We start from the raw sequence: 71,617 nt of genomic DNA, 5'->3' as shown, positions 1-71,617 counted from the left end.
TGTGAAAACAAGGTCCAATCAGGCTGAAACGCTACAAGAAGGTAGAATCTATTGAGTTGTAAGTGATCTGAACGTTTCATGATGATAGCACTTTCCTAAGGGGGTGAAACCATGTCCTAAAGGTCACCGGGCCTGGTGTCACTTTAAAGAAGTAGTCCAGTTAAACCTTTGTGGGCTTATAACTTGGCTTCTGAATGTCCTAGAGAGATCAGGTTTGTTAGACCTGTTTGTGTAGTGTATGTTTAGGGACATAGTTTGACCTCCTTGGGAAAGTGCTATCAGCATGAAACACACACACACACACAGGCCCTTGCGTGCAAACCCCGGTCAGGCCTGCAGTGCACACATCAGAGACATGATGTTCTTTCACAGAACTGAGGTTGTTCATTACTAAATGACTTTTACAGGAATATTGTTATTATACTATTCAACAGGTTGATCATAATAATGTGTATTAAACCCACAACCTAGCACTGAGGACAGGGGGACTTTATTTAAATTAGTACTTAATGGAAACGATACATAATGATACACAAGAGCCATGTCATACATTCAGCCTAGGAATAGTAGCATTGTGCACTATTAAAAATATACATATCAATTGCTCGAATCCCATTGTTGCAAAGTAAAACTCTAATAAAACTCTAGTCTGACATCAACAGAGAAGACTTAGTGTATTTACTACAAATACAGCATTAGGATTTCGAGTGGACCGTGCACCTTGTGAACCATCAGAGGCTTATGACGCAACATATCTTCCAGTTGCTATTAGACAAGTTATAATTCTCGACCATTTTTCGGAACTGGTTTCTTGGGTCTGTGAGTAAACGCCAAATGAGATGATAGCCCTTAAGTAAGTTCCTGGCGATCCCATGTCACGCTTTTGCCCATCAGCCGGTGAACGCTGAGACGGAACTCGATGAGAGCGATGTATTTTTTAAGTGCTCCGAATGTACTTCTAACAACCGTGCGATTCACTTCGTGAGTAAACCGCAGCTGCAGCTGATTCAAACAGTCGAGCCAACTTTCTACATCACAATATGCGTTTTGTAGTTAGTCGAGTTACCTTTTGTGTGGCGCATGCACGGGTCGTTAGCGTCCAGCTCCCAGCTTATAGAGTCCTGTATTGACACAGACGTCAATACATCTCGATGTCATGCAACACACAAAGTCTGTCGCATACAGGTGGGTTAACACATGTACGATGTGTGCGATGGCGTGCCCGTTTACAATGGGACACGACGATGATCATTGTTAACCAAACTCTTGTTTCTCACGACAGGTGGTAGCGTTGTCTCCTGCACCTGGTCTTCGTGCACAGAGGGTGTTGTAATGTGCTCGTCATAGTCGCGATCGTTGTCACTCGAATCCGTTGTTCTCACGACAGGTGGTAGCGTTGTCTCCTGCATGTTGTCCTCGCGTGCAGCAAGCGTTGTGCTGTGCTCGTTATAATGGTTGTCTTCGTACAAAGGGGGTGTTGAATAGTCCTTCGCGTGTAGTCTAGGAGGTGGTGTGATGGGACGTATCTCAGAGGCATTATGTGAGCGTACCACCATGGCCTGACCAACTGCGACTACTGAGAGTACACCCAGTACAGACAGCGAGATCATTTTTTTTTTCTTGGGTGTTGTACGTGTGGGTACAGCAGCTTTAATGGCAGCGAAAGCAAGTGGGCAAATGTATTTATAGGTCACTAGCAGAAACTAAGGCACGTGGTCAGAGTGTAATCGTAACCACCTAAAGTAGCTCTTGTCATAATTTAATATACATAGAAATCAGAAACGGGCATGCCAGGATAGACATCACGAGTGATAATGCGGCCAGTATCTGTGTGCGCTTGAGAGCACCTTGTTGTTCTACTGTGGTGCCCACGCCGCCGGGTCTGCAAATGTCATCGACCTTCTTTATATACGCATACGCTAAAGACCGTATATTCTCTAAGGATTTGAACACGTCCTTTGTTTCGCGTAACGCTTGAGCTGTCTCGAGCGCATTGTTGTGAGTGTACGCCAGTGTTTCGCGTGCACCGAGGTCCGAAAGGGCGTGCGCTACAACTAACTATTAACCTTGGTTTGGGAGTGTGGCGAAACGCTCGCTCCGCTGTAATGGGCGGATGGAATGTTATCACCTGGTACGTTTCGTTAGTCGGGTCGTAACACACCGGTCCGTCACACGGACCGTCACATTGTATGGGGCACAGTAAGGACAACACGCCGCCGACCGTGACTTCGCACTCGACCGCGGTGGTGTTGTCGATTTGCAAAGGATCACATTCGCCTCTCCAGTCGCAATGAGGCACATTGTAGTCGACGCGACCGTCGGTCACCATAGCTTTCGTCAGCCAACACACTCGATTGCCCTTCGAAACATCGGCGATCAACGTGAGCGTAGAGGTCGCCGTCGCTTTACTGTACTCCAGGATATCCGTGTGTGAGTGCACGCTCGACGTGGATTGACAACGGGTCATGTCAGACCTGATCAGACCTTCCGAACACATGACCATTAGTTGTTGTGCGGCCGAGAGTATCGCGATCATACCGTTGAGATGTGTAGAAAGCGCGTACACGCCAGCCTTCCACGTTTCCAAAGTTTCCAGCAGTCTAGAGGGACTTGTCTTAGCGCGCACGGCTGTGCTGAATTTGCGTTGGATAGACACAACGGCTTCGACCTTGCTTAGGATCTGTGGGCTCATGTACTCGTGGTAGGCCAAGACGTGTATAGTCGAGCAGCGGTGACGCCCTGAACACTTGACCCGGTTTTGTTGTGGCGATATGCGTGTCCAGTAATGCGGCAAGTCTAGTGTGTATTGATTTTACAGCTCGCTCATACCCCAACAGTACGGTCCGTAGAAGTTCGTTCACTTGTTTCCATGCGCTCGTGGAACACAGGACATCGCAACCTCTGTAATACTCAAGTAAAGCGTCACACACTAGCTGCTTTCCCGTTGGAAATACGATCGGTAGTAACTTCTTACTCCACTCTATGTTGAACTCGTATAGTATGTATATGGGCGGTTGCGGCGGTTTGCGCATTTTCTATCTACCCTCCGCTAATATGACTCTGTGGTCTGTCTCCTGAGATGGTGCGGTTGGAACTTGCGAGAGTGCACTATCGACGGTCGGCGTTTCCATTTCGTCAACTGTGCCATTTTCAGCCGCTGGCAAACGGCCGTCGACGGTCGATGCGAGACACCAACATAACGTTAGACTGCGACCCTCATGCCAGTTTTCTGTAGTAATGGTTGTAGTTTCTGGTGCACACTCGAAACGCCATTACGATCACAATTACGTTGATTAATAAATTCAGTGTTGTAGCGACTGCAGCCAGCGCCGTCGCGCAACTCGTGTCGGTGTTATCTCTCGATACTTTCATTCGTATCCGAGCGTATGCAGAATCTACGGATCTGGTGAAGTTGCTTGTCACTAGCTTGCGCACGTTTGATATGGCACTTTGCGCGAGACTCACACAACCTGCAGTGGCGACCGTCGCGTCAGTGCAAAGTTTTTCCGATATATCGCTCGCAACATTGTTTGTCATTTGCTGTACACTGCGCACACTGGCCGCGAGGTCGCGGAGAGGGTCTTCGTTACGAGCTACTCTGGTAGCACCGTGGTTGATGAGGACGATCATCTTTAGCAATAGTTCATCTCGAAGCGCAACGATGGTGAGGGCGACGGGTTGGCCGGTTCTGTCTTCAGGCCACTCGGTTGCCGCTAGATTGCCCAATGCCACACACGCAGACGAACCCTGTACACACTCAATGACCCGTGTGCGATCGTTGATTTCTGCTAGTACGTTTGCTAGTTCTACGTGCTTCCACGGATCGGGCGTGGGCACGCGCTTGTTTTTAGAGGCGTTTTCGCGCAGCCTCTACCCTGCACGACCGCTCGTGGCCGCACTAGCTATATTTATCTTTATTTGTTTCACACACACACACACACACACACACACACACACACACACACACACACACACACACACACACACACACACACACACACACACATACACACACACACACACACACACACACATACACACACACACACACACAGGCCCTTGCGTGCAAACCCCGGTCAGGCCTGCAGTGTACACATCAGAGACATGATGTTCTTTCACAGAACTGAGGTTGTTCATTACTAAATGACTTGTACAGGAATAGTGTTATTATACTATTCAACAGGTTGATCATAATAATGTGTATTAAACCCACAACCTTGCACTGAGGACAGAGGGACTTTATTTAAATTAGTACTTAATGGAAACGATACATAATGATACACAAGAGCCATGTCATACATTCAGCCTAGGAATAGTAGCATTGTGCACTATTAAAAATATACATATCAATTGCTCGAATCCCATTGTTGCAAAGTAAAACTCTAATAAAACTCTAGTCTGACATCAACAGAGAAGACTTAGTGTATTTACTACTAATACAGCATTAGGAATTCGAGTGGACCGTGCACCTTGTGAACCATCAGAGGCTTATGACGCAACATATCTTCCAGTTGCTATTAGACAAGTTATAATTCTCGACCATTTTTCGGAACTGGTTTCTTGGGTCCGTGAGTAAATGCCAAATGAGATGATAGCCCTTAAGTAAGTTCCTGGCGATCCCATGTCACGCTTTTGCCCATCAGCCGGTGAACGCTGAGACGGAAGTCGATGAGAGCGATGTATTTTTTAAGTGCTCCGAATGTACTTCTAACAACCGTGCGATTCACTTCGTGAGTAAACCGCAGCTGCAGCTGATTCAAACAGTCGAGCCAACTTTCTACATCACAATTTGCGTTTTGTAGTTAGTCGAGTTACCTTTTGTGTGGCGCATGCACGGGTCGTTAGCGTCCAGCTCCCAGCTTATAGAGTCCTGTATTGACACAGACATCAATACATCTCGATGTCATGCAACACACAAAGTCTGTCGCATACAGGTGGGTTAACACATGTACGATACCTTTTGTGTGGCGCATGCACGGGTCATTAACGTCCAGCTCCCAGCTTATAGAGTCCTGTATTGACACAGACGTCAATACATCTCGATGTCATGCAACACTCAAAGTCTGTCTCATACAGGTGGGTTAACACACATGTACGATGTGTGCGATGGCGCGCCCGTTTACAATGGGACACGACGATGATCATTGTTAACCAAACTCTTGTTTCTCACGACAGGTGGTAGCGTTGTCTCCTGCACCTGGTCTTCGTGCACAGAGGGTGTTGTAATGTGCTCGTCATAGTCGCGATCGTTGTCACTCGAATCCGTTGTTCTCACGACAGGTGGTAGCGTTGTCTCCTGCATGTTGTCTTCGCGTGCGGCAAGCGTTGTGCTGTGCTCGTTATAATGGTTGTCTTCGTACAAAGGGGGTGTTGAATACTCCTTCGCGAGTAGTCTAGGAGGTGGTGTGATGGGACGTATCTCAGAGGCGTTATGTGAGCGTACCACCATGGCCTGACCAACTGCGACTACTGAGAGTACACCCAGTACAGACAGCGAGATCATTTTTTTTTCTTGGGTGTTGTACGTGTGGGTACAGCCGCTTTAATGGCAGCGAAAGCAAGTGGGCAAATGTATTTATAGGTCACTAGCAGAAACTAAGGCACGTGGTCAGAGTGTAATCGTAACCACCTAAAGTAGCTCTTGTCATAATTTAATATACATAGAAATCAGAAACGGGCATGTCAGGATAGACATCACGAGTGATAATGCGGCCAGTATCTGTGTGCGCTTGAGAGCATCTTGTTGTTCTACTGTGGTGCCCACGCCGCCGGGTCTGCAAATGTCATCGACCTTCTTTATATACGCATACGCTAAAGACCGTATATTCTCTATGGATTTGAACACGTCCTTTGTTTCGCGTAACGCTTGAGCTGTCTCGAGCGCATTGTTGTGAGTGTACGCCAGTGTTTCGCGTGCACCGAGGTCCGAAAGGGCGTGCGCTACAACTATTAACCTTGGTTTGGGAGTGTGGCGAAACGCTCGCTCCGCTGTAATGGGCGGATGCAATGTTATCACCTGGTACGTTTCGTTAGTCGGGTCGTAACACACCGGTCCGTGACATGGACCGTCATATTGTACGGGGCACAGTAAGGACAACACTCCGCCGAACGTGACTTCGCACTCGACCGCGGTGGTGTTGTCGATTTGCAAAGGATCACATACACCTCTCCAGTCACAATGAGGCACATTGTACTCGACGCGACCGTCGGTCACCATAGCTTTCGTCAGCCAACACACTCGATTGCCCTTCGAAACATCGGCGATCAACGTGAGCGTAGAGGTCGCTGTCACTTTACTGTACGCCAGGATATCCGTGTGTGAGTGCACGCTCGACGTCGATTGACAACCGGTCATGTCAGACCTGATCAGACCTTCCGAACACAACCTCGTGGCCAGTGTGCGCAGTGTACACTAAATGACAAACGATGTTGCGAGCGATATATCAGAAAAACTTTGCACTGACGCGACGGTCGCCACTGCAGGTTGTGTGAGTCTCGCGCAAAGTGCCATATCAAACGTGCGCAAGCTAGTGACAAGCAACTTCACCAGATCCGTAGATTCTGCATACGCTCGGATACGAATGAAAGTATCGAGAGATAACACCGACACAAGTTGCGCGACGGCGCTGGCTGCAGTCGCTACAACACTGGATTTATTAATCAACGTAATTGTGATCGTAATGGCGTTTCGAGTGTGCACCAGAAACTACAACCAGTACTACAGAAAACTGGCATGAGGGTCGCGGTCTAACGTTATGTTGGTGTCTCGCATCGACCGTCGACGGCCGTTTGCCAGCGGCTGAAAATGGCAGTTGATGAAATGGAAACGCCGACCGTCGATAGTGCACTCTCGCAAGTTCCAACCGCACCATCTCAGGAGACAGACCACAGAGTCATATTAGCGGAGGGTAGATAGAAAATGCGCAAACCGCAGCAACCGTGTGCTATACGAGTTCAACATAGAGTGGAGTAAGAAGTTAATACCGATTGTATTTCCAACGTGCAAGCAGCTGGTGTTTGACGCTTTACTTGAGTATCATAGAGGTTGCGATGTCCTGTGTTCCACGAGCGCATGGAAACAAGTGAACGAACTTCTACGGACCGTACTGTTGGGGTATGAGCGAGCTGTAAAATCAATACACGCTAGACACGCGGACTTTGCCGCGTTACTGGACACGCATATCGCCACAACAAAACCGGGTCAAGTGTTCGGGGCGTCACCGCGCTCGACTATACACGTCTTGGCCTACCACGAGTACATGAGCCCACAGATCCTAAGCGAGGTCGAAGCCGTTGTGTCTACCCAACGCAAATTCAGCACAGCCGTGCGCGCTAAGACAAGTCCCTCTAGACTCCTGGAAATTTTTGAAACGTGGAAGGTTGGCGTGTACGCGCTTTCTACACATCTCAACGGTATGATCGCGATACTCTCGGCCGCACAACAACTAATGGTCATGTGTTCGGAAGGTCTGATCAGGTCTGACATGACCGGTTGTCAATCGATGTCGAGCGTGCACTCACACACGGATATCCTGGCGTACAGTAAAGCGACGGCGACCTCTAAGCTCACGTTGATCGCCGATGTTTCGAAGGGCAATCGAGTGTGTTGGCTGACGAAAGCTATGGTGACCGACGGTCGCGTCGACTACAATGTGCCTCATTGCGACTGGAGAGGCGTATGTGATCCTTTGCAAATCGATAACACCACCGCGGTCAAGTGCGAAGTCACGGTCGGCGGCGTGTTGTCCTTACTGTGCCCCATACAATGTGACGGTCCGTGTGACGGACCGGTGTGTTACGACCCGACTAACAAAACCTACCAGGTGATAACATTGCATCCGCCCATTACAGCGGAGCGAGCGTTTCGCCACACTCCCAAACCAAGGTTAATAGTTGTAGCGCACGCCCTTTCGGACCTCAGTGCACGTGAAACACTGGCGTACACTCACAACATCACGCTCGAGACAGCTCAAGCGTTACGCGAAACAAAGGACGTGTTCAAATCCATAGAGAATATACGGTCTTTAGCGTATGCGTATATAAAGAAGGTCGATGACATTTGCAGACCCGGCGGCGTGGGCACCACAGTAGAACAACAAGGTGCTCTCAAGCGCACACAGATACTGGCCGCATTATCACTCGCGATGTCTATCCTGACATGCCCGTTTCTGATTTCTATGTATATTAAATTATGACAAGAGCTACGGTGGTTACGATTACACTCTGACCACGTGCCTTAGTTTCTGCTAGTGACCTATAAATACATTTGCCCACTTGCTCCCACTGCCATTAAAGCGGCTGCACCCACACGTACAACACCCAAGAAAAAAAATGATCTCGCTGTCTGTACTGGGTGTACTCTCAGTAGTCGCAGTTGCTCAGGCCATGGTGGTACGCTCACATAACGCCTCTGAGATATGTCCCATCACACCACCTCCTAGACTACTCGCGAAGGAGTATTCAACACCCCCTTTGTACGAAGACAACCATTATAACGAGCACAGCACAACGCTTGCCGCACGCGAAGACAACATGCAGGAGACAACGCTACCACCTGTCGTGAGAACAACGGATTCGAGTGACAACGATCGCGACTATGACGAGCACATTACAGCACCCTCTGTGCACGAAGACCAGGTGCAGGAGACAATGCTACCACCTGTCGTGAGAAACAAGAGTTTGGTTAACAATGATCATCGTCGTGTCCCATTTGAAACGGGCGCGCCATCGCACACATCGTACATGTGTGTTAACCCACCTGTATGCGACAGACTTTGTGTGTTGCATGACATCGAGATGTATTGACGTCTGTGTCAATACAGGACTCTCTATAAGCCGGGAGCTGGACGCTAACGACCCGTGCATGCGCCACACAAAAGGTATCGTACATGTGTTAACCCACCTGTATGCGACAGACTTTGTGTGTTGCATGACATCGAGATGTATTGACGTCTGTGTCAATACAGGACTCTCTAAGCTGGGAGCTGGACGCTAACGACCCGTGCATGCGCCACACAAAAGGTAACTCGACTAACTACAAAACGCATATTGTGATGTAGAAAGTTGGCTCGACTGTTTGAATAAGCTGCAGCTGCGGTTTACTCACGAAGTGAATCGCACGCTTGTTAGAAGTACATTCGGAGCACTTAAAAAATACATCGCTCTCATCGAGTTCCGTCTCAGCGTTCACCGGCTGATGGGCAAGAGCGTGACACGGGATCGCCAGGAACTTACTTAAGGACTATCATCTAATTTGGCATTTACTCACGGACCCAAGAAACCAGTTCCGAAAATTGGTCGAGAATTATAACTTGTCTAATAGCAACTGGAAGATATGTTGCGTCATAAGCCTCTGATGGTTCACAAGGTGCACGGTCCACTCGAAATCCTAATGCTGTATTTGTAGTACATACACTAAGTCTTCTCTGTTGATGTCAGACTAGAGTTTTATTAGAGTTTTACTTTGCAACAATGGGATTCGAGCAATTGATGTGTATATTTTTAATAGTGCACAATGCTACTTTTCCTAGGCTGAATGTATGACATGGCTCTTATGTATCATTATGTATCGTTTCCATTAAGTACTAATTTAAATAAAGTCCCTCTGTCCTCAGTGCTAGGTTGTGGGTTTAATACACATTATTATGATCAACCTGTTGAATAGTATAATAACAATATTCCTGTAAAAGTCATTTAGTAATGAACAACCTCAGTTCTGTGAAAGAACATCATGTCTCTGATGTGTACACTGCAGGCCTGACCGGGGTTTGCACGCAAGGGCTGTGTGTGTGTGTGTGTGAGTGTGTGTGTGTGTGTGTGTGTGTGTGTGTGTGTGTGTGTGTAAGTGTGTGTGTGTGTGTGTGTGTGTGTGTGTGTGTGTGTGTGTGTGTGTGTGTGTGTGTGTGTGTGTGTGTGTGTGTGTGTGTGTGAGTGAAACAAATAAAGATAAAAATAGCTAGTGCGGCCACGAGCGGTCGTGCAGGGTAGAGGTTGCGCGAAAACGCCTCTAAAACAAGCGCGTGCCCACGCCCGATCCGTGGAAGCACGTAGAACTACCAAACGTACTAGCAGAAATCAACGATCGCACACGGGTCATTGAGTGTGTACAGGGTTCATCTGCGTGTGTGGCATTGGGCAATCTAGCGGCAACCGAGTGGCCTGAAGGCGGAACCGGCCCACCCGTCGCCCTCACCATCGTTGCGCTTCGAGATGAACTATTGCTAAAGATGATCGTCTTCGTCAACCACGGCGCTACCAGAGTTACCACGACATGCACCTTAAAAGCGTTCTCGTTTGGGTCAGCGCCACCAGAATTGAATTGGCAAGTCAGCGGATATTACACAACTCGTAACGAAGACCCTCTCCGCGACCTCGCGGCCAGTGTGCGCAGTGTACAGCAAATGACAAACGATGTTGCGAGCGTTATATCGGAAAAACTTTGCACTGACGCGTCGGTCGCCACTGCAGGTTGTGTGAGTCTCGCGCAAAGTGCCATATCAAACGTGCGCAAGCTAGTGACAAGCAACTTCACCAGATCCGTAGATTCTGCATACGCTCGGATACGAATGAAAGTATCGAGAGATAACACCGACACGAGTTGCGCGACGGCGCTGGCTGCAGTCGCTACAGCACTGGATTTATTAATCAACGTAATTGTGATCGTAATGGCGTTTCGAGTGTGCACCAGAAACTACAACCAGTTCTACAGAAAACTGGCATGTGGGTCGCGGTCTAACGTTATGTTGGTGTCTCGCATCGACCATCGACGGCCGTTTGCCAGCGGCTGAAAATGGCACAGTTGACGAAATGGAAACGCCGACCGTCGATAGCGCACTCTCGCAAGTTCCAACCGCACCATCTCAGGAGACAGACCACAGAGTCATATTAGCGCAGGGTAGATAGAAAATGTGCAAACCGCCGCAACCGCCCATATACATACTATACGAGTTCAACATAGAGTGGAGTAAGAAGTTACTACCGATTGTATTTCCAACGTACAAGCAGCTGGTGTGTGACGCTTTACTTGAGTATCACAGAGGTTGTGATGTCCTGTGTTCCACGAGCGCATGGAAACAAGTGAACGAACTTCTACCGACCGTACTATTGGGGTATGAGCGAGCTGTAAAATCAATACACTCTAGACACGTCGACTTTGCCGCGTTACTGGACACGCATATCGCAACAACAAAACTGGGTCAAGTGTTCGGGGCGTCACCGCGCTCGACTATACACGTCTCTGCCTACCACGAGTACATGAGCCCACAAGATCCTAAGCGAGGTCGAAGCCGTTGTGTCTACCCAACGCAAATTCAGCACAGCCGTGCGCGCTAAGACAAGTCCCTCTAGACTGCTGGAAACTTTGGAAACGTGGAAGGCTGGCGTGTACGCGCTTTCTACACATCTCAACGGCATGATCGCGATACTCTCGGCCGCACAACAACTAATGGTCATGTGTTCGGAAGGTCTGATCAGGTCTGACATGACCGGTTGTCAATCGACGTCGAGCGTGCACTCACACACGGATATCCTGGCGTACAGTAAAGCGACAGCAACCTCTATGCTCACGTTGATCGCCGATGTTTCGAAGGGCAATCGAGTGTGTTGGCTGACGAAAGCTATGGTGACCGACGGTCGCGTCGACTACAATGTGCCTCATTGCGACTGGAGAGGCGTATGTGATCCTTTGCAAATCGACAACACCACCACGGTCGAGTGTGAAGTCACGGTCGGCGGCGTGTTGTCCTTACTGTGCCCCATACAATGTGACGGTCCGTGTGACGGACCGGTGTGTTACGACCCGACTAACGAAACGTACCAGGTGATAACATTGCATCTGCCCATTACAGCGGAGCGAGCGTTTCGCCACACTCCCAAACCAAGGTTAATAGTTGTAGCGAACGCCCTTTCGGACCTCGGTGCACGCGAAACACTGGTGTACGCTCACAACATCACGCTCGAGACAGCTCAAGCGTTACGCGAAACAAAGGACGTGTTCAAATCCATAGAGAATATACGGTCTTTAGCGTATGCGTATATAAAGAAGGTCGATGACATTTACAGACCCGGCAGCGTGGGCACCACAGTAGAACAACAAGGTGCTCTCAAGCGCACACAGATACTGGCCGCATTATCACTCGCGATGTCTATCCTGACATACCCGTTTCTGATTTCTATGTATATTAAATTATGACAAGAGCTACTTTAGGTGGTTACGATTACACTCTGACCACCTGCCTTAGTTTCTGCTAGTGACCTATAAATACATTTGCCCACTTGCTCCCACTGCCATTAAAGCGGCTGTACCCACACGTACAACACCCAAGAAAAAAAATGATCTCGCTGTCTGTACTGGGTGTACTCTCAGTAGTCGCAGTTGCTCAGGCCATGGTGGTACGCTCACATAACGCCTCTGAGATACGTCCCATCACACCACCTCCTAGACTACTCGCGAAGGAGTATTCAACACCCCCTTTGTACGAAGACAACCATTATAACGAGCTTAGCACAACGCTTGCCGCACGCGAAGACAACATGCAGGAGACAACGCTACCACCTGTCGTGAGAACAACGGATTCGAGTGACAACGATCGCGACTATGACGAGCACATTACAGCACCCTCTGTGCACGAAGACCAGGTGCAGGAGACAACGCTACCACCTGTCGTGAGAAACAAGAGTTTGGTTAACAATGATCATCGTCGTGTCCCATTGTAAACGGGCGCGCCATCGCACACATCGTACATGTGTGTTAACCCACCTGTATGCGACAGACTTTGTGTGTTGCATGACATCGAGATGTATTGACGTCTGTGTCAATACAGGACTCTCTATAAGCCGGGAGCTGGACGCTAACGACCCGTGCATGTGCCACACAAAAGGTAACTCGACTAACTACAAAACGCATATTGTGATGTAGAAAGTTGGCTCGACTGTTTGAATCAGCTGCAGCTGCGGTTTACTCACGAAGTGAATTGCACGCTTGTTAGAAGTACATTCGGAGCACTTAAAAAATACATCGCTCTCATCGAGTTCCGTCTCAGCGTTCACCGGCTGATGGGCAAGAGCGTGACATGGGATTGCCAGGAACTTACTTAAGGACTATCATCTCATTTGGCATTTACTCACGGACCCAAGAAACCAGTTCCGAAAAATGGTCGAGAATTATAACTTGTCTAATAGCAACTGGAAGATATGATGCGTCATAAGCCTCTGATGGTTCACAAGGTGCACGGTCCACTCGAAATCCTAATGCTGTATTTGTAGTACATACACTAAGTCTTCTCTGTTGATGTCAGACTAGAGTTTTAATTAGAGTTTTACTTTGCAACAATGGGATTCGAGCAATTGATGTTTATATTTTTAATAGTGCACAATGCTACTATTCCTAGGCTGAATGTATGACATGGCTCTTATGTATCATTATGTATCGTTTCCATTAAGTACAAATTTAAATAAAGTCCTTCTGTCCTCAGTGCTAGGTTGTGGGTTTAATACACATTATTATGATCAACCTGTTGAATAGTATAATAACAATATTCCTGTAAAAGTCATTTAGTAATGAACAACCTCAGTTCTGTGAAAGAACATCATGTCTCTGATGTGTACACTGAAGGCCTGACCGGTCTTGCTGGGGCCTCTCTCCTGGAGGCGCTCAATCAGACCCAGTGGTGACACGTGGCAAGACGCTCCTCGGGGCGCGTCTTGCTTGGGCCTCTCTCCTGGAGGCGCTCAGTCAGACCCAGTGGTGACACGTGGCAAGACGCTCCTCGGGGTGCATCTTGCTTGGGCCTCTCTCCTGGAGGAACTCAGTCAGACCCAGTGTTGACACGTGGCAAGACGCTCCTCGGGGCGCGTCTTGCTTGGGCCTCTCTCCTGGAGGCGCTCAGTCAGACCCAGTGTTTACATGTGGCAAGACACTCCTCGGGGCACGTCTTGCTTGGGCCTCTCTCATGGAGGCCCTCTGTCAGACCCAGTGTTGACATGTGTCAAGACGCTCCTCGGGGCGTGTCTTGCTTTGGCCTCTCTCCTGGAGGCGCTCAGTCAGACCGAGTGCTGACATGTGGCAAGACGCTCCTCGGGGCGCGTCTTGCTTGGGCCTATCTCCAGAAGGCCCTCAATCAGACCCAGTGTTGACACGTGGCAAGACGCTCCTCGGGGCGCGTCTTGCTTGGGCCTCTCTCCTGGAGGCGCTCAGTCAGACTGAGTAGTGACATGTGGCAAGACACTCCTCGGGGCGGGTCTTGCTTGGGCCTCTCTTCTGGAGGCCCTCGGTCAGACCCAGTGTTGACATGTGTCAAGACGCTCCGCGGGGCGTGTCTTGCTTGGAATTCTCTCCTGGAGGCCCTCAGTCATACCCATTGTTGACATGTGGCAAGACTCTCCTCGGGGCGCGTCTTGCTTTGGCCTCTCTCCTGGAGGCGCTCAATCAGACCGAGTGCTGACATGTGTGAAGACGCTCCTCGGCCGGGTGTTGCTTGGGCTTCTCTCCTGGAGGCCCTCAGTCAGACCCATTGTTGACATGTTGCAAGACGCTCCTTTGGGCGCGTCTTGCTTGGGCCTCTCTCCTGGAGGCGCTCAGTCAGACCGAGTGCTGACATGTGGAAAGACGCTCCTCGGGGCGCGTCTTGCTTGGGCTTCTCTCCTGGAGGCGCTCAGAAAGACCCAGTGTTGACATGTGACAAGATGCTCCTCGGGGCGCATCTTGCTTGGGCCTCTCTCCTGGAGGCGCTCAGTCAGACCCAGTGGTGACATGTGGCAAGACACTACTCGGGGCGCGTCTTGCTTGGGCCTCTCTCCTGGAGGCCCTCTGTCAGACCCAGTGTTGGCATGTGGCAAGACGCTACTCAGGGCGCGTCTTGGTTGGGCCTCTCTCCTGGAGGCGCTCAGTCAGACCCAGTGGTGACATGTGGCAAGACGCTCCTCGGGGCGCGTATTGCTTGGGCCTCTCTCCTGGATGCCCTCTGTCAGACCGAGTATTGACATGTGGCAAGACTCTCCTCGGGGCGCGTCTTGCTTGGGCTTCTCTCATGGAGGCACTCAGTCAGACCCAGTGTTGACATGTGTCAAGACGCTCCTCGGGGCGTGTCTTGCTTGGGCCTCTCTCCTGGAGGCGCTCAGTCAGACCCAGTGTTGACAGGTGGCAAGACGCTCCTCGGGGCGCGTCTTGCTTGGGCTTCTCTCCTGGAGGCCCTCAGTCAGACCCATTGTTGACATGTGGCAAGACGCTCCTCGGGGCACGTCTTGCTTGGGCCTCTCTCCTGGAGGCGCTCAAACAGACCGAGTAGTGACATGTGGCAAGACGCTCCTCGGGGCGCGTCTTGCTGGGGCTTCTCTCATGGAGGCACTCAGTCAGACCCAGTGTTGACATGTGGCAAGACGCTCCTCGAGGCGCGTCTTGCTTGGAACTCTCTCCCTGAGGCGCTCAGTCAGACCGAGTAGTGACATGTGGCAAGACGCTCCTCGCGGCGCGTCTTGCTTGGACCTCTCTCCCTGAGGCGCTCAGTCAGAGCCAGTGTTGACATTTGGCAAGACACTCCTCGGGGCGCGTCTTGCTTGGGCTTCTCTCCTGGAGGCCCTCAGTAAGAACCATTGTTGACATGTGGCAAGACGCTCCTCGGGGCGCGTCTTGCTTGGGCCTCTCTCCAGAAGGCCCTCAATCAGACCCAGTGTTCACACGTGGCAAGACGCTCCTCGGGGCGCGTCTTGCTTGGGCCTCTCTCCTGGAGGCGCTCAGTCAGACTGAGTAGTGACATGTGGCCTGACGCTCCTCGGGGCGCGTGTTGCTTGGGCCTCTCTCCTGGAGGCGCTCAGTCAGACCAAGTGGTGACATGTGGCAAGACACTCCTCGGGGCGCGTCTTGCTTGGGCCTCTCTCCTGGAGGCCCTCTGTCAGACCCAGTGTTGACATGTGGCAAGACACTCCTCGGGGCGCGTCTTGCTTGGGCCTCTCTCATGGAGGCCCTCTGTCAGACCCAGTGTTGACATGTGTCAAGACGCTCCTCGGGGCGCGTCTTGCTTTGGCCTCTCTCCTGGAGGCGCTCAGTCAGACCGAGTGCTGACATGTGGCAAGAAGCTCCTCGGGGCGCATCTTGCTTGGGCTTCTCTCCTGGAGGCCCTCAGTAAGACCCATTGTTGACATGTGGCAAGACGCTCCTCGGGGCGCGTCTTGCTTGGGCCTCTCTCCTGGAGGCGCTCAGTCAGACTGAGTAGTGACATGTGGCCTGACGCTCTTCGGGGCGCGTGTTGCTTGGGCCTCTCTCCTGGAGGCGCTCAGTCAGACCAAGTGGTGACATGTGGCCTGACGCTCCTCGGGGCGCGTGTTGCTTGGGCCTCTCTCCTGGAGGTGCTCAGTAAGACCAAGTGGTGACATGTGGCAAGACACTTCTCGGGGCGCGTCTTGCTTGGGCCTCTCTCCTGGAGGCCCTCATTCAGACCCAGTGTTGACATGTGGCAAGACACTCCTCGGGCCGCGTCTTGCTTGGGCCTCTCTCATGGAGGCCCTCTGTCAGACCCAGTGTTGACATGTGTCAAGATGCTCCTCGGGGCGCGTCTTGCTTTGGCCTCTCTCCTGGAGGCGCTCAGTCAGACCGAGTGCTGACATGTGGCAAGCCGCTCCTCGGGCCGCGAGTTGCATGGGCTTCTCTCCTGGAGGCCCTCAGTCAGACCCATTGTTGACATGTGGCAAGACGCTCCTCGGGGCGCGTCTTGCTTGGTCCTCTCTCCTGGAGGCGCTCAGTCAGACCGAGTGCTGACATGTGGCAAGACGCTCCTCGGGGCGCGTCTTGCTTGGGCTTCTCTCCTGGAGGCGCTCAGAAAGACCCAGTGTGGACATGTGACAAGACGCTCCTCGGGGCACGTCTTGCTTGGGCCTCTCTCCTGGAGGCGCTCAGTCAGAACCAGAGGTGACATGTGGCAAGACGCTCCTCGGGGCGCGTCTTGCTTGGGCCTCCTTCCTGGAGGCCCTCTGTCAGACCCAGTGTTCACATGTGGCAAGACGCTCCTCCGGGCGCATCTTGCTTGGGCCTCTCTCCTGGAGGCCCTCAGTCAGACCCATTGTTGACATGTGGCAAGACGCTCCTCGGGGCGCGTCTTGCTTGGGCCTCTCTCCTGGAGGCGGTCAGTCAGACCGAGTGCTGACATAAGGCAAGACGCTCCTCGGGGCGCGTCTTGCTGGGGCCTCTCTCCTGGAGGCGCTCAGTCAGACCCAGTGCTGACATGTGGCAAGACGCTCTTCGGGGCGCGTCTTGCTTGGGCCTCTCTCCTGGAGGCTCTCAGTCAGACTGAGTAGTGACATGTGGCCTGACGCTCCTCGGGGCGCGTCTTGCTTGGGCCTCTCTCCTGGGGGCGCTCAGTCAGACCCAGTGGTGACATGTGGCAAGACACTCCTCGGGGTGCGTCTTGCTTGGGCCTCTCTCCTGGAGGCACTCTGTCAGACCCAGTGTTGACATGTGTCAAGACGCTCCTCGGGGCGCGTCTTGCTTGGGCTTCTCTCCTGGAGGCCCTCAGTCAGACCCATTGTTGACATGTGGCAAGACACTCCTCGGGGCGCGTCTTGCTTGGGCTTCTCTCCTGGAGGCGCTCAGACAGACCCAGTGTTGACATGTGACAAGACGCTCCTCGTGGCGCGTTTTGCTTGGGCCTCTCTCCTGGAGGCGCTCAGTCAGAACCAGAGGTGACATGTGACAAGACGCTCCTCGGGGCGCGTTTTGCTTGGGCCTCTCTCCTGGAGGCCCTCTGTCAGACCCAGTGTTGACATGTGGCAAGACGCTCCTCTGGGCGCATCTTGCTTGGGCCTCTCTCCTGGAGGCCCTCAGTCAGACCCATTGTTGACATGTGGTAAGATGCTCCTCGGGGGGCGTCTTGCTTGGGCCTCTCTCCTGGAGGCGCTCAGTCAGACCGAGTGCTGACATAAGGCAAGACGCTCCTCGGGGCGCGTCTTGCTGGGGCCTCTCTCCTGGAGGCGCTCAGTCAGACCCAGTGCTGACATGTGGCAAGACGCTCCTCGGGGCGCGTCTTGCTTGGGCCTCTCTCCTGGAGGCGCTCAGTCAGACCCAGTGTTGATATGTGGCAGGACGCTCCTCGGGGCACGTCTTGCTTGGGCCTCTCTTCTGGAGGCGCTCAGTCAGACCCAGTGTTGACATGTGGCAAGACGCTCCTCGGGGCGCGTATTGCTTGGGCCTCTCTCCTGGATGCCCCCTGTAAGACCGAGTATTGACATGTGGCAAGACTCTCCTCGGGGCGCGTCTTGCTTGGGCTTCTCTCATGGAGGCCCTCAGTCAGACCCAGTGTTGACATGTGTCAAGACGCTCCTCGGGGCGTGTCTTGCTTGGGCCTCTCTCCTGGAGGCGCTCAGTCAGACCCAGTGTTGACATGTGGCAAGACGCTCCTCGGGGCGCGTCTTGCTTGGGCTTCTCTCCTGGAGGCCCTCAGTCAGACCCATTGTTGACATGTGGCAAGACGCTGCTCGGGGCACGTCTTGCTTGGGCCTCTCTCCTGGAGGCGCTCAAACAGACCGAGTAGTGACATGTGGCAAGACGCTCCTCGGGGCGCGTCTTGCTGGGGCTTCTCCCATGGAGGCACTCAGTCAGACCCATTGTTGACATGTGGCAAGACGCTCCTCGGGGCGCGTCTTGCTTTGGCCTCTCTCCTGGAGGCGCTCAGTCAGACCGAGTGCTGACATGTGGCAAGCCGCTCCTCGGGCCGCGAGTTGCATGGGCTTCTCTCCTGGAGGCCCTCAGTCCGACCAAGTGGTGACATGTGGCAAGACACTCCTCGGGGCGGGTCTTGCTTGGGCCTCTCTCCTGGAGGCGCTCAGTCAGAACCAGAGGTTACATGTGGCAAGACGCTCCTCGGGGCGCGTCTTACTTGGGCCTCTCTCCTGGAGGCCCTCTGTCAGACCCAGTGATGACATGTGGAAAGACGCTCCTCCGGGCGCATCATGCTTGGGCCTCTCTCCTGGAGGCCCTCAGTCAGACCCATTGTTGACATGTGGCAAGACGCTCCTCGGGGCGCGTCTTTCTTGGGCCTCTCTCCTGGAGGCGCTCAGTCAGACCCAGTGTTGACACGTGGCAAGACGCTCCTCGGGGCGCGTCTTGCTTGGGCCTCTCTCCTGAATGCCCTCTGTCAGACCAAGTGTTGACATGTGGCAAGACTCTCCTCGGGGCGCGTCTTTCTTGGGCTTCTCTCATGGAGGCCCTCAGTCCGACCCAGTGTTGACATGTGTCAAGACGCTCCTCGGGGCACGTCTTGCTTGGGCCTCTCTCCTGGAAGCGCTCAGTCAGACCCATTGTTGACATGTGGCAAGACGCTCCTCGGGGCACGTCTTGCTTGGGCCTCTCTCCTGGAGGCGCTCAGTCAGACCGAGTAGTGACATGTGGCAAGACGCTCCTCGGGGCGCGTCTTGCTGGGGCCTCTCTCCTGGAGGTGCTCAATCAGACCCAGTGGTGACACGTGGCAAGACGTTCCTCGGGGCGTGTCTTGCTTGGGCCTCTCTCCTGGAGGAGCTCAGTCAGACCCAGTGGTGACACGTGGCAAGACGCTCCTCGGGGCGCATCTTGCTTGGGCCTCTCTCCTGGAGGCGCTAAGTCAGACCCAGTGTTGACACGTGGAAAGAGGCTCCTCGGGGCGCGTCTTGCTTGGGCCTCTCTCCTGGAGGCGCTCAGTCAGACACAGTGTTGACATGTGGCAAGACACTCCTCGGGGCGCTTCTTGCTTGGGCCTCTCTCATGGAGGCCCTCTGTCAGACCCAGTGTTGTCATGTGTCAAGACGCTCCTCGGGGCGCGTCTTGCTTTGGCCTCTCTCCTGGAGGCGCTCAGTCAGACCGAGTGCTGACATGTAGCAAGAAGCTCCACGGGGTGCGTCTTGCTTGGGCTTCTCTCCTGGAGGCCCTCAGTCAGACCCAATGTTGACATGTGGCAAGACGCTCCTCGGGGTACGTCTTGCTTGGGCCTCTCTCCTGGAGGCGCTCAGTCAGACCGAGTAGTGACATGTGGTAAGACGCTCCTCGGGGCGCGTCTTGCTGGGGCTTCTCTCATGGAGGCACTCAGTCAGACCCAGTGTTGACATGTGGCAAGACGCTCCTCGAGGCGCGTGTTGCTTGGACCTCTCTCCTGGAGGCGCTCGGTCAGACCGAGTAGTGACATGTGGCAAGACGCTCCTCGGAGCGCGTCTTGCTTGGGCCTCTCTCCTGGAGGCGCTCAGTCAGACCCAGTGTTGACATGTTGCAAGACGCTCCTCAGGGCGCGTCTTGCTGGGGCCTCTCTCCTGGAGGCGCTCAGTCAGACCCAGTGCTGACATGTCGCAAGACGCTCTTCGGGGCGCGTCTTGCTTGGGCCTCTCTCCTGGAGGCACTCTGTCAGACCCAGTGGTGACATGTGGCAAGACACTCCTCGGGGTGCGTCTTGCTTGGGCCTCTCTCCTGGAGGCACTCTGTCAGACCCAGTGTTGACATGTGTCAAGACGCTCCTCGGGGCGCGTCTTGCTTGGGCTTCTCTCCTGGAGGCCCTCAGTCAGACCCATTGTTGACATGTGGCAAGACACTCCTCGGGGCGCGTCTTGCTTGGGCTTCTCTCCTGGAGGCGCTCAGACAGACCCAGTGTTGACATGTGACAAGACGCTCCTCGTGGCGCGTTTTGCTTGGGCCTCTCTCCTGGAGGCGCTCAGTCAGAACCAGAGGTGACATGTGACAAGACGCTCCTCGGGGCGCGTTTTGCTTGGGCCTCTCTCCTGGAGGCCCTCTGTCAGACCCAGTGTTGACATGTGGCAAGACGCTCCTCTGGGCGCATCTTGCTTGGGCCTCTCTCCTGGAGGCCCTCAGTCAGACCCATTGTTGACATGTGGTAAGATGCTCCTCGGGGGGCGTCTTGCTTGGGCCTCTCTCCTGGAGGCGCTCAGTCAGACCGAGTGCTGACATAAGGCAAGACGCTCCTCGGGGCGCGTCTTGCTGGGGCCTCTCTCCTGGAGGCGCTCAGTCAGACCCAGTGCTGACATGTGGCAAGACGCTCCTCGGGGCGCGTCTTGCTTGGGCCTCTCTCCTGGAGGCGCTCAGTCAGACCCAGTGTTGATATGTGGCAGGACGCTCCTCGGGGCACGTCTTGCTTGGGCCTCTCTTCTGGAGGCGCTCAGTCAGACCCAGTGTTGACATGTGGCAAGACGCTCCTCGGGGCGCGTATTGCTTGGGCCTCTCTCCTGGATGCCCCCTGTAAGACCGAGTATTGACATGTGGCAAGACTCTCCTCGGGGCGCGTCTTGCTTGGGCTTCTCTCATGGAGGCCCTCAGTCAGACCCAGTGTTGACATGTGTCAAGACGCTCCTCGGGGCGTGTCTTGCTTGGGCCTCTCTCCTGGAGGCGCTCAGTCAGACCCAGTGTTGACATGTGGCAAGACGCTCCTCGGGGCGCGTCTTGCTTGGGCTTCTCTCCTGGAGGCCCTCAGTCAGACCCATTGTTGACATGTGGCAAGACGCTGCTCGGGGCACGTCTTGCTTGGGCCTCTCTCCTGGAGGCGCTCAAACAGACCGAGTAGTGACATGTGGCAAGACGCTCCTCGGGGCGCGTCTTGCTGGGGCTTCTCCCATGGAGGCACTCAGTCAGACCCATTGTTGACATGTGGCAAGACGCTCCTCGGGGCGCGTCTTGCTTTGGCCTCTCTCCTGGAGAGGGCCTCCAGGAGAGAGGCCCAAGCAAGACGTGCCCCGAGGAGCGTCTTGCCACATGTCAACAATGGGTCTGACTGAGGGCCTCCAGGAGAGAATCCCAAGCAAGACGCGCCCCGAGGAGCGTCTTGCAACATGTCAACACTGGGCCTGACTGAAGGCCTCCAGGAGAGAAGCCCAAGCAAGACTGCGCCCTGAGGAGCGTCTTGACACATGTCAACACTGGGTCTGACAGAGGGCCTCCAGGAGAGAGGCCCAAGCAAGACGCGCCCCGAGGAGCGTCTTGCCACATGTCAACACTGGGTCTGAATGAGGGCCTCCAGGAGAGAGGCCCAAATAAGACGCGCCCCGAGGAGCGTCTTGCCACATGTCAACAATGGGTCTGACTGAGGGCCTCCAGGAGAGAGGCCCAAGCAAGACGCGCCCCGAGGAGCGTCTTGCCACATGTCAACACTGGGTCTGACTGAGCGCCTCCAGGAGAGAGGCCCAAGCATGACGTGCCCCGAGGAGCATCTTGCCACATGTCAACACTGGGTCTGACTGAGTGCGTCCATGAGAGAAGCCCCCGCAAGACGCGCCCCGAGGAGCGTCTTGCCACATGTCAACACTGGGTCTGACTGAGCACCTCCAGGAGAGAGTCCCAAGCAAGACGCGTCCCGAGGAGCGTCTTGCCACATGTCAACACTGGGTCTGACCTAGCGCCTCCAGGAGAGAGGCCCGAGGAGCGTCTTGCCACATGTCACCTCTGTGTCTGACTGAGCGCCTCCAGGAGAGAGGCCCAAGCAAGAAACGCCCGAGGAGCGTCTTGCCACATGTCAACACTGGGTCTGACTGAGCGCCTCCAGGAGAGAGGCCCAAGCAAGAAGCGCCCCGAGGAGCGTCTTGCCAAATGTCAACAATGGGTCTGACTGAGGCTCTCCAGGAGAGAAGCCCAAGCAAGACGCGCCCCGAGGAGCGTCTTGCAACATGTCAACACTGGGTCTGACTGAGCGCCTCCAGGAGAGAGGCCCAAGCAAGACGCGCTCCGAGGAGCGTCTTGCCACATGTCACTACTCGGTCTGACCGAGCGCCTCCAGGAGAGAGGTCCAAGCAACACGCGCCTCGAGGAGCGTCTTGCCACATGTCAACACTGGGTCTGACTGAGTGCCTCCATGAGAGAAGCCCCAGCAAGACGCGCCCCGAGGAGCGTCTTACCACATGTCACTACTCGGTCTGACTGAGCGCCTCCAGGAGAGAGGCCCAAGCAAGACGTACCCCGAGGAGCGTCTTGCCACATGTCAACATTGGGTCTGACTGAGGGCCTCCAGGAGAGAAGCCCAAGCAAGACGCACCCCGTGGAGCTTCTTGCTACATGTCAGCACTCGGTCTGACTGAGCGCCTCCAGGAGAGAGGCCAAAGCAAGACGCGCCCCGAGGAGCGTCTTGACACATGACAACACTGGGTCTGACAGAGGGCCTCCATGAGAGAGGCCCAAGCAAGAAGCGCCCCGAGGAGTGTCTTGCCACATGTCAACACTGTGTCTGACTGAGCGCCTCCAGGAGAGAGGCCCAAGCAAGACGCGCCCCGAGGAGCCTCTTTCCACGTGTCAACACTGGGTCTGACTTAGCGCCTCCAGGAGAGAGGCCCAAGCAAGATGCGCCCCGAGGAGCGTCTTGCCACGTGTCACCACTGGGTCTGACTGAGCTCCTCCAGGAGAGAGGCCCAAGCAAGACACGCCCCGAGGAACGTCTTGCCACGTGTCACCACTGGGTCTGATTGAGCACCTCCAGGAGAGAGGCCCCAGCAAGACGCGCCCCGAGGAGCGTCTTGCCACATGTCACTACTCGGTCTTACTGAGCGCCTCCAGGAGAGAGGCCCAAGCAAGACGTGCCCCGAGGAGCGTCTTGCCACATGTCAACAATGGGTCTGACTGAGCGCTTCCAGGAGAGAGGCCCAAGCAAGACGTGCCCCGAGGAGCGTCTTGACACATGTCAACACTGGGTCGGACTGAGGGCCTCCATGAGAGAAGCCCAAGAAAGACGCGCCCCGAGGAGAGTCTTGCCACATGTCAACACTTGGTCTGACAGAGGGCATTCAGGAGAGAGGCCCAAGCAAGACGCGCCCCGAGGAGCGTCTTGCCACGTGTCAACACTGGGTCTGACTGAGCGCCTCCAGGAGAGAGGCCCAAGAAAGACGCGCCCCGAGGAGCGTCTTGCCACATGTCAACAATGGGTCTGACTGAGGGCCTCCAGGAGAGAGGCCCAAGCATGATGCGCCCGGAGGAGCGTCTTTCCACATGTCATCACTGGGTCTGACAGAGGGCCTCCAGGAGAGAGGCCCAAGTAAGACGCGCCCCGAGGAGCGTCTTGCCACATGTAACCTCTGGTTCTGACTGAGCGCCTCCAGGAGAGAGGCCCAAGCAAGACCCGCCCCGAGGAGTGTCTTGCCACATGTCACCACTTGGTCGGACTGAGGGCCTCCAGGAGAGAAGCCCATGCAACTCGCGGCCCGAGGAGCGGCTTGCCACATGTCAGCACTCGGTCTGACTGAGCGCCTCCAGGAGAGAGGCCAAAGCAAGACGCGCCCCGAGGAGCGTCTTGCCACATGTCAACAATGGGTCTGACTGAGTGCCTCCATGGGAGAAGCCCCAGCAAGACGCGCCCCGAGGAGCGTCTTGCCACATGTCACTACTCGGTCTGTTTGAGCGCCTCCAGGAGAGAGGCCCAAGCAAGACGTGCCCCGAGCAGCGTCTTGCCACATGTCAACAATGGGTCTGACTGAGGGCCTCCAGGAGAGAAGCCCAAGCAAGACGCGCCCCGAGGAGCGTCTTGCCACATGTCAACACTGGGTCTGACTGAGCGCCTCCAGGAGAGAGGCCCAAGCAAGACACGCCCCGAGGAGCGTCTTGACACATGTCAACACTGGGTCTGACTGAGGGCCTCCATGAGAGAAGCCCAAGCAAGACGCGCCCCGAGGAGAGTCTTGCCACATGTCAATACTCGGTCTTACAGGGGGCATCCAGGAGAGAGGCCCAAGCAATACGCGCCCCGAGGAGCGTCTTGCCACATGTCAACACTGGGTCTGACTGAGCGCCTCCAGAAGAGAGGCCCAAGCAAGACGTGCCCCGAGGAGCGTCCTGCCACATATCAACACTGGGTCTGACTGAGCGCCTCCAGGAGAGAGGCCCAAGCAAGACGCGCCCCGAGGAGCGTCTTGCCACATGTCAGCACTGGGTCTGACTGAGCGCCTCCAGGAGAGAGGCCCCAGCAAGACGCGCCCTGAGGAGCGTCTTGCCTTATGTCAGCACTCGGTCTGACTGAGCGCCTCCAGGAGAGAGGCCCAAGCAAGACGCCCCCCGAGGAGCATCTTACCACATGTCAACAATGGGTCTGACTGAGGGCCTCCAGGAGAGAGGCCCAAGCAAGATGCGCCCAGAGGAGCGTCTTGCCACATGTCAACACTGGGTCTGACAGAGGGCCTCCAGGAGAGAGGCCCAAGCAAAACGCGCCCCGAGGAGCGTCTTGTCACATGTCACCTCTGGTTCTGACTGAGCGCCTCCAGGAGAGAGGCCCAAGCAAAACGCGCCACGAGGAGCGTCTTGTCACATGTCAACACTGGGTCTGTCTGAGCGCCTCCAGGAGAGAAGCCCAAGCAAGACGCGCCCCGAGGAGTGTCTTGCCACATGTCAACAATGGGTCTGACTGAGGGCCTCCAGGAGAGAAGCCCAAGCAAGACGCGCCCCGAGGAGCGTCTTGACACATGTCAACACTGGGTCTGACAGAGTGCCTCCAGGAGAGAGGCCCAAGCAAGACGCACCCCGAGGAGTGTCTTGCCACATGTCACCACTGGGTCTGACAGAGTGCCTCCAGGAGAGAGGCCCAAGCAAGACGCGCCCCGAAGAGCGTCTTGCCACATGTCAGCACTGGGTCTGACTGAGCGCCTCCAGGAGAGAGGCCCCAGCAAGACGCGCCCCGAGGAGCGTCTTGCAACATGTCAACACTGGGTCTGACTGAGCGCCTCCAGGAGAGAGGCCCAAGCAAGACGCGCTCCGAGGAGCGTCTTGCCACATGTCACTACTCGGTCTGACCGAGCGCCTCCAGGAGAGAGGTCCAAGCAACACGCGCCTCGAGGAGCGTCTTGCCACATGTCAACACTGGGTCTGACTGAGTGCCTCCATGAGAGAAGCCCCAGCAAGACGCGCCCCGAGGAGCGTCTTACCACATGTCACTACTCGGTCTGACTGAGCGCCTCCAGGAGAGAGGCCCAAGCAAGACGTACCCCGAGGAGCGTCTTGCCACATGTCAACATTGGGTCTGACTGAGGGCCTCCAGGAGAGAAGCCCAAGCAAGACGCACCCCGTGGAGCTTCTTGCTACATGTCAGCACTCGGTCTGACTGAGCGCCTCCAGGAGAGAGGCCAAAGCAAGACGCGCCCCGAGGAGCGTCTTGACACATGACAACACTGGGTCTGACAGAGGGCCTCCATGAGAGAGGCCCAAGCAAGAAGCGCCCCGAGGAGTGTCTTGCCACATGTCAACACTGTGTCTGACTGAGCGCCTCCAGGAGAGAGGCCCAAGCAAGACGCGCCCCGAGGAGCCTCTTTCCACGTGTCAACACTGGGTCTGACTTAGCGCCTCCAGGAGAGAGGCCCAAGCAAGATGCGCCCCGAGGAGCGTCTTGCCACGTGTCACCACTGGGTCTGACTGAGCTCCTCCAGGAGAGAGGCCCAAGCAAGACACGCCCCGAGGAACGTCTTGCCACGTGTCACCACTGGGTCTGATTGAGCACCTCCAGGAGAGAGGCCCCAGCAAGACGCGCCCCGAGGAGCGTCTTGCCACATGTCACTACTCGGTCTGACTGAGCGCCTCCAGGAGAGAGGCCCAAGCAAGACGTGCCCCGAGGAGCGTCTTGCCACATGTCAACAATGGGTCTGACTGAGCGCTTCCAGGAGAGAGGCCCAAGCAAGACGTGCCCCGAGGAGCGTCTTGACACATGTCAACACTGGGTCGGACTGAGGGCCTCCATGAGAGAAGCCCAAGAAAGACGCGCCCCGAGGAGAGTCTTGCCACATGTCAACACTTGGTCTGACAGAGGGCATTCAGGAGAGAGGCCCAAGCAAGACGCGCCCCGAGGAGCGTCTTGCCACGTGTCAACACTGGGTCTGACTGAGCGCCTCCAGGAGAGAGGCCCAAGAAAGACGCGCCCCGAGGAGCGTCTTGCCACATGTCAACAATGGGTCTGACTGAGGGCCTCCAGGAGAGAGGCCCAAGCATGATGCGCCCGGAGGAGCGTCTTTCCACATGTCATCACTGGGTCTGACAGAGGGCCTCCAGGAGAGAGGCCCAAGTAAGACGCGCCCCGAGGAGCGTCTTGCCACATGTAACCTCTGGTTCTGACTGAGCGCCTCCAGGAGAGAGGCCCAAGCAAGACCCGCCCCGAGGAGTGTCTTGCCACATGTCACCACTTGGTCGGACTGAGGGCCTCCAGGAGAGAAGCCCATGCAACTCGCGGCCCGAGGAGCGGCTTGCCACATGTCAGCACTCGGTCTGACTGAGCGCCTCCAGGAGAGAGGCCAAAGCAAGACGCGCCCCGAGGAGCGTCTTGCCACATGTCAACAATGGGTCTGACTGAGTGCCTCCATGGGAGAAGCCCCAGCAAGACGCGCCCCGAGGAGCGTCTTGCCACATGTCACTACTCGGTCTGTTTGAGCGCCTCCAGGAGAGAGGCCCAAGCAAGACGTGCCCCGAGCAGCGTCTTGCCACATGTCAACAATGGGTCTGACTGAGGGCCTCCAGGAGAGAAGCCCAAGCAAGACGCGCCCCGAGGAGCGTCTTGCCACATGTCAACACTGGGTCTGACTGAGCGCCTCCAGGAGAGAGGCCCAAGCAAGACACGCCCCGAGGAGCGTCTTGACACATGTCAACACTGGGTCTGACTGAGGGCCTCCATGAGAGAAGCCCAAGCAAGACGCGCCCCGAGGAGAGTCTTGCCACATGTCAATACTCGGTCTTACAGGGGGCATCCAGGAGAGAGGCCCAAGCAATACGCGCCCCGAGGAGCGTCTTGCCACATGTCAACACTGGGTCTGACTGAGCGCCTCCAGAAGAGAGGCCCAAGCAAGACGTGCCCCGAGGAGCGTCCTGCCACATATCAACACTGGGTCTGACTGAGCGCCTCCAGGAGAGAGGCCCAAGCAAGACGCGCCCCGAGGAGCGTCTTGCCACATGTCAGCACTGGGTCTGACTGAGCGCCTCCAGGAGAGAGGCCCCAGCAAGACGCGCCCCGAGGAGCGTCTTGCCTTATGTCAGCACTCGGTCTGACTGAGCGCCTCCAGGAGAGAGGCCCAAGCAAGACGCCCCCCGAGGAGCATCTTACCACATGTCAACAATGGGTCTGACTGAGGGCCTCCAGGAGAGAGGCCCAAGCAAGATGCGCCCAGAGGAGCGTCTTGCCACATGTCAACACTGGGTCTGACAGAGGGCCTCCAGGAGAGAGGCCCAAGCAAAACGCGCCCCGAGGAGCGTCTTGTCACATGTCACCTCTGGTTCTGACTGAGCGCCTCCAGGAGAGAGGCCCAAGCAAAACGCGCCACGAGGAGCGTCTTGTCACATGTCAACACTGGGTCTGTCTGAGCGCCTCCAGGAGAGAAGCCCAAGCAAGACGCGCCCCGAGGAGTGTCTTGCCACATGTCAACAATGGGTCTGACTGAGGGCCTCCAGGAGAGAAGCCCAAGCAAGACGCGCCCCGAGGAGCGTCTTGACACATGTCAACACTGGGTCTGACAGAGTGCCTCCAGGAGAGAGGCCCAAGCAAGACGCACCCCGAGGAGTGTCTTGCCACATGTCACCACTGGGTCTGACTGAGCGCCCCCAGGAGAGAGGCCCAAGCAAGACGCGCCCCGAGGAGCGTCAGGCCACATGTCACTACTCAGTCTGACTGAGAGCCTCCAGGAGAGAGGCCCAAGCAAGACGCGCCCCGAAGAGCGTCTTGCCACATGTCAGCACTGGGTCTGACTGAGCGCCTCCAGGAGAGAGGCCCCAGCAAGACGCGCCCCGAGGAGCGTCTTGCCTTATGTCAGCACTCGGTCTGACTGACCGCCTCCAGGAGAGAGGCCCAAGCAAGACGCGCCCCGAGGAGCGTCTTGCCACATGTCAACAATGGGTCTGACTGAGGGCCTCCAGGAGAGAGGCCCAAGCAAGATGCGCCCGGAGGAGCGTCTTGCCACATGTGAACACTGGGTCTGACAGAGGGCCTCCAGGAAGGAGGCCCAAGCAAGACGCGCCCCGAGGAGCGTCTTGCCACATGTCACCTCTGGTTCTGACTGAGCGCCTCCAGGAGAGAGGCCCAAGCAAGACGTGCCCCGAGGAGCGTCTTGTCACATGTCCACACTGGGTCTTTCTGAGCGCCTCCAGGAGAGAAGCCCAAGCAAGACGCGCCCCGAGGAGCGTCTTGCCACATGTCAGCACTCGGTCTGACTGAGCGCCTCCAGGAGAGAGGACCAAGCAAGACGCGCCCCGAGGAGCGTCTTGCCACATGTCAACAATGGGTCTGACTGAGGGCCTCCAGGAGAGAAGCCCATGCAACTCGCGGCCCGAGGAGCGGCTTGCCACATGTCAGCACTCGGTCTGACTGAGCGCCTCCAGGAGAGAGGCCAAAGCAAGACGCGCCCCGAGGAGCATCTTGACACATGTCAACACTGGGTCTGACAGAGGGCCTCCATGAGAGAGGCCCAAGCAAGACGCGGCCCGAGGAGTGTCTTGCCACATGTCAACACTGGGTCTGAATGAGGGCCTCCAGGAGAGAGGCCCAAGCAAGACGCGCCCCGAGAAGTGTCTTGCCACATGTCACCACTTGGTCTGACTGAGCACCTCCAGGAGAGAGGCCCAAGCAACACGCGCCCCGAGGAGCGTCAGGCCACATGTCACCACTTGGTCTGACTGAGCGCCTCCAGGAGAGAGGCCCAAGCAACACGCGCCCCGAAGAGCGTCAGGCCACATGTCACTACTCAGTCTGACTGAGCGCCTCCAGGAGAGAGGCCCAAGCAAGACGCGCCCCGAGGAGCGTCTTGCCACATGTCAACAATGGGTCTTACTGAGGGCCTCCAGGAGAGAAGCCCAAGCAAGATGCGCCCCGAGGAGCTTCTTGCCACATGTCAGCACTCGGTCTGACTGAGCGCCTCCAGGAGAGAGGCCAAAGCAAGACGCGCCCCGAGGAGCGTCTTGACACATGTCAACACTGGGTCTGACAGAGGGCCTCCATGAGAGAGGCCCAAGCAAGACGCGCCCCGAGGAGTGTCTTGCCACATGTCAACACTGGGTCTGACAGAGGGCCTCCAGGAGAGAGGCCCAAGCAAGACGCGCCCCGAGGAGTGTCTTGCCACATGTCACCACTTGGTCTGACTGAGCGCCTCCAGGAGAGAGGCCCAAGCAACACGCGCCCCGAGGAGCGTCAGGCCACATGTCACTACTCAGTCTGACTGAGCGCCTCCAGGAGAGAGGCCCAAGCAAGACGCGCCCCGAGGAGCGTCTTGCCACGTGTGAACACTGGGTCTGATTGAGGGCCTTCTGGAGAGAGGCCCAAGCAAGACGCGCCCCGAGGAGCGTCTTGCCACATGTCAACAATGGTTCTTACTGAGGGCCTCCAGGAGAGAAGCCCAAGCAAGACGCGCCCCGAGGAGTGTCTTGCCAAATGTCAACACTGGCTCTGACTGAGCGCCTCAGGGAGAGAGGTCCAAGCAAGACGCGCCGCGAGGAGCGTCTTGCCACATGTCACTACTCGGTCTGACTGAGCGCCTCAGGGAGAGAGTTCCAAGCAAGACGCGCCTCGAGGAGCGTCTTGCCACATGTCAACACTGGGTCTGACTGAGTGCCTCCATGAGAGAAGCCCCAGCAAGACGCGCCCCGAGGAGCGTCTTGCCACATGTCACTACTCGGTCTGTTTGAGCGCCTCCAGGAGAGAGGCCCAAGCAAGACGTGCCCCGAGGAGCGTCTTGCCACATGTCAACAATGGGTCTGACTGAGGGCCTCCAGGAGAGAAGCCCAAGCAAGACGCGCCCCGAGGAGCGTCTTGCCACCTGTCAACACTGGGTCTGACTGAGCGCCTCCAGGAGAGAGGCCCAAGCAAGACACGCCCCGAGGAGCGTCTTGACACATGTCAACACTGGGTCTGACTGAGTGCCTCCATGAGAGAAGCCCAAGCAAGACGCGCCCCGAGGAGAGTCTTGCCACATGTCAATACTCGGTCTGACAGAGGGCATCCAGGAGAGAGGCCCAAGCAATACGCGCCCCGAGGAGCGTCTTGCCACATGTCACCACTGGGTCTGACTGAGCGCCTCCAGGAGAGAGGCCCAACCAAGACGCGCCCTGAGTAGCGTCTTGCCACATGCCAACACTGGGTCTGACAGAGGGCCTCCAGGAGAGAGGCCCAAGCAAGACGCGCCCCGAGTAGTGTCTTGCCACATGTCACCACTGGGTCTGACTGAGCGCCTCCAGGAGAGAGGCCCAAGCAAGATGCGCCCCGAGGAGCATCTTGTCACATGTCAACACTGGGTCTTTCTGAGCGCCTCCAGGAGAGAAGCCCAAGCAAGACGCGCCCCGAGGAGCGTCTTTCCACATGTCAGCACTCGGTCTGACTGAGCGCCTCCAGGAGAGAGGCCCAAGCAAGACGCGCCCAAAGGAGCGTCTTGCAACATGTCAACAATGGGTCTGACTGAGGGCCTCCAGGAGAGAAGCCCAAGCAACACCCGGCCGAGGAGCGTCTTCACACATGTCAGCACTCGGTCTGATTGAGCGCCTCCAGGAGAGAGGCCAAAGCAAGACGCGCCCCGAGGAGCGTCTTGCCACATGTCAACAATGGGTATGACTGAGGGCCTCCAGGAGAGAATTCCAAGCAAGACACGCCCCGCGGAGCGTCTTGACACATGTCAACACTGGGTCTGACCGAGGGCCTCCAGAAGAGAGGCCCAAGCAAGACCCGCCCCGAGGAGTGTCTTGCCACATGTCACTACTCAGTCTGACTGAGCGCCTCCAGGAGAGAGGCCCAAGCAAGACGCGCCCCGAGGAGCGTCTTGCCACGTGTCAACACTGGGTCTGATTGAGGGCCTTCTGGAGATAGGCCCAAGCAAGACGCGCCCCGAGGAGCGTCTTGCCACATGTCAGCACTCGGTCTGACTGAGCGCCTCCAGGAGAGAGGCCAAAGCAAGACACGCCCCGAGGAGCGTCTTGACACATGTCAACACTGGGTCTGACAGAGGGCCTCCATGAGAGAGGCCCAAGCAAGACGTGCCCCGAGGAGTGTCTTGCCACATGTAAACACTGGGTCTGACTGAGCGCCTCCAGGAGAGAGGCCCAAGCAAGACGCACCCCGAGGAGCGTCTTGCCACGTGTCAACACTGGGTCTGACTGAGTTCCTCCAGGAGAGAGGCCCAAGCAAGATGCACCCCGAGGAGCGTCTTGCCACGTGTCACCACTGGGTCTGACTGAGCGCCTCCAGGAGAGAGGCCCAAGCAAGACGCGCCCCGAGGAGCGTCTTGCCACGTGTCACCACTGGGTCTGATTGAGCGCCTCCAGGAGAGAGGCCCCAGCAAGACCGGTCAGGCCTTCAGTGTACACATCAGAGACATGATGTTCTTTCACAGAACTGAGGTTGTTCATTACTAAATGACTTTTACAGGAATATTGTTATTATACTATTCAACAGGTTGATCATAATAATGTGTATTAAACCCACAACCTAGCACTGAGGACAGAAGGACTTTATTTAAATTTGTACTTAATGGAAACGATACATAATGATACATAAGAGCCATGTCATACATTCAGCCTAGGAATAGTAGCATTGTGCACTATTAAAAATATAAACATCAATTGCTCGAATCCCATTGTTGCAAAGTAAAACTCTAATTAAAACTCTAGTCTGACATCAACAGAGAAGACTTAGTGTATGTACTACAAATACAGCATTAGGATTTCGAGTGGACCGTGCACCTTGTGAACCATCAGAGGCTTATGACGCATCATATCTTCCAGTTGCTATTAGACAAGTTATAATTCTCGACCATTTTTCGGAACTGGTTTCTTGGGTCCGTGAGTAAATGCCAAATGAGATGATAGTCCTTAAGTAAGTTCCTGGCAATCCCATGTCACGCTCTTGCCCATCAGCCGGTGAACGCTGAGACGGAACTCGATGAGAGCGATGTATTTTTTAAGTGCTCCGAATGTACTTCTAACAAGCGTGCAATTCACTTCGTGAGTAAACCGCAGCTGCAGCTGATTCAAACAGTCGAGCCAACTTTCTACATCACAATATGCGTTTTGTAGTTAGTCGAGTTACCTTTTGTGTGGCACATGCACGGGTCGTTAGCGTCCAGCTCCCGGCTTATAGAGAGTCCTGTATTGACACAGACGTCAATACATCTCGATGTCATGCAACACACAAAGTCTGTCGCATACAGGTGGGTTAACACACATGTACGATGTGTGCGATGGCGCGCCCGTTTACAATGGGACACGACGATGATCATTGTTAACCAAACTCTTGTTTCTCACGACAGGTGGTAGCGTTGTCTCCTGCACCTGGTCTTCGTGCACAGAGGGTGCTGTAATGTGCTCGTCATAGTCGCGATCGTTGTCACTCGAATCCGTTGTTCTCACGACAGGTGGTAGCGTTGTCTCCTGCATGTTGTCTTCGCGTGCGGCAAGCGTTGTGCTAAGCTCGTTATAATGGTTGTCTTCGTACAAAGGGGGTGTTGAATACTCCTTCGCGAGTAGTCTAGGAGGTGGTGTGATGGGACGTATCTCAGAGGCGTTATGTGAGCGTACCACCATGGCCTGAGCAACTGCGACTACTGAGAGTACACCCAGTACAGACAGCGAGATCATTTTTTTTCTTGGGTGTTGTACGTGTGGGTACAGCCGCTTTAATGGCAGTGGGAGCAAGTGGGCAAATGTATTTATAGGTCACTAGCAGAAACTAAGGCAGGTGGTCAGAGTGTAATCGTAACCACCTAAAGTAGCTCTTGTCATAATTTAATATACATAGAAATCAGAAACGGGTATGTCAGGATAGACATCGCGAGTGATAATGCGGCCAGTATCTGTGTGCGCTTGAGAGCACCTTGTTGTTCTACTGTGGTGCCCACGCTGCCGGGTCTGTAAATGTCATCGACCTTCTTTATATACGCATACGCTAAAGACCGTATATTCTCTATGGATTTGAACACGTCCTTTGTTTCGCGTAACGCTTGAGCTGTCTCGAGCGTGATGTTGTGAGCGTACACCAGTGTTTCGCGTGCACCGAGGTCCGAAAGGGCGTTCGCTACAACTATTAACCTTGGTTTGGGAGTGTGGCGAAACGCTCGCTCCGCTGTAATGGGCAGATGCAATGTTATCACCTGGTACGTTTCGTTAGTCGGGTCGTAACACACCGGTCCGTCACACGGACCGTCACATTGTATGGGGCACAGTAAGGACAACACGCCGCCGACCGTGACTTCACACTCGACCGTGGTGGTGTTGTCGATTTGCAAAGGATCACATACGCCTCTCCAGTCGCAATGAGGCACATTGTAGTCGACGCGACCGTCGGTCACCATAGCTTTCGTCAGCCAACACACTCGATTGCCCTTCGAAACATCGGCGATCAACGTGAGCATAGAGGTTGCTGTCGCTTTACTGTACGCCAGGATATCCGTGTGTGAGTGCACGCTCGACGTCGATTGACAACCGGTCATGTCAGACCTGATCAGACCTTCCGAACACATGACCATTAGTTGTTGTGCGGCCGAGAGTATCGCGATCATGCCGTTGAGATGTGTAGAAAGCGCGTACACGCCAGCCTTCCACGTTTCCAAAGTTTCCAGCAGTCTAGAGGGACTTGTCTTAGCGCGCACGGCTGTGCTGAATTTGCGTTGGGTAGACACAACGGCTTCGACCTCGCTTAGGATCTTGTGGGCTCATGTACTCGTGGTAGGCAGAGACGTGTATAGTCGAGCGCGGTGACGCCCCGAACACTTGACCCAGTTTTGTTGTTGCGATATGCGTGTCCAGTAACGCGGCAAAGTCGACGTGTCTAGAGTGTATTGATTTTACAGCTCGCTCATACCCCAATAGTACGGTCGGTAGAAGTTCGTTCACTTGTTTCCATGCGCTCGTGGAACACAGGACATCGCAACCTCTGTGATACTCAAGTAAAGCGTCACACACCAGCTGCTTGTACGTTGGAAATACAATCGGTAGTAACTTCTTACTCCACTCTATGTTGAACTCGTATAGTATGTATATGGGCGGTTGCGGCGGTTTGCACATTTTCTATCTACCCTGCGCTAATATGACTCTGTGGTCTGTCTCCTGAGATGGTGCGGTTGGAACTTGCGAGAGTGCGCTATCGACGGTCGGCGTTTCCATTTCGTCAACTGTGCCATTTTCAGCCGCTGGCAAACGGCCGTCGATGGTCGATGCGAGACACCAACATAACGTTAGACCGCGACCCACATGCCAGTTTTCTGTAGAACTGGTTGTAGTTTCTGGTGCACACTCGAAACGCCATTACGATCACAATTACGTTGATTAATAAATCCAGTGCTGTAGCGACTGCAGCCAGCGCCGTCGCGCAACTCGTGTCGGTGTTATCTCTCGATACTTTCATTCGTATCCGAGCGTATGCAGAATCTACGGATCTGGTGAAGTTGCTTGTCACTAGCTTGCGCACGTTTGATATGGCACTTTGCGCGAGACTCACACAACCTGCAGTGGCGACCGACGCGTCAGTGCAAAGTTTTTCCGATATAACGCTCGCAACATCGTTTGTCATTTGCTGTACACTGCGCACACTGGCCGCGAGGTCGCGGAGAGGGTCTTCGTTACGAGTTGTGTAATATCCGCTGACTTGCCAATTCAATTCTGGTGGCGCTGACCCAAACGAGAACGCTTTTAAGGTGCATGTCGTGGTAACTCTGGTAGCGCCGTGGTTGACGAAGACGATCATCTTTAGCAATAGTTCATCTCGAAGCGCAACGATGGTGAGGGCGACGGGTGGGCCGGTTCCGCCTTCAGGCCACTCGGTTGCCGCTAGATTGCCCAATGCCACACACGCAGATGAACCCTGTACACACTCAATGACCCGTGTGCGATCGTTGATTTCTGCTAGTACGTTTGGTAGTTCTACGTGCTTCCACGGATCGGGCGTGGGCACGCGCTTGTTTTAGAGGCGTTTTCGCGCAACCTCTACCCTGCACGACCGCTCGTGGCCGCACTAGCTATTTTTATCTTTATTTGTTTCACACACACACACACACACACACACACACACACACACACACACACACACACACACACACACACACACACACACACACACACACACACACACACACACACACTTACACACACACACACACACACACACACACACACACACACACACTCACACACACACACACACAGCCCTTGCGTGCAAACCCCGGTCAGGCCTGCAGTGTACACATCAGAGACATGATGTTCTTTCACAGAACTGAGGTTGTTCATTACTAAATGACTTTTACAGGAATATTGTTATTATACTATTCAACAGGTTGATCATAATAATGTGTATTAAACCCACAACCTAGCACTGAGGACAGAGGGACTTTATTTAAATTAGTACTTAATGGAAACGATACATAATGATACATAAGAGCCATGTCATACATTCAGCCTAGGAAAAGTAGCATTGTGCACTATTAAAAATATACACATCAATTGCTCGAATCCCATTGTTGCAAAGTAAAACTCTAATAAAACTCTAGTCTGACATCAACAGAGAAGACTTAGTGTATGTACTACAAATACAGCATTAGGATTTCGAGTGGACCGTGCACCTTGTGAACCATCAGAGGCTTATGACGCAACATATCTTCCAGTTGCTATTAGACAAGTTATAATTCTCGACCAATTTTCGGAACTGGTTTCTTGGGTCCGTGAGTAAATGCCAAATTAGATGATAGTCCTTAAGTAAGTTCCTGGCGATCCCGTGTCACGCTCTTGCCCATCAGCCGGTGAACGCTGAGACGGAACTCGATGAGAGCGATGTATTTTTTAAGTGCTCCGAATGTACTTCTAACAAGCGTGCGATTCACTTCGTGAGTAAACCGCAGCTGCAGCTTATTCAAACAGTCGAGCCAACTTTCTACATCACAATATGCGTTTTGTAGTTAGTCGAGTTACCTTTTGTGTGGCGCATGCACGGGTCGTTAGCGTCCAGCTCCCAGCTTAGAGAGTCCTGTATTGACACAGACGTCAATACATCTCGATGTCATGCAACACACAAAGTCTGTCGCATACAGGTGGGTTAACACATGTACGATACCTTTTGTGTGGCGCATGCACGGGTCGTTAGCGTCCAGCTCCCGGCTTATAGAGAGTCCTGTATTGACACAGACGTCAATACATCTCGATGTCATGCAACACACAAAGTCTGTCGCATACAGGTGGGTTAACACACATGTACGATGTGTGCGATGGCGCGCCCGTTTCAAATGGGACACGACGATGATCATTGTTAACCAAACTCTTGTTTCTCACGACAGGTGGTAGCATTGTCTCCTGCACCTGGTCTTCGTGCACAGAGGGTGCTGTAATGTGCTCGTCATAGTCGCGATCGTTGTCACTCGAATCCGTTGTTCTCACGACAGGTGGTAGCGTTGTCTCCTGCATGTTGTCTTCGCGTGCGGCAAGCGTTGTGCTGTGCTCGTTATAATGGTTGTCTTCGTACAAAGGGGGTGTTGAATACTCCTTCGCGAGTAGTCTAGGAGGTGGTGTGATGGGACATATCTCAGAGGCGTTATGTGAGCGTACCACCATGGCCTGAGCAACTGCGACTACTGAGAGTACACCCAGTACAGACAGCGAGATCATTTTTTTTCTTGGGTGTTGTACGTGTGGGTGCAGCCGCTTTAATGGCAGTGGGAGCAAGTGGGCAAATGTATTTATAGGTCACTAGCAGAAACTAAGGCACGTGGTCAGAGTGTAATCGTAACCACCGTAGCTCTTGTCATAATTTAATATACATAGAAATCAGAAACGGGCATGTCAGGATAGACATCGCGAGTGATAATGCGGCCAGTATCTGTGTGCGCTTGAGAGCACCTTGTTGTTCTACTGTGGTGCCCACGCCGCCGGGTCTGCAAATGTCATCGACCTTCTTTATATACGCATACGCTAAAGACCGTATATTCTCTATGGATTTGAACACGTCCTTTGTTTCGCGTAACGCTTGAGCTGTCTCGAGCGTGATGTTGTGAGTGTACGCCAGTGTTTCACGTGCACTGAGGTCCGAAAGGGCGTGCGCTACAACTATTAACCTTGGTTTGGGAGTGTGGCGAAACGCTCGCTCCGCTGTAATGGGCGGATGCAATGTTATCACCTGGTAGGTTTTGTTAGTCGGGTCGTAACACACCGGTCCGTCACACGGACCGTCACATTGTATGGGGCACAGTAAGGACAACACGCCGCCGACCGTGACTTCGCACTTGACCGCGGTGGTGTTATCGATTTGCAAAGGATCACATACGCCTCTCCAGTCGCAATGAGGCACATTGTAGTCGACGCGACCGTCGGTCACCATAGCTTTCGTCAGCCAACACACTCGATTGCCCTTCGAAACATCGGCGATCAACGTGAGCTTAGAGGTCGCCGTCGCTTTACTGTACGCCAGGATATCCGTGTGTGAGTGCACGCTCGACATCGATTGACAACCGGTCATGTCAGACCTGATCAGACCTTCCGAACACATGACCATTAGTTGTTGTGCGGCCGAGAGTATCGCGATCATACCGTTGAGATGTGTAGAAAGCGCGTACACGCCAACCTTCCACGTTTCAAAAATTTCCAGGAGTCTAGAGGGACTTGTCTTAGCGCGCACGGCTGTGCTGAATTTGCGTTGGGTAGACACAACGGCTTCGACCTCGCTTAGGATCTGTGGGCTCATGTACTCGTGGTAGGCCAAGACGTGTATAGTCGAGCGCGGTGACGCCCCGAACACTTGACCCGGTTTTGTTGTGGCGATATGCGTGTCCAGTAACGCGGCAAAGTCCGCGTGTCTAGCGTGTATTGATTTTACAGCTCGCTCATACCCCAACAGTACGGTCCGTAGAAGTTCGTTCACTTGTTTCCATGCGCTCGTGGAACACAGGACATCGCAACCTCTATGATACTCAAGTAAAGCGTCAAACACCAGCTGCTTGCACGTTGGAAATACAATCGGTATTAACTTCTTACTCCACTCTATGTTGAACTCGTATAGCACACGGTTGCTGCGGTTTGCGCATTTTCTATCTACCCTCCGCTAATATGACTCTGTGGTCTGTCTCCTGAGATGGTGCGGTTGGAACTTGCGAGAGTGCACTATCGACGGTCGGCGTTTCCATTTCATCAACTGCCATTTTCAGCCGCTGGCAAACGGCCGTCGACGGTCGATGCGAGACACCAACATAACGTTAGACCGCGACCCTCATGCCAGTTTTCTGTAGTACTGGTTGTAGTTTCTGGTGCACACTCGAAACGCCATTACGATCACAATTACGTTGATTAATAAATCCAGTGTTGTAGCGACTGCAGCCAGCGCCGTCGCGCAACTTGTGTCGGTGTTATCTCTCGATACTTTCATTCGTATCCGAGCGTATGCAGAATCTACGGATCTGGTGAAGTTGCTTGTCACTAGCTTGCGCACGTTTGATATGGCACTTTGCGCGAGACTCACACAACCTGCAGTGGCGACCGTCGCGTCAGTGCAAAGTTTTTCTGATATATCGCTCGCAACATCGTTTGTCATTTAGTGTACACTGCGCACACTGGCCACGAGGTTGTGTTCGGAAGGTCTGATCAGGTCTGACATGACCGGTTGTCAATCGACGTCGAGCGTGCACTCACACACGGATATCATGGCGGACAGTAAAGCGACGGCGACCTCTACGCTCACGTTGAACGCCGATGTTTCGAAGGGCAATCGAGTGTGTTGGCTGACGAAAGCTATGGTGACCGACGGTCGCGTCGACTACAATGTGCCTCATTGCGACTGGAGAGGCGTATGTGATCCTTTGCAAATCGACAACACCACCGCCGTCGAGTGCGAAGTCACGGTCGGCGGCGTGTTGTCCTTACTGTGCCCCATACAATGTGACGGTCCGTGTGACGGACCGGTGTGTTACGACCCGACTAACGAAATGTATCAGGTGATAACATTGCATCCGCCCATTACAGCGGAGCGAGCGTTTCGCCACACTCCCAAACCAAGGTTAATAGTTGTAGCGCACGCCCTTTCGGATCTCGGTGCACGCGAAACACTGGCGTACACTCACAACATCACGCTCGAGACAGCTCAAGCCTTACGCGAAACAAAGGACGTGTTCAAATCCATAGAGAATATACAGTCTTTAGCGTATGTGTATATAAAGAAGGTCGATGACATTTACAGACCCGGCGGCGTGGGCACCACAGTAGAACAACAAGGTGCTCTCAAGCGCACACAGATACTGGCTGCATTATCACTCGTGATGTCTATCCTGACATGCCCGTTTCTGATTTCTATGTATATTAAATTATGACAAGAGCTACGGTGGTTACGATTACAGTCTGACCACGTGCCTTAGTTTCTGCTAGTGACCTATAAATACATATACCCACTTGCTCTCACTGCCATTAAAGCGGCTGTACCCACACGTACAACACCCAAGAAAAAAAATGATCTCGCTGTCTGTACTGGGTGTACTCTCAGTAGTCGCAGCTACTCAGGCCATGGTGATACGCTCACATAACGCCTCTGAGATACGTCCCATCACACCACCTCCTAGACTACTCGCGAAGGAGTATTCAACACCCCCTTTGTACGAAGACAACCATTATAACGAGCACAGCACAACGCTTGCCGCACGCGAAGACATCATACAGGAGACAACGCTACCACCTGTCATGAGAACAACGGATTCGAGTGACAATGATCGCGACTATGACGAGCACATTACAACACCCTCTGTGCACGAAGACCAGGTGCAGGAGACAACGCTACCACCTGTCGTGAGAAACAAGAGTTTGGTTAACAATGATCATCAACGTGTCCCATTGTAAACGGGCGCGCCATCGCACACATCGTACATGTGTGTTAACCCACCTGTATGCGACAGACTTTGTGTGTTGCATGACATCGAGATGTATTGATGTCTGTGTCAATACAGGACTCTCTAAGCTGGGAGCTGGACGCTAACAACCCGTGCATGCGCCACACAAAAGAAAACTCGACTAACTACAAAACGCATATTGTGATGTAGAAAGTTGGCTCGACTGTTTGAATCAGCTGCAGCTGCGGTTTACTCACGAAGTGAATCGCACGCTTGTTAGAAGTACATTCGGAGCACTTAAAAAATACATCGCTCTCATCGAGTTCCGTCTCAGCGTTCACCGGCTGATGGGCAAGAGCGTGACATGGGATCGCCAGGAACTTACTTAAGGACTATCATCTCATTTGGCATTTACTCACGGACCCAAGAAACCAGTTCCGAAAAATGGTTGAGAATTCTAACTTGTCTAATAGCAACTGGAAGATATGTTGCGTCATAAGCCTCTGATGGTTCACAAGGTGCACGGTCCACTCGAAATCCTAATGCTGTATTTGTAGTACATACACTAAGTCTTCTCTGTTGATGTCAGACTAGAGTTTTATTAGAGTTTTACTTTGCAACAATGGGATTCGAGCAATTGATGTGTATATTTTTAATAGTGCACAATGCTACTATTCCTAGGCTGAATGTATGACATGGCTCTTATGTATCATTATGTGTCGTTTCCATTAAGTACTAATTTAAATAAAGTCCCTCTGTCCTCAGTGCTAGGTTGTGGGTTTAATACACATTATTATGAAAAACCTGTTGAATAGTATAATAACAATATTCCTGTAAAAGTAATTTAGTAATGAACAACCTCAGTTCTGTGAAAGAACATCATGTCTGTGATCTGTACACTGCAGGCCTGACCGGGGTTTGCACGCAAGGGCCTGTGTGTGTGTGTGTGTGTGTGTGTGTGTGTGTGTGTGTGTGTGTGTGTGTGTGTGTGTGTGTGTGTGTGAAACAAATAAAGATAAATATAGCTAGTGCGGCCATGATCGGTCGTGCAGGGTAGAGGCTGCGCGAAAACGCCTCTAAAAAAAAGCGCATGCCCACGCCCGATCCGTGGAAGCACGTAGAACTAGCAAACGTACTAGCAGAAATCAACGATCGCACACGAGTCATTGAGTGTGTACATGGTTCGTCTGCGTGTGTGGCATTGGGCAATCTAGCGGCAACTGAGTGGCCTGAAGGCGGAACCGGCCAACCCGTCGCCCTCACCATCGTTGCGCTTCGAGATGAACTATTGCTAAAGATGATCAGCCTCATCAACCACGACACTACCAGAGTAGCTCGTAACGACGACCCTCTCCGCGACCTCGCGGCCAGTGTGCGCAGTGTACAGCAAATGACAAACGATGTTGCGAGCGATATATCGGAAAAACTTTGCACTGACACGACGGTCGCCACTGCAGGTTGTGTGAGTCTCGCGCAAAGTGCCATATCAAACGTGCGGAAGCTAGTGACAAGCAACTTCACCAGATCCGTAGATTCTGCATACGCTCGGATACGAATAAAAGTATCGAGAGATAACACCGACACGAGTTGCGCGACGGCGCTGGCTGCAGTCGCTACAACACTGGATTTATTAATCAACGTAATTGTGATCTTAATGGCGTAATTGTGATCTTAATGGCGTATCGAGTGTGAGACGTGCCCCGAGGAGCGTCTTGCCACATGTCAACACTGGGTCTGACTGAGTGCCTCCATGAGAGAAGCCCCAGCAAGACGCGCCCCGAGGAGCATCTTGCCACATGTCAACACTGGGTCTGACTGAGAACCTCCAGGAGAGAGGCCCAAGCAAGACGCGCCCCGAGGAGCGTCTTGCCACATGTCAACACTGGGTCTGACTGAGCGCCTCCAGGAGAGAGGCCCAAGCAAGACGCGCCCCGAGGAGCGTCTTGTCACATGTCACTACTCGGTCTGACTGAGCGCCTCCAGGAGAGAGGCCCAAGCAAGACGTGCCCCGAGGAGCGTCTTGCCACATGTCAACACTGGGTCTGACTGAGGGCCTCCAGGAGAGAAGCCCAAGCAAGAAGCGCCCCGAGGAGCGTCTTGCCACATGTCAACACTGGGTCTGACTGAGCGCCTCCAGGAGAGAGGCCCAAGCAAGACACGCCCCGAGGAGCGTCTTGACACATGTCAACACTGGGTCTGACTGAGGGCCTCCATGAGAGAAGCCCAAGCAAGACGCGCCCCGAGCAGAGTCTTGCCACATGTCAACACTGGGTCTGACAGAGGGCATCCAGGAGAGAGGCCCAAGCAATACGCGCCCCGAGGAGCGTCTTGCCACATGTCACCACTGGGTCTGACTGAGCGCCTCCAGGAGAGAGGCCCAAGCAAGAAGCGCCCCGAGGAGCGTCTTGCCACGTGTCAACACTGGGTCTGATTGAGGGCCTTCTGGAGAGAGGCCCAAGCAAGACGCGCCCCGAGGAGCGTCTTGCCACATGTCAACAATGGGTCTGACTGAGGGCCTCCAGGAGAGAAGCCCAAGCAAGACGCGCCCCGAGGAGCTTCTTGCCACATGTCAGCACTCGGTCTGACTGAGCGCCTCCAGGAGAGAGGCCCAAGCAAGACGCGCCCCGAGGAGCGTCTTGACACATGTCAACACTGGGTCTGACAGAGGGCCTCCATGAGAGAGGCCCAAGCAAGACGCGCCCAGAGGAGTGTCTTGCCACATGTCAACACTGGGTCTGACTGAGAACCTCCAGGAGAGAGGCCCAAGCAAGACGCGCCGAGGAGCGTCTTGCCACATGTCAACACTGGGTCTGACTGAGCGCCTCCAGGAGAGAGGCCCAAGCAAGACGCGCCCCGAGGAGCGTCTTGTCACATGTCAATACTCGGTCTGACTGAGCGCCTCCAGGAGAGAGGCCCAAGCAAGACGTGCCCCGAGGAGCGTCTTGCCACATGTCAACAATGGGTCTGACTGAGGGCCTCCAGGAGAGAAGCCCAAGCAAGAAGCGCCCCGAGGAGCGTCTTGCCACATGTCAACACTGGGTCTGACTGAGGGCCTCCATGAGAGAAGCCCAAGCAAGACGCGCTCCGAGGAGAGTCTTGCCACATGTCAACACTGGGTCTGACAGAGGGCATCCAGGAGAGAGGCCCAAGCAATACGCGCCCCAAGGAGCGTCTTGCCACATGTCACCACTGGGTCTGACTGAGCGCCTCCAGGAGAGAGGCCCAAGCAATACGCGCCCCGAGGGGCGTCTTGCCACATGTCAACAATGGGTCTGACTGAGGGCCTCCAGGAGAGAAGCCCAAGCAAGACGCGCCCCGAGGAGCTTCTTGCCACATGTCAGCACTCGGTCTGACTGAGCGCCTCCAGGAGAGAGGCCAAAGCAAGACGCGCCCCGAGGAGCGTCTTGACACATGTCAACACTGGGTCTGACAGAGGGCCTCCATGAGAGAGGCCCAAGCAAGACGCGCCCCGAGGAGTGTCTTGCCACATGTCAACACTGGGTCTGACTGAGCGCCTCCAGGAGAGAGGCCCAAGCAAGACGCGCCCCGAGGAGCGTCTTGCCACGTGTCAACACTGGGTCTGACTTAGCGCCTCCAGGAGAGAGGCCCAAGCAAGATGCGCCCGAGGAGCGTCTTGCCACGTGTCACCACTGGGTCTGACTGAGCTCCTCCAGGAGAGAGGCCCAAGCAAGACACGCCCCGAGGAGCGTCTTGCCACGTGTCAACACTGGGTCTGATTGAGCACCTCCAGGAGAGAGGCCCCAGCAAGACGCACCCCGAGGAGCGTCTTGCCTTATGTCAGCACTCGGTCTGACTGAGCGCCTCCAGGAGAGAGGCCCAAGCAAGACGCGCCCCGAGGAGCGTCTTGCCACATGTCACTACTCGGTCTGACTGAGCGGCTCCGGGAGAGAGGCCCAAGCAAGACGTGCCCCGAGGAGCGTCTTGCCACATGTCAACAATGGGTCTGACTGAGGGCCTCCAGGAGAGAAGCCCAAGCAAGACGCGCCCCGAGGAGCGTCTTGCCACATGTCAACAATGGTTCTTACTGAGGGCCTCCGGGAGAGAAGCCCAAGCAAGACGCGCCCCGAGGAGCTTCTTGCCACATGTCAGCACTCGGTCTAACTGAGTGCCTCCAGGAGAGAGGCCAATGCAAGACGCCCCCCGAGGAGCGTCTTGACACATGTCAACACTGGGTCTGACAGAGGGCCTCCATGAGAGAGGCCCAAGCAAGACGCGCCCTGAGGAGTGTCTTGCCAAATGTCAACACTGGGTCTGACTGAGCGCCTCAGGGAGAGAGGTCCAAGCAAGACGCCTCCCGAGGAGCGTCTTGCCACATGTCACTACTCGGTCTGACTGAGCGCCTCAGGGGGAGAGGTCCAAGCAAGACGCGCCCCGAGGAGCGTCTTGCCACATGTCAACACTGGGTCTGACTGAGTGCCTCCAGGAGAGAAGCCCCAGCAAGACGCGCCCCGAGGAGCGTCTTGCCACATGTCACTGCTCGGTCTGTTTGAGCGCCTCCAGCAGAAAGGCCCAAGCAAGACGTGCCCCGAGGAGCGTCTTGCCACATATCAACACAGGGTCTGACTGAGCGCCTCCAGGAGAGAGGCCCAAGCAGGACACGCCCCGAGGAGCGTCTTGACACATGTCAACAATGGGTCTGACTAAGGGCCTCCAGGAGAAAAGCCCAAGCAAGACGCGCCCCGAGGAGCGTCTTGCCACATGTCAACACAGGGTCTGACTGAGCGCCTCCAGGAGAGAGGCCCAAGCAAGACAGGCCCCGAGGAGCGTCTTGACACATGTCAACACTGGGTCTGACTGAGGGCCTCCATGAGAGAACCCCAAGCAAGACGCGCCCCGAGGAGTCTTGCCACATGTCAACACTCGGTCTGACAGAGGGCATCCAGGAGAGAGGCCAAAGCAATACGCGCCCCGAGGAGCGTCTTGCCACATGTCACCACTGGGTCTGACTGAGCGCCTCCAGGAGAGAGACCCAGCCAAGACGCGCCCTGAGGAGCGTCTTGCCACATGCCAACACTGGGTCTGACAGAGGGCCTCCAGGAGAGAGGCCCAAGCAAGACGCGCCCCGAGGAGTGTCTTGCCACATGTCACCACTGGGTCTGACTGAGCGCCTCCAGGAGAGAGGCCCAAGCAAGACGCGCCCCGTGGAGCGTCTTGTCACATGTCAACACTGGGTCTTTCTGAGCGCCTCCAGGAGAGAAGCCCAAGCAAGACGCGCCCCGAGGAGCATCTTTCCACATGTCAGCACTCGGTCTGACTGAGCGCCTCCAGGAGAGAGGCCCAAGCAAGAGGCGCCCAATGGAGTGTCTTGCAACATGTCAACAATGGGTCTGACTGAGGGCCTCCAGGAGAGAAGCCCAAGCAACACGCGGCCCGAGGAGCGTCTTGCCCCATGTCAGCACTCCGTCTGACTGAGCGACTCCAGGAGAGAGGCCAAAGCAAGACGCGCCCCGAGGAGCGTCTTGCCACATGTCAACAATGGGTATGACTGAGGGCCTCCAGGAGAGAAGCCCAAGCAAGACGCGCCCCGAGGAGCGTCTTGACACATGTCAACACTGGGTCTGACAGAGGGCCTCCAGGAGAGAGGCCCAAGCAAGACGCACCCCGAGGAGTGTCTTGCCACATGTCACCACTTGGTCTGACTGAGCGCCTCCAGGAGAGAGGCCCAAGCAACACGCGCCCCGAGGAGCGTCAGGCCAAATGTCACTACTCAGTCTGACTGAGCGCCTCCAGGAGAGAGGCCCAAGTAAGACGCGCCCCGAGGAGCGTCTTGCCACGTGTTTACACTGGGTCTGATTGAGTGCCTTCTGGAGAGAGGCCCAAGCAAGACGCGCCCCGAGGAGCGTCTTGCCACATGTCACTACTCAGTCTGACTGAGCACCTCCAGGAGAGAGGCCCAAGCAAGACGTGCCCCGAGGAGCGTCTTGCCACATGTCAACAATGGGTCTGACTGAGGGCCTCCAGGAGAGAAGCCCAAGCAAGACGTGCCCCGAGGAGCGTCTTGCCACATGTCAACACTGGGTCTGACTGAGGGCCTCCAGGAGAGAGGCCCAAATAAGACGCGCCCCGAGGAGCGTCTTTCCACATGTCAACACTGGGTCTGACTGAGGGCCTCCAGGAGAGAAGCCCAAGCAAGATGCGCCCCGAGGAGCGTCTTGCCACATGTCAACACTGGGTCTGACTGAGGGCCTCCAGGAGAGAGGCCCGAGGAGCGTCTTGCCACATGTCACCTCTGGGTCTGACTGAGCGCCTCCAGGAGAGAACCCCAAGCAAGACGCGCCCCGAGGAGAGTCTTGCCACATGCCAACACTGGGTCTGACAGAGGTCCTCCAGGAGAGAGGCCCAAGCAAGACGCGCCCCGAGGAGTGTCTTGCCACATGTCACCACTGGGTCTGACTGAGCGCCTCCAGGAGAGAGGCCCAAGCAAGACGCGCCCCGAGGAGCGTCTTGTCACATGTCAACACTGGGTCTTTCTGAGCGCCTCCAGGAGAGAAGCCCAATCAAGAAGCGCCCCGAGGAGCGTCTTTCCACATGTCAGCACTCGGTCTGACTGAGCGCCTCCAGGAGAGAGGCCCAAGCAAGAGGCGCCCAAAGGAGTGTCTTGCAACATGTCAACAATGGGTCTGACTGAGGGCCTCCAGGAGAGAAGCCCAAGCAACACGCGGCCCGAGGAGCGTCTTGCCCCATGTCAGCACTCCGTCTGACTGAGCGCCTCCAGGAGAGAGGCCAAAGCAAGACGCGCCCCGAGGAGCGTCTTGCCACATGTCAACAATGGGTATGACTGAGGGCCTCCAGGAGAGAAGCCCAAGCAAGACGCGCCCCGAGGAGCGTCTTGACACATGTCAACACTGGGTCTGACAGAGGGCCTCCAGGAGAGAGGCCCAAGCAAGACGCGCCCCGAGGAGTGTCTTGCCACATGTCACCACTGGGTCTGACTGAGCGCCTCCAGGAGAGAGGCCCAAGCAAGACGCGCCCCGAGGAGCGTCAGGCCACATGTCACTACTCAGTCTGACAGAGCGCCTCCAGGAGAGAGGCCCAAGCAAGACGCGCCCCGAGGAGCATCTTGCCACATGTCAGCACTGGGTCTGACTGAGCGCCTCCAGGAGAGAGGCCCCAGCAAGACGCTCCCCGAGGAGCGTCTTGCCTTATGTCATCACTCGGTCTGACTGAGCGCCTCCAGGAGAGAGGCCCAAGCAAGACGCGCCCCGAGGAGCGTCTTGCCACATGTCAACAATGGGTCTGACTGAGGGCCTCCAGGAGAGAGGCCCAAGCAAGATGCGCCCGGAGGAGCGTCTTGCCACATGTCACCTCTGGTTCTGACTGAGCGCCTCCAGGAGAGAGGCCCAAGCAAGACACGCCCCGAGGAGCGTCTTGCCACATGTCAGCACTCGGTCTGACTGAGCACCTCCAGGAGAGAGGCCCAAGCAAGACGCGCCCCGAGGAGCGTCAGGCCACATGTCAACAATGGGTCTGACTGAGGGCCTCCAGGAGAGAAGCCCAAGCAACACGCGGCCCGAGGAGCGTCTTGCCACATGTCAGCACTCGTTCTGACTGAGCGCCTCCAGGAGAGAGGCCCAAGCAAGACGCGCCCCGAGGAGCGTCTTGCCACATGCCAACAATGGGTCTGACTGAGGAACTCCAGGAGAGAAGCCCAAGCAAGACGCGCCCCGAGGAGCGTCTTGACACATGTCAACACTGGGTCTGACAGAGGGCCTCCAGGAGAGAGGCCCAAGCAAGACGTGCCCCGAGGAATGTCTTGCCACATGTCACCACTTGGTCTGACTAAGCGCCTCCAGGAGGGAGGCCCAAGCAACATGCGCCCCGAGGAGCGTCAGGCCACATGTCACTACTCAGTCTGACTGAGCGCCTCCAGGAGAGAGGCCCAAGCAAGACGCGCCCGAGGAGCGTCTTGCCACGTGTCAACACTGGGTCTGATTGAGGGCCTTCTGGAGAGAGGCCCAAGCAAGACGCGCCCCGAGGAGCGTCTTGCCACATGTCAACAATGGTTCTTACTGAGGGCCTCCGGGAGAGAAGCCCAAGCAAGACGCGCCCCGAGGAGCTTCTTGCCACATGTCAGCACTCGGTCTAACTGAGTGCCTCCAGGAGAGAGGCCAAAGCAAGACGCCCCCCGAGGAGCGTCTTGACACATGTCAACACTGGGTCTGACAGAGGGCCTCCATGAGAGAGGTCCAAGCAAGACGCGCCCCGAGGAGTGTCTTGCCAAATGTCAACACTGGGTCTGACTGAGCGCCTCAGGGAGAGAGGTCCAAGCAAGACGCGCCCCGAGGAGCGTCTTGCCACATGTCACTACTCGGTCTGACTGAGCGCCTCAGGGGGAGAGGTCCAAACAAGACGCGCCCCGAGGAGCGTCTTGCCACATGTCAACACTGGGTCTGACTGAGTGCCTCCATGATAGAAGCCCCAGCAAGACGCGCCCCGAGGAACGTCTTGCCACATGTCACTACTCGGTCTGTTTGAGCGCCTCCAGCAGAGAGGCCCAAGCAAGACGTGCCCCGAGGAGCGTCTTGCCACATGTCAACACAGGGTCTGACTGAGCGCCTCCAGGAGAGAGGCCCAAGCAAGACACGCCTCGAGGCGGTCTTGACACATGTCAACAATGGGTCTGACTAAGGGCCTCCAGGAGAGAAGCCCAAGCAAGACGCGCCCCGAGGAGCGTCTTGCCACATGTCAACACAGGGTCTGACTGAGCGCCTCCAGGAGAGAGGCCCAAGCAAGACACGCCCCGAGGAGCGTCTTGACACATGTCAACACTGGGTCTGACTGAGGGCCTCCATGAGAGAGGCCCAAGCAAGACGCGCCCCGAGGAGCGTCAGGCCACATGTCAACAATGGGTCTGACTGAGGGCCTCCAGGAGAGAAGCCCAAGCAACACGCGGCCCGAGGAGCGTCTTGCCACATGTCAGCACTCGTTCTGACTGAGCGCCTCCAGGAGAGAGGCCCAAGCAAGACGCGCCCCGAGGAGCGTCTTGCCACATGCCAACAATGGGTCTGACTGAGGAACTCCAGGAGAGAAGCCCAAGCAAGACGCGCCCCGAGGAGCGTCTTGACACATGTCAACACTGGGTCTGACAGAGGGCCTCCAGGAGAGAGGCCCAAGCAAGACGTGCCCCGAGGAATGTCTTGCCACATGTCACCACTTGGTCTGACTAAGCGCCTCCAGGAGGGAGGCCCAAGCAACATGCGCCCCGAGGAGCGTCAGGCCACATGTCACTACTCAGTCTGACTGAGCGCCTCCAGGAGAGAGGCCCAAGCAAGACGCGCCCGAGGAGCGTCTTGCCACGTGTCAACACTGGGTCTGATTGAGGGCCTTCTGGAGAGAGGCCCAAGCAAGACGCGCCCCGAGGAGCGTCTTGCCACATGTCAACAATGGTTCTTACTGAGGGCCTCCGGGAGAGAAGCCCAAGCAAGACGCGCCCCGAGGAGCTTCTTGCCACATGTCAGCACTCGGTCTAACTGAGTGCCTCCAGGAGAGAGGCCAAAGCAAGACGCCCCCCGAGGAGCGTCTTGACACATGTCAACACTGGGTCTGACAGAGGGCCTCCATGAGAGAGGTCCAAGCAAGACGCGCCCCGAGGAGTGTCTTGCCAAATGTCAACACTGGGTCTGACTGAGCGCCTCAGGGAGAGAGGTCCAAGCAAGACGCGCCCCGAGGAGCGTCTTGCCACATGTCACTACTCGGTCTGACTGAGCGCCTCAGGGGGAGAGGTCCAAACAAGACACGCCCCGAGGAGCGTCTTGACACATGTCAACACTGGGTCTGACTGAGGGCCTCCATGAGAGAACCCCAAGCAAGACGCGCCCCGAGGAGAGTCTTGCCACATGTCAACACTCGGTCTGACAGAGGGCATCCAGGAGACAGGCCAAAGCAATACGCGCCCCGAGGAGCGTCTTGCCACATGTCACCACTGGGTCTGACTGAGCGCCTCCAGGAGAGAGACCCAACCAAGACGCTCCCTGAGGAGCGTCTTGCCACATGCCAACACTGGGTCTGACAGAGGGCCTCCAGGAGAGAGGCCCAAGCAAGACGCGCCCCGAGGAGCGTCTTGCCACATGTCAACAATGGTTCTTACTGAGGGCCTCCGGGAGAGAAGCCCAAGCAAGACGCACCCCGAGGAACTTCTTGCCACATGTCAGCACTCGGTCTAACTGAGTGCCTCCAGGAGAGAGGCCAAAGCAAGACGCCCCCGAGGAGCGTCTTGACACATGTCAACACTGGGTCTGACAGAGGGCCTCCATGAGAGAGGCCCAAGCAAGACGCGCCCTGAGGAGTGTCTTGCCAAATGTCAACACTGGGTCTGACTGAGCGCCTCAGGGAGAGAGGTCCAAGCAAGACGCCTCCCGAGGAGCGTCTTGCCACATGTCACTACTCGGTCTGACTGAGCGCCTCAGGGGGAGAGGTCCAAGCAAGACGCGCCCCGAGGAGCGTCTTGCCACATGTCAACACTGGGTCTGACTGAGGGCCTCCATGAGAGAAGCCCAAGCAAGACGCGCCCCGAGGAGAGTCTTGCCACATGTCAACACTGGGTCTGACTGAGCGCCTGCAGGAGAGAGGCCCAAGCAAGACGCGCCCCGAGGAGCGTCTTATCACATGTCACTACTCGGTCTGACTGAGCGCCTCCAGGAGAGAGGCCCAAGCAAGACGTGCCCCGAGGAGCGTCTTGACACATGTCAACAATGGGTCTGACTAAGGGCCTCCAGGAGAAAAGCCCAAGCAAGACGCGCCCCGAGGAGCGTCTTGCCACATGTCAACACAGGGTCTGACTGAGTGCCTCCAGGAGAGAAGCCCCAGCAGGACACGCCCCGAGGAGCGACTTGACACATGTCAACAATGGGTCTGACTAAGGGCCTCCAGGAGAAAAGCCCAAGCAAGACGCGCCCCGAGGAGCGTCTTGCCACATATCAACACAGGGTCTGACTGAGCGCCTCAGGGAGAGAGGTCCAAGCAGGACACGCCCCGAGGAGCGTCTTGCCACATGTCACTGCTCGGTCTGTTTGAGCGCCTCCAGCAGAAAGGCCCAAGCAAGACGTGCCCCGAGGAGCGTCTTGCCACATATCAACACAGGGTCTGACTGAGCGCCTCCAGGAGAGAGGCCCAAGCAGGACACGCCCCGAGGAGCGTCTTGACACATGTCAACAATGGGTCTGACTAAGGGCCTCCAGGAGAAAAGCCCAAGCAAGACGCGCCCCGAGGAGCGTCTTGCCACATGTCAACACAGGGTCTGACTGAGCGCCTCCAGGAGAGAGGCCCAAGCAAGACAGGCCCCGAGGAGCGTCTTGACACATGTCAACACTGGGTCTGACTGAGGGCCTCCATGAGAGAACCCCAAGCAAGACGCGCCCCGAGGAGTCTTGCCACATGTCAACACTCGGTCTGACAGAGGGCATCCAGGAGAGAGGCCAAAGCAATACGCGGCCCGAGGAGCGTCTTGCCACATGTCACCACTGGGTCTGACTGAGCGCCTCCAGGAGAGAGACCCAACCAAGACGCGCCCTGAGGAGCGTCTTGCCACATGCCAACACTGGGTCTGACAGAGGGCCTCCAGGAGAGAGGCCCAAGCAAGACGCGCCCCGAGGAGTGTCTTGCCACATGTCACCACTGGGTCTGACTGAGCGCCTCCAGGAGAGAGGCCCAAGCAAGACGCGCCCCATGGAGCGTCTTGTCACATGTCAACACTGGGTCTTTCTGAGCGCCTCCAGGAGAGAAGCCCAAGCAAGACGCGCCCCGAGGAGCGTCTTTCCACATGTCAGCACTCGGTCTGACTGAGCGCCTCCAGGAGAGAGGCCCAAGCAAGAGGCGCCCAATGGAGTGTCTTGCAACATGTCAACAATGGGTCTGACTGAGGGCCTCCAGGAGAGAAGCCCAAGCAACACGCGGCCCGAGGAGCGTCTTGCCCCATGTCAGCACTCCGTCTGACTGAGCGACTCCAGGAGAGAGGCCAAAGCAAGACGCGCCCCGAGGAGCGTCTTGCCACATGTCAACAATGGGTATGACTGAGGGCCTCCAGGAGAGAAGCCCAAGCAAGACGCGCCCCGAGGAGCGTCTTGACACATGTCAACACTGGGTCTGACAGAGGGCCTCCAGGAGAGAGGCCCAAGCAAGACGCACCGCGAGGAGTGTCTTGCCACATGTCACCACTTGGTCTGACTGAGCGCCTCCAGGAGAGAGGCCCAAGCAACACGCGCCCCGAGGAGCGTCAGGCCAAATGTCACTACTCAGTCTGACTGAGCGCCTCCAGGAGAGAGGCCCAAGTAAGACGCGCCCCGAGGAGCGTCTTGCCACGTGTTTACACTGGGTCTGATTGAGGGCCTTCTGGAGAGAGGCCCAAGCAAGACGCGCCCCGAGGAGCGTCTTGCCACATGTCACTACTCAGTCTGACTGAGCACCTCCAGGAGAGAGGCCCAAGCAAGACGTGCCCCGAGGAGCGTCTTGCCACATGTCAACAATGGGTCTGACTGAGGGCCTCCAGGAGAGAAGCCCAAGCAAGACGTGCCCCGAGGAGCGTCTTGCCACATGTCAACACTGGGTCTGAGTGAGGGCCTCCAGGAGAGAGGCCCAAATAAGACGCGCCCCGAGGAGCGTCTTTCCACATGTCAACACTGGGTCTGACTGAGGGCCTCCAGGAGAGAAGCCCAAGCAAGATGCGCCCCGAGGAGCGTCTTGCCACATGTCAACACTGGGTCTGACTGAGGGCCTCCAGGAGAGAGGCCCGAGGAGCGTCTTGCCACATGTCACCTCTGGGTCTGACTGAGCGCCTCCAGGAGAGAACCCCAATCAAGACTCGCCCCGAGGAGAGTCTTGCCACATGTCAACACTCGGTCTGACAGAGGGCATCCAGGAGAGAGGCCAAAGCAATACGCGCCCCGAGGAGCGTCTTGCCACATGTAACCACTGGGTCAGACTGAGCGCCTCCAGGAGAGAGAGCCAACCAAGACGCGCCCTGAGGAGCGTCTTGCCACATGCCAACACTGGGTCTGACAGAGGCCCTCCAGGAGAGAGGCCCAAGCAAGACGCGCCCCGAGGAGTGTCTTGCCACATGTCACCACTGGGTCTGACTGAGCGCCTCCAGGAGAGAGGCCCAAGCAAGACGCGCCCCGAGGAGCGTCTTGTCACATGTCAACACTGGGTCTTTCTGAGCGCCTCCAGGAGAGAAGCCCAATCAAGACGCGCCCCGAGGAGCGTCTTGCCACATGTCAGCACTCGGTCTGACTGAGCGCCTCCAGGAGAGAGGCCCAAGCAAGAGGCGCCCAAAGGAGTGTCTTGCAACATGTCAACAATGGGTCTGACTGAGGGCCTCCAGGAGAGAAGCCCAAGCAACACGCGGCCCGAGGAGCGTCTTGCCCCATGTCAGCACTCCGTCTGACTGAGCGCCTCCAGGAGAGAGGCCAAAGCAAGACGCGCCCCGAGGAGCGTCTTGCCACATGTCAACAATGGGTATGACTGAGGGCCTCCAGGAGAGAAGCGCAAGCAAGACGCGCCCCGAGGAGCGTCTTGACACATGTCAACACTGGGTCTGACAGAGGGCCTCCAGGAGAGAGGCCCAAGCAAGACGCACCCCGAGGAGTGTCTTGCCACATGTCACCACTTGGTCTGACTGAGCGCCTCCAGGAGAGAGGCCCAAGCAACATGTGCCCCGAGGAGCGTCAGGCCAAATGTCACTACTCAGTCTAACTGAGCGCCTCCAGGAGAGAGGCCCAAGTAAGACGCGCCCCGAGGAGCGTCTTGCCACGTGTTTACACTGGGTCTGATTGAGGGCCTTCTGGAGAAACGCCCAAGCAAGATGCGCCCCGAAGAGCGTCTTGCCACATGTCACTACTCAGTCTGACTGAGCACCTCCAGGAGAGAGGCCCAAGCAAGACGTGCCCCGAGGAGCGTCTTGCCACATGTCAACAATGGGTCTGACTGAGGGCCTCCAGGAGAGAAGCCCAAGCAAGACGTGCCCCGAGGAGCGTCTTGCCACATGTCAACACTGGGTCTGACTGAGGGCCTCCAGGAGAGAGGCCCAAATAAGATGCGCCCCGAGGAGCGTCTTTCCACATGTCAACACTGGGTCTGACTGAGGGCCTCTAGGAGAGAAGCCCAAGCAAGATGCGCCCCGTGGAGCGTCTTGCCACATGTCAACACTGGGTCTGACTGAGGGCCTCCAGGAGAGAGGCCCGAGGAGCATCTTGCCACATGTCACCTCTGGGTCTGACTGAGCGCCTCCAGGAGAGAGGCACAAGCAAGAAACGCCCGAGGAGCGTCTTGACACATGTCAACACTGGGTCTGACTGAGCGCCTCCAGGAGAGAGGCCCAAGCAAGACGCGCCCAGAGGAGCGTCTTGCCACATGTCACCACTGGGTCTGATTGAGCACCTCCAGGAGAGAGGCCCCAGCAAGACGCGCCCCGAGGAGCGTCTTGCCTTACATCAGCACTCGGTCTGACTGAGCGCCTCCAGGAGAGATGCCCAAGCAAGACGCGCCCCGAGGAGCGTCTTGCCACATGTCACTACTCGGTCTAACTGAGCGCCTCCAGGAGAGAGGTTTCAAGTTAGACGCGCCCCGAGGAGTGTCTTGCCAAATGTCACTACTCGGTCAGATTGAGCGCCTCCAGGAGGGAGGTCCAAGCAAGACGCGCCCCGAGGAGCGTCAGGCCACATGTCACTACTCAGTCTGACTGAGCGCCTCCAGGAGAGAGGCCCAAGCAAGACGCGCCCCGCGGAGCGTCTTGCCACATGTCAGCACTGGGTCTGACTGAGCGCCTCCAGGAGAGAGGCCCAAGCAAGACACGCCCCGAGGAGCGTCTTGACACATGTCAACACTGGGTCGGACTGAGGGCCTGCATGAGAGAAGCCCAAGCAAGACGCGCCCCGAGGAGAGTCTTGCCACATGTCAACACTCGGTCTGACAGAGGGCATTCAGGAGAGAGGCCCAAGCAATACGCGCCCCGAGGAGCATCTTGCCACATGTCACCACTGGGTCTGAATGAGCGCCTCCAGGAAAGAGGCCCAACCAAGACGCGCCCCGAGGAGTGTCTTGCCACATGCCAACACTGGGTCTGACTGAGCGCCTCCAGAAGAGAGGCCCAAGCAAGACGCGCCCCGAGGAGCGTCTTGCCACGTGTCAACACTGGGTCTGACTGAGCGCCTCCAGGAGAGAGGCCCAAGCAAGACGCGCCCTGAGGAGCGTCTTTCCACGTGTCCTCACTGGGTCTGACTGAGCGCCTCCAGGAGAGAGGCCCAAGCAAGACGCGCCCCGAGGAGCGTCTTGCCACATGTCAACACTGGGTCTGACTGAGCGCCTCCAGGAGAGAGGCCCAAGCAAGACGCGCCCCGAGGAGCGTCTTGCCACATGTCAACACTGGGTCTGACTGAGCGCCTCCAGGAGAGAGGCCCAAGCAAGATGCGCCCCGAGGATCGTCTTGCCACATGTCATCACTGGGTCTGACTGAGCGCCTCCAGGAGAGAGGCCCCAGCAAGACGCGCCCCGAGGAGCGTCTTGCCTTATGTCAGCACTCGGTCTGACTGAGCGCCTCCAGGAGAGAGGCCCAAGCAAGACGCGCCCCGAGGAGCGTCTTGCCACATGTCAACAACGGGTCTGACTGAGGGCCTCCAGGAGAGAAGCCCAAGCAAGAAGCACCCCGAGGAGCGTCTTGCCACATGTCAACACTGGGTCTGACTGAGGGCCTCCATGAGAGAGACCCAAGCAAGACGCGCCCCGAGGAGCGTCTTGCCACGTGTCAACACTGGGTCTGATTGAGCACCTCCAGGAGAGAGGCCCCAGCAAGACGCGCCCCGAGGAGCGTCTTGACTTATGTCAGCACTCGGTCTGACTGAGCGCCTCCAGGAGAGAGGCCCAAGCAAGACGCGCCCCGAGGAGCGTCTTGCCACATGTCACTACTCGGTCTGACTGAGCGCCTCCAGGAGAGAGGCCCAAGCAAGACGTGCCCCGAGGACCGTCTTGCCACATGTCAACAATGGGTCTGACTGAGGGCCTCCAGGAGAGAAGCCCAAGCAAGACGCGCCCCGAGGAGCGTCTTGCCACATGTCAACACTGGGTCTGACTGAGGGCCTCCAGGAGAGAGGCCCAAATGAGACGCGCCCCGAGGAGCGTCTTGCCACATGTCAACAATGGGTCTGACTGAGGGCCTCCAGGAGAGAAGCCCAAGCAAGAAGCGCCCCGAGGAGCGTCTTGCCACATGTCAGCACTGGGTCTGATTGAGGGCCTTCTGGAGAGAGGCCCAAGCAAGACGCGCCCCGAGGAGCGTCTTGCCACATGTCAACAATGGGTCTGACTGAGCGCCTCCAGGAGAGAAGCCCAAGCAAGACGCGCCCCGAGGAGCGTCTTGCCACATGTCAGCACTCGGTCTGACTGAGCGCCTTCAGGAGAGAGGCCCAAGCAAGACGCGCCCCGAGGAGCGTCTTGCCTTATGTCAGCACTCGGTCTGACTGAGCGCCTCCAGGAGAGAGGCCCAAGCAAGACGCGCCCCGAGGAGCGTCTTTCCACATGTCAACAATGGGTCTGACTGAGGGCCTCCAGGAGAGAAGCCCAAGCAAGACGCGCCCCGAGGAGCGTCTTGACACATGTCAACACTGGGTCTGACAGAGGGCCTCCAGGAGAGAGGCCCAAGCAAGACGCGCCCCGAGGAGTGCCTTGCCACATGTCAGCACTTGGTCTGACTGAGCGCCTCCAGGAGAGAAGCCCAAGCAACACGCGCCCCGAGGAGCGTCAGGCCACATGTCACTACTCAGTCTGACTGAGCGCCTCCAGGAGAGAGGCCCAAGCAAGAAGCGCCCCGAGGAGCGTCTTGCCACATGTCAACACTGGGTCTGACTGAGGGCCTCCATGAGAGAAGCCCAAGCAAGACGCGCCCCGAGGAGAGTCTTGCCACATGTCAACACTGGGTCTGACTGAGCGCCTCCAGGAGAGAGGCCCAAGCAAGACGCGCCCCGAGGAGCGTCTTGTCACATGTCACTACTCGGTCTGACTGAGCGCCTCCAGGAGAGAGGCCCAAGCAAGACGTGCCCCGAGGAGCGTCTTGCCACATGTCAACAACGGGTCTGACTGAGGGCCTCCAGGAGAGAAGCCCAAGCAAGAAGCGCCCCGAGGAGCGTCTTGCCACATGTCAACACTGGGTCTGACTGAGGGCCTCCATGAGAGAGACCCAAGCAAGACGCGCCCCGAGGAGCGTCTTGACTTATGTCAGCACTCGGTCTGACTGAGCGCCTCCAGGAGAGAGGCCCAAGCAAGACGCGCCCCGAGGAGCGTCTTGCCACATGTCACTACTCGGTCTGACTGAGCGCCTCCAGGAGAGAGGCCCAAGCAAGACGCGCCCCGAGGAGCGTCTTGCCACATGTCACTACTCGGTCTGACTGAGCGCCTCCAGGAGAGAGGCCTAAGCAAGACGTGCCCCGAGGAGCGTCTTGCCACATGTCAACAATGGGTCTGACTGAGGGCCTCCAGGAGAGAAGCCCAAGCAAGACGCGCCCCGAGGAGCGTCTTGCCACATGTCAACACTGGGTCTGACTGAGGGCCTCCAGGAGAGAGGCCCAAATGAGACGCGCCCCGAGGAGCGTCTTGCCACATGTCAACAATGGGTCTGACTGAGGGCCTCCAGGAGAGAAGCCCAAGCAAGAAGCGCCCCGAGGAGCGTCTTGCCACATGTCAGCACTGGGTCTGATTGAGGGCCTTCTGGAGAGAGGCCCAAGCAAGACGCGCCCCGAGGAGCATCTTGCCACATGTCAACAATGGGTCTGACTGAGGGCCTCCAGGAGAGAAGCCCAAGCAAGACGCGCCCCGAGGAGCGTCTTGCCACATGTCAGCACTCGGTCTGACTGAGCGCCTCCAGGAGAGAGGCCCAAGCAAGACGTGCCCCGAGGAGCGTCTTGCCACATGTCAACACTGGGTCTGACTGAGCGCCTCCAGGAGAGAGGCCCAAGCAAGACGCACCCCGAGGAGCGTCTTGCCACATGTGAACACTGGGTCTGACTGAGCGCCTCCAGGAGAGAGGCCCAAGCAAGACGCGCCCGGAGGAGCGTCTTGCCACATGTCAGCACTCGGTCTGACTGAGCGCCTCCAGGAGAGAGGCCCAAGCAAGACGCGCCCCGAGGAGCATCTTGACACATGTCTCCTCTGGGTCTGACTGAGCGCCTCCAGGAGAGAGGCCCAAGCAAGACGTGCCCCGAGGAGCGTCTTGCCACATGTCAACACTGGGTCTGACTGAGTGCCTCCATGAGAGAAGCCCCAGCAAGACGCGCCCCGAGGAGCATCTTGCCACATGTCAACACTGGGTCTGACTGAGAACCTCCAGGAGAGAGGCCCAAGCAAGACGCGCCCCGAGGAGCGTCTTGCCACATGTCAACACTGGGTCTGACTGAGCGCCTCCAGGAGAGAGGCCCAAGCAAGACGCGCCCCGAGGAGCGTCTTGTCACATGTCACTACTCGGTCTGACTGAGCGCCTCCAGGAGAGAGGCCCAAGCAAGACGTGCCCCGAGGAGCGTCTTGCCACATGTCAACACTGGGTCTGACTGAGGGCCTCCAGGAGAGAAGCCCAAGCAAGAAGCGCCCCGAGGAGCGTCTTGCCACATGTCAACACTGGGTCTGACTGAGCGCCTCCAGGAGAGAGGCCCAAGCAAGACACGCCCCGAGGAGCGTCTTGACACATGTCAACACTGGGTCTGACTGAGGGCCTCCATGAGAGAAGCCCAAGCAAGACGCGCCCCGAGCAGAGTCTTGCCACATGTCAACACTGGGTCTGACAGAGGGCATCCAGGAGAGAGGCCCAAGCAATACGCGCCCCGAGGAGCGTCTTGCCACATGTCACCACTGGGTCTGACTGAGCGCCTCCAGGAGAGAGGCCCAAGCAAGAAGCGCCCCGAGGAGCGTCTTGCCACGTGTCAACACTGGGTCTGATTGAGGGCCTTCTGGAGAGAGGCCCAAGCAAGACGCGCCCCGAGGAGCGTCTTGCCACATGTCAACAATGGGTCTGACTGAGGGCCTCCAGGAGAGAAGCCCAAGCAAGACGCGCCCCGAGGAGCTTCTTGCCACATGTCAGCACTCGGTCTGACTGAGCGCCTCCAGGAGAGAGGCCCAAGCAAGACGCGCCCCGAGGAGCGTCTTGACACATGTCAACACTGGGTCTGACAGAGGGCCTCCATGAGAGAGGCCCAAGCAAGACGCGCCCAGAGGAGTGTCTTGCCACATGTCAACACTGGGTCTGACTGAGAACCTCCAGGAGAGAGGCCCAAGCAAGACGCGCCGAGGAGCGTCTTGCCACATGTCAACACTGGGTCTGACTGAGCGCCTCCAGGAGAGAGGCCCAAGCAAGACGCGCCCCGAGGAGCGTCTTGTCACATGTCACTACTCGGTCTGACTGAGCGCCTCCAGGAGAGAGGCACAAGCAAGACGTGCCCCGAGGAGCGTCTTGCCACATGTCAACAATGGGTCTGACTGAGGGCCTCCAGGAGAGAAGCCCAAGCAAGAAGCGCCCCGAGGAGCGTCTTGCCACATGTCAACACTGGGTCTGACTGAGGGCCTCCATGAGAGAAGCCCAAGCAAGACGCGCTCCGAGGAGAGTCTTGCCACATGTCAACACTGGGTCTGACAGAGGGCATCCAGGAGAGAGGCCCAAGCAATACGCGCCCCAAGGAGCGTCTTGCCACATGTCACCACTGGGTCTGACTGAGCGCCTCCAGGAGAGAGGCCCAAGCAATACGCGCCCCGAGGGGCGTCTTGCCACATGTCAACAATGGGTCTGACTGAGGGCCTCCAGGAGAGAAGCCCAAGCAAGACGCGCCCCGAGGAGCTTCTTGCCACATGTCAGCACTCGGTCTGACTGAGCGCCTCCAGGAGAGAGGCCAAAGCAAGACGCGCCCCGAGGAGCGTCTTGACACATGTCAACACTGGGTCTGACAGAGGGCCTCCATGAGAGAGGCCCAAGCAAGACGCGCCCCGAGGAGTGTCTTGCCACATGTCAACACTGGGTCTGACTGAGCGCCTCCAGGAGAGAGGCCCAAGCAAGACGCGCCCCGAGGAGCGTCTTGCCACGTGTCAACACTGGGTCTGACTTAGCGCCTCCAGGAGAGAGGCCCAAGCAAGATGCGCCCGAGGAGCGTCTTGCCACGTGTCACCACTGGGTCTGACTGAGCTCCTCCAGGAGAGAGGCCCAAGCAAGACACGCCCCGAGGAGCGTCTTGCCACGTGTCAACACTGGGTCTGATTGAGCACCTCCAGGAGAGAGGCCCCAGCAAGACGCACCCCGAGGAGCGTCTTGCCTTATGTCAGCACTCGGTCTGACTGAGCGCCTCCAGGAGAGAGGCCCAAGCAAGACGCGCCCCGAGGAGCGTCTTGCCACATGTCACTACTCGGTCTGACTGAGCGGCTCCGGGAGAGAGGCCCAAGCAAGACGTGCCCCGAGGAGCGTCTTGCCACATGTCAACAATGGGTCTGACTGAGGGCCTCCAGGAGAGAAGCCCAAGCAAGACGCGCCCCGAGGAGCGTCTTGCCACATGTCAACACTGGGTCTGACTGAGGGCCTCCAGGAGAGAGGCCCAAATGAGACGCGCCCCGAGGAGCGTCTTGCCACATGTCAACAATGGGTCTGACTGAGGGCCTCCAGGAGAGAAGCCCAAGCAAGACGCGCCCCGAGGAGCGTCTTGCCACATGTCAGCACTGGGTCTGATTGAGGGCCTTCTGGAGAGAGGCCCAAGCAAGACGCGCCCCGGGGAGCATCTTGCCACATGTCAACAATGGGTCTGACTGAGGGCCTCCAGGAGAGAAGCCAAAGCAAGACGCGCCCCGAGGAGCGTCTTGCCACATGTCAGCACTCGGTCTGACTGAGCGCCTCCAGGAGAGAGGCCAAAGCAAGACGGTCCCCGAGGAGCGTCTTGCCACATGTCAACACTGGGTCTTACTCAGCGCCTCCAGGAGAGAGGCCCAAGCAAGACGCACCCCGAGGAGCGTCTTGCCACATGTGAACACTGGGTCTGACTTAGCGCCTCCAGGAGAGAGGCCCAAGCAAGACGCGCCCGGAGGAGCGTCTTGCCACATGTCAGCACTCGGTCTGACTGAGCGCCTCCAGGAGAGAGGCCCAAGCAAGACGCGCCCCGAGGAGCATCTTGACACATGTCTCCTCTGGGTCTGACTGAGCGCCTCCAGGAGAGAGGCCCAAGCAAGACGTGCCCCGAGGAGCGTCTTGCCACATGTCAACACTGGGTCTGACTGAGTGCCTCCATGAGAGAAGCCCCAGCAAGACGCGCCCGGAGGAGCATCTTGCCACATGTCAACACTGGGTCTGACTGAGAACCTCCAGGAGAGAGGCCCAAGCAAGACGCGCCCCGAGGAGCGTCTTGCCACATGTCAACACTGGGTCTGACTGAGCGCCTCCAGGAGAGAGGCCCAAGCAAGACGCGCCCCGAGGAGCGTCTTGTCACATGTCACTACTTGGTCTGACTGAGCGCCTCCAGGAGAGAGGCCCAAGCAAGACGTGCCCCGAGGAGCGTCTTGCCACATGTCAACACTGGGTCTGACTGAGGGCCTCCAGGAGAGAAGCCCAAGCAAGAAGCGCCCCGAGGAGCGTCTTGCCACATGTCAACACTGGGTCTGACTGAGCGCCTCCAGGAGAGAGGCCCAAGCAAGACTCGCCCCGAGGAGCGTCTTGACACATGTCAACACTGGGTCTGACTGAGGGCCTCCATGAGAGAAGCCCAAGCAAGACGCGCCCCGAGCAGAGTCTTGCCACATGTCAACACTGGGTCTGACAGAGGGCATCCAGGAGAGAGGCCCAAGCAATACGCGCCCCGAGGAGCGTCTTGCCACATGTCACCACTGGGTCTGACTGAGCGCCTCCAGGAGAGAGGCCCAAGCAAGAAGCGCCCCGAGGAGCGTCTTGCCTTATGTCAGCACTCGGTCTGACTGAGCGCCTCCAGGAGAGAGGCCCAAGCAAGACGTGCCCCGAGGAGCGTCTTGCCACATGTCACTACTCGGTCTAACTGAGCGCCTCCAGGAGAGAGGTCCAAGCAAGACGCGCCCCGAGGAGCGTCTTGCCACATGTCACTACTTGGTCAGACTGAGCGCCTCCAGGAGAGAGGCCCAAGCAAGACGTGCCCCGAGGAGCGTCTTGCCACATGTCAACAAAGGGTCGGACTGAGGGCCTCCAGGAGAGAAGCCCAAGCAAGACGCGCCCCGAGGAGCGTCTTGCCACATGTCAACACTGGGTCTGACTGAGGGCCTCCAGGAGAGAAGCCCAAGCAAGACGCGCCCAGAGGAGCGTCTTGCCACATGTCAGCACTCGGTCTGACTGAGCGCCTCCAGGAGAGAGGCCCAAGCAAGACGCGCCCCGAGGAGCGTCTTGCCACATGTCAGCACTGGGTCTGACTGAGCGCCTCCAGGAGAGAGGCCCAAGCAAGACACGCCCCGAGGAGCGTCTTGACACATGTCAACACTGGGTCTGACTGAGGGCCTCCATGAGAGAAGCCCAAGCAAGACGCGCCCCGAGGAGAGTGTTGCCACATGTCAACACTGGGTCTGACAGAGGGCATCCAGGAGAGAGGCCCAAGCAATACGCGCCCCGAGGAGCGTCTTGCCACATGTCACCACTGGGTCTGACTTAGCGCCTCCAGGAGAGAGGCCCAAGCAAGAAGCGCCCCGAGGAGCGTCTTGCCACGTGTCAACACTGGGTCTGATTGAGGGCCTTCTGGAGAGAGGCCCAAGCAAGATGCGCCCCGAGGAGCGTCTTGCCACATGTCACCAATGGGTCAGACTGAGGGCCTCCAGGAGAGAAGCCCAAGCAAGACGCGCCCCGAGGAGCTTCTTGCCACATGTCAGCACTCGGTCTGACTGAGCGCCTCCAGGAGAGAGGCCCAAGCAAGACGCACCCCGAGGAGCGTCTTGACACATGTCAACACTGGGTCTGACAGAGGGCCTCCATGAGAGAGGCCCAAGCAAGACGCGCCCCGAGGAGTGTCTTGCCACATGTCAACACTGGGTCTGACTGAGCGCCTCCAGGAGAGAGGCCCAAGCAAAACGCGCCCCGAGGAGCGTCTTGCCACGTGTCAACACTGGGTCTGACTTAGCGCCTCCAGGAGAGAGGCCCAAGCAAGACGCTCCCCGAGGAGCGTCTTGCCTTATGTCAGCACTCGGTCTGACTGAGCGCCTCCAGGAGAGAGGCCCAAGCAAGACGCGCCCCGAGGAGCGTCTTGCCACATGTCACTACTCGGTCTAACTGAGCGTCTCCAGGAGAGAGGTCCAAGCAAGACGTGCACGGAGGAGCGTCTTGCCACATGTCAACAATGGGTCTGACTGAGGGACTCCAGGAGAGAAGCCCAAATAAGACGCGCCCCGAGGAGCGAGTTGCCACATGTCAACAATGGGTCTGACTGAGGGCCTCCAGGAACGAAGCCCAAGCAAGACGCGCCCCGAGGAGCGTCTTGCCACATGTCAGCACTCGGACAGACTGAGCGCCTCCAGGAGAGAGGCCCAAGCAAGACGCGCCCCGAGGAGCGTCTTGCCACATGTCAACACTGGGTCTGACTGAGCGCCTCCAGGAGAGAGGCCCAAGCAAGACGCGCCCCGAGGAGAGTCTTGCCACATGTGAACACTGGGTCTGACTGAGCGCCTCCAGGAGAGAGGCCCAAGCAAGACGCGCCCGGAGGAGCGTCTTGCCACATGTCAGCACTGGGTCCGACCGAGCGCCTCCAGGAGAAAGGCCCAAGCAAGACACGCCCCGAGGAGCGTCTTGACACATGTCAACACTGGGTCAGACTGAGGGCCTCCATGAGAGAAGCCCAAGCAAGACGCGCCCCGAGGAGAGTCTTGCCACATGTCAACACTCGGTCTGACAGAAGGCATTCAGGAGAGAGGCCCAAGCAATACGCGCCCCGAGGAACGTCTTGCCACATGTCACCACTGGGTCTGAATGAGCGCCTCCAGGAAAGAGGCCCAACCAAGACGCGCCCTGAGGAGTGTCTTGCCACATGCCAACACTGGGTCTTACTGAGCGCCTCCAGGAGAGAGGCCCAAGCAAGACGCGCCCCGAGGAGCGTCTTGACACATGTCAACACTGGGTCTGACAGAGGGCCTCCAGGAGAGAGGCCCAAGCAAGACGCGCCCCGAGGAGTGTCTTGCCACATGTCAACAATGGGTCTGACTGAGCGCCTCCAGGAGAGAGGCCCAAGCAAGACGCGCCCCGAGGAGCGTCAGGCCACATGTCACTACTCAGTCTGACTGAGCGCCTCCAGGAGAGAGGACCAAGCAAGACGCGCCCCGAGGAGCGTCTTGCCACATGTCAGCACTGGGTCTGACTGAGCGCCTCCAGGAGAGAGGCCCCAGCCAGACGCGCCCCGAGGAGCGTCTTGCCTTATGTTAGCACTCGGTCTGACTGAGTGCCTCCAGGAGAGAGGCCCAAGCAAGACGCGCCCCGAGGAGCGTCTTGCCAAATGTCAGCACTCGGTCTGACAGAGCGCCTCCAGGAGAGAGGCCCAAGCAAGACGCGCCCCGAGGAGCGTCTTGCCACATGTCAACAATGGGTCTGACTGAGGGCCTCCAGGAGAGAGGCCCAAGCAAGATGCGCCCGGAGGAGCGTCTTGCCACATGCCAACACTGGGTCTGAAAGAGGGCCTCCAGGAGAGAGGCCCAAGCAAGATGCGCCCCGAGGAGCGTCTTGCCACATGTCACCTCTGGTTCTGACTGAGCGCCTCCAGGAGAGAGGCCCAAGCAAGACGCGCCCCGAGGAGCGTCTTGCCACATGTCAGCACTCGGTCTGACTGAGCGCCTCCAGGAGAGAGGCCCAAGCAAGACGCGCCCCGAGGAGCGTCTTGCCACATGTCAACATGTCACCACTGGTTCTGAATGAGCGCCTCCAGGAGAGAAGCCCAAGCAACACGCGGCTCGAGGAGCGTCTTGCCACATGTCAGCACTCGGTCTGACTGAGCGCCTCCAGGAGAGAGGGCCAAGCAAGACGCGCCCCGAGGAGCGTCTTGCCACATGTCAACAATGGGTCTGACTGAGGGCCTCCAGGAGAAAAGCCCAATCAAGAAGCGCCCCGAGGAGCGTCTTGACAGATGTCAACACTCGGTCTGACAGAGGGCCTCCAGGAGAGAGGCCCAAGCAAGACGCGCCCCGAGGAGTGTCTTGCCACATGTCACCACTTGGTCTGACTGAGCGCCTCCAGGAGAGAGGCCCAAGCAACACGCGCCCCGAGGAGTGTCAGGCCACGTGTCAACAGTGGGTCTGATTGAGGGCCTTCTGGAGAGAGGCCCAAGAAAGACGCGCCCCGAGGAGCTTCTTGCCACATGTCAACAATTGTTCTTACTGAGGGCCTCCAGGAGAGAAGCCCAAGCAAGACGCGCCCCGAGGAGCTTCTTGCCACATGTCAGCACTCGGTCTGACTGAGCGCCTCCAGGAGAGAGGCCCAAGCAAGACGCGACCCGAGGAGCGTCTTGCCACGTGTCAACACTGGGTCTGACTGAGCGCCTCCAGGAGAGAGGCCCAAGCAAGATGCGCCCCGAGGAGCGTCTTGCCACGTGTCACCACTGGGTCTGACTGAGCGCCTCCAGGAGAGAGGCCCAAGCAAGATGCGCCCCGAGGAGCGTCTTGCCACGTGTCACCACTGGGTCTGATTGAGCGCCTCCAGGAGAGAGGCCCCAGCAAGACGCGCCCCGAGGAGCATCTTGCCTTATGTCACTACTCGGTCTGACTGAGCGCCTCCAGGAGAGAGGCCCAAGCAAGATGTGCCCCGAGGAGCGTCTTGCCACATGTCAACAATGGGTCTTACTAAGGGCCTCCAGGAGAGTGGCCCAAGCAAGATTCGCCCGGAGGAGCGTCTTGCCACATGTCAACACCGGGTCTGACAGAGGGCCTCCAGGAGAGAGGCCCAAGCAAGACGCGCCCCGAGGAGCATCTTGCCACATGTCACTCTGGTTCTGACTGAGCGCCTCCAGGAGAGAGGCCCAAGCAAGACGCAACCCGAGGAGCGTCTTGCCACATGTCAACAATGGGTCTGACTGAGGGCCTCCAGGAAAGAAGCCCAAGCAACACGCGGCCCGAGGAGCGTCAGGCCACATGTCACTACTCAGTCTGACTGAGCGCCTCCAGGAGAGAGGCCCAAGCAAGACGCGCCCCGAGGAGTGTCTTGCCACATGTCAACACTGGGTCTGACTGAGCGCCTCCAGGAGAGAGGCCCAAGCAAGACGCGCCCCGAGGAGCGTCTGGCCATGTGTCAACAATGGGTCTTACTGAAGGCCTCCAGGAGAGAAGCCCAAGCAACACGCGCCCCGAGGAGCTTCTTGCCACATGTCAGCACTCGGTCTGACTGAGCGCCTCCAGGAGAGAGGGCAAAGCAAGACGCGCCCCGAGGAGCGTCTTGACACATGTCAACACTGGGTCTGACAGAGGGCCTCCATGAGAGAGGCCCAAGCGAGACGCGCCCCGAGGAGTGTCTTGCCACATGTCAACACTGGGTCTGACTGAGCGCCTCCAGGAGAGAGGCTCAAGCAAGACGCGCCCCGAGGAGCGTCTTGCCACGTGTCAACACTGGGTCTGACTGAGCGCCTCCAGGAGAGAGGCCCAAGCAAGATGCGCCCTGAGGAGCGTCTTGCCACGTGTCAACCACTGGGTCTGACTGAGCGCCTCCAGGAGAGAGGCCCAAGCAAGACGCGCCCCGAGGAGCGTCTTGCCACATGTCACCACTGGGTCTGACTGAGCGCCTCCAGGAGAGAGGCCCAAGCAAGACGCGCCCCGAGGAGCGTCTTTCCACATGTCAGCACTCGGTCTGACTGAGCGCCTCCAGGAGAGAGGCCCAAGCAAGACGCGCCCAAAGGAGCGTCTTGCAACATGTCAACAATGGGTCTGACTGAGGGCCTCCAGGAGAGAAGCCCAAGCAACACGCGGCCCGAGGAGCGTCTTGCCACATGTCAGCACTCGGTCTGACTGAGCGCCTCCAGGAGAGAGGCCAAAGCAAGACGCGCCCCGAGTAGCGTCTTGACACATGTCAACACTGGGTCTGACAGAGGGCCTCCATGAGAGAGGCCCAAGCAAGACGCGCCCCGAGGAGTGTCTTGCCACATGTCAACACTGGGTCTGACTGAGCGCCTCCAGGAGAGAGGCCCAAGCAAGACGCGCCCCGAGGAGCGTCTAGCCACGTGTCAACACTGGGTCTGACTGAGTGCCTCCAGGAGAGAGGCCCAAGCAAGATGCGCCCCGAGGAGCGTCTTGCCACGTGTCACCACTGGGTCTGACTGAGCGCCTCCAGGAGAGACGCCCAAGCAAGACGCGCCCCGAGGAGCGTCTTGCCACGTGTCACCACTGGGTCTGATTGAGCGCCTCCAGGAGAGAGGCCCAAGCAAGATGTGCCCCGAGGAGCGTCTTGCCACATGTCAACAATGGGTCTTACTGAGGGCCTCCAGGAGAGTGGCCCAAGCAAGATTCGCCCGGAGGAGCGTCTTGCCACATGTCAACACCGGGTCTGACAGAGGGCCTCCAGGAGAGAGGCCCAAGCAAGACGCGCCCCGAGGAGCATCTTGCCACATGTCACCTCTGGTTCTGACTGAGCGCCTCCAGGAGAGAGGCCCAAGCAAGACGCAACCCGAGGAGCGTCTTGCCACATGTCAACAATGGGTCTGACTGAGGGCCTCCAGGAAAGAAGCCCAAGCAACACGCGGCCCGAGGAGCGTCAGGCCACATGTCACTACTCAGTCTGACTGAGCGCCTCCAGGAGAGAGGCCCAAGCAAGACGCGCCCCGAGGAGTGTCTTGCCACATGTCAACACTGGGTCTGACTGAGCGCCTCCAGGAGAGAGGCCCAAGCAAGACGCGCCCCGAGGAGCGTCTGGCCATGTGTCAACACTGGGTCTGATTGAGGGCCTTCTGGAGAGAGGCCCAAGCAAGATGCGCCCCGAGGAGCGTCTTGCCACATGTCAACAATGGGTCTTACTGAAGGCCTCCAGGAGAGAAGCCCAAGCAACACGCGCCCCGAGGAGCTTCTTGCCACATGTCAGCACTCGGTCTGACTGAGCGCCTCCAGGAGAGAGGGCAAAGCAAGACGCGCCCCGAGGAGCGTCTTGACACATGTCAACACTGGGTCTGACAGAGGGCCTCCATGAGAGAGGCCCAAGCGAGACGCGCCCCGAGGAGTGTCTTGCCACATGTCAACACTGGGTCTGACTGAGCGCCTCCAGGAGAGAGGCTCAAGCAAGACGCGCCCCGAGGAGCGTCTTGCCACGTGTCAACACTGGGTCTGACTGAGCGCCTCCAGGAGAGAGGCCCAAGCAAGATGCGCCCTGAGGAGCGTCTTGCCACGTGTCAACCACTGGGTCTGACTGAGCGCCTCCAGGAGAGAGGCCCAAGCAAGACGCGCCCCGAGGAGCGTCTTGCCACATGTCACCACTGGGTCTGACTGAGCGCCTCCAGGAGAGAGGCCCAAGCAAGACGCGCCCCGAGGAGCGTCTTTCCACATGTCAGCACTCGGTCTGACTGAGCGCCTCCAGGAGAGAGGCCCAAGCAAGACGCGCCCAAAGGAGCGTCTTGCAACATGTCAACAATGGGTCTGACTGAGGGCCTCCAGGAGAGAAGCCCAAGCAACACGCGGCCCGAGGAGCGTCTTGCCACATGTCAGCACTCGGTCTGACTGAGCGCCTCCAGGAGAGAGGCCAAAGCAAGACGCGCCCCGAGTAGCGTCTTGACACATGTCAACACTGGGTCTGACAGAGGGCCTCCATGAGAGAGGCCCAAGCAAGACGCGCCCCGAGGAGTGTCTTGCCACATGTCAACACTGGGTCTGACTGAGCGCCTCCAGGAGAGAGGCCCAAGCAAGACGCGCCCCGAGGAGCGTCTAGCCACGTGTCAACACTGGGTCTGACTGAGTGCCTCCAGGAGAGAGGCCCAAGCAAGATGCGCCCCGAGGAGCGTCTTGCCACGTGTCACCACTGGGTCTGACTGAGCGCCTCCAGGAGAGACGCCCAAGCAAGACGCGCCCCGAGGAGCGTCTTGCCACGTGTCACCACTGGGTCTGATTGAGCGCCTCCAGGAGAGAGGCCCCAGCAAGACGCGCCCCGAGGAGCAACTTGCCTTATGTCAGCACTCGGTCTGACTGAGCGCCTCCAGGAGAGAGGCCCAAGCAAGACGCGCCCCGAGGAGCGTCTTGCGACATGTCACTACTCGGTCTAACTGAGCGCCTCCAGGAGAGAGGTCCAAGCAAGACGCGCCCCGAGGAGCGTCTTGCCACATTTCACTACTCGGTCTGACTGAGCGCCTCCAGGAGAGAGGCCCAAGCAAGACGTGCCCCGAGGAGCGTCTTGCCACATGTCAACAATGGGTCTGACTGAGGGCCTCCAGGAGAGAAGCCCAAGCAAGAAGCGCCCCGAGGAGCGTCTTGCCACATGTCAACACTGGGTCTGACTGAGCGCCTCCAGGAGAGAGGCCCAAGAGAGACACGCCCCGAGGAGCGTCTTGACACATGTCAACACTGGGTCTGACTGAGGGCCTCCATGAGAGAAGCCCAAGCAAGACGCGCCCCGAGGAGAGTGTTGCCACATGTCAACACTGGGTCTGACAGAGGGCATCCAGGAGAGAGGCCCAAGCAATTCGCGCCCCGAGGAGCGTCTTGCCACATGTCACCACTGGGTCTGACTTAGCGCCTCCAGGAGAGAGGCCCAAGCAAGAAGCGCCCCGAGGAGCGTCTTGCCACGTGTCAACACTGGGTCTGATTGAGGGCCTTCTGGAGAGAGGCCCAAGCAAGACGCGCCCCGAGGAGCGTCTTGCCACATGTCAACAATGGGTCAGACTGAGGGCCTCCAGGAGAGAAGCCCAAGCAAGACGCGCCCCGAGGAGCTTCTTGCCACATGCCAGCACTCGGTCTGACTGAGCGCCTCCAGGAGAGAGGCCCAAGCAAGACGCGCCCCGAGGAGCGTCTTGACACATGTCAACACTGGGTCTGACTGAGCGCCTCCAGGAGAGAGGCCCAAGCAAAACGCGCCCCGAGGAGCGTCTTGCCACGTGTCAACACTGGGTCTGACTGAGCGCCTCCAGGAGAGAGGCCCAAGCAAGACGCGCCCAAAGGAGCGTCTTGCAACATGTCAACAATGGGTCTGACTGAGGGCCTCCAGGAGAGAAGCCCAAGCAACACGCGGCCCGAGGAGCGTCTTGCCACATGTCAGCACTTGGTCTGACTGAGCGCCTCCAGGAGAGAGGCCAAAGCAAGACGCGCCCCGAGTAGCGTCTTGACACATGTCAACACTGGGTCTGACAGAGGGCCTCCATGAGAGAGGCCCAAGCAAGACGCGCCCCGAGGAGTGTCTTGCCACATGTCAACACTGGGTCTGACTGAGCGCCTCCAGGAGAGAGGCCCAAGCAAGACGCGCCCCGAGGAGCGTCTAGCCACGTGTCAACACTGGGTCTGACTGAGTGCCTCCAGGAGAGAGGCCCAAGCAAGATGCGCCCCGAGGAGCGTCTTGCCACGTGTCACCACTGGGTCTGACTGAGCGCCTCCAGGAGAGACGCCCAAGCAAGACGCGTCCCGAGGAGCGTCTTGCCACGTGTCACCACTGGGTCTGATTGAGCGCCTCCAGGAGAGAGGCCCCAGCAAGACGCGCCCCGAGGAGCAACTTGCCTTATGTCAGCACTCGGTCTGACTGAGCGCCTCCAGGAGAGAGGCCCAAGCAAGACGCGCCCCGAGGAGCGTCTTGCGACATGTCACTACTCGGTCTAACTGAGCGCCTCCAGGAGAGAGGTCCAAGCAAGACGCGCCCCGAGGAGCGTCTTGCCACATTTCACTACTCGGTCTGACTGAGCGCCTCCAGGAGAGAGGCCCAAGCAAGACGTGCCCCGAGGAGCGTCTTGCCACATGTCAACAATGGGTCTGACTGAGGGCCTCCAGGAGAGAAGCCCAAGCAAGA

This window comes from Nothobranchius furzeri, chromosome 11 (assembly GCF_043380555.1).
Source record: "Nothobranchius furzeri strain GRZ-AD chromosome 11, NfurGRZ-RIMD1, whole genome shotgun sequence".
Classification (NCBI taxonomy): Eukaryota; Metazoa; Chordata; class Actinopteri; order Cyprinodontiformes; family Nothobranchiidae; genus Nothobranchius; species Nothobranchius furzeri.
The sequence above is the reverse complement of the archived record's forward strand: the minus strand, read 5'-3'. Positions refer to the sequence as shown.